Raw genomic sequence first — 72,089 nt, 5'->3', positions numbered from 1 at the left:
GGAATCGCGTTGTCGTGATGTGGCATGTTTAGTGCAAGAAAAAGTGAAAAATTGAGGATACATGCACATTACACAAATACTTGTAAAAATGAAAATAATAATAAATAAACCTAAGACATGATGGCACTGAGTGCATATTGAGGGTTGACAGTAGGATTTGAACCTTGCACATCTAAGATAAGAAGCAATTATCATACCACTAAAGCTACTACTACATACTTTACATTTTATATATTTTCTTTTCATAATCATTATTTTATTCGTAGCAAACAGTCAAAACAATGTACACAAAACCATGGTTTTAAGCCCATGTGTGCACAAAACCATGGTTTTAGCCCATGCTTTTGTGCATGTCACAAGCATGGAGAGACCTATAAAAGCCTCTAGTAAGGCTTGTGTAAGGGGGGGTTCAATAGGTGATAATCACCATTGTCATCATCATCATCAATATAAAATTCTTCTTATAATTATACTTCTATTGTTCATCTTCTTTCATCTTTGATACTTCTTATTGTACTTCTTATTGTACTTCTAATAGACGTTGTTCTCAGTGTCTTGCCTGTGTCTGCGTTTACGCACGACTCTCTTACCCTCTCTTGTTTACTAACCTTACCTGTTATCCCGTGGTCTCGAGACCTACGCGATCCTCAAACTCCTCCCTCCTCATTTTCTCGATTCCTTGGTTCGAGACCCCCGTGGTCCTACCCGACTTCTACGCATTTGCGAGGATTTCCTCGACAACGCACTTCCTTTGTTCGGGGGTGATGACACTTATTGTTGGGAAATCGGTCTCCCCGGATGGGATCCGATGATGAATGAAGAGGACCCGGTGAGAACCAGAAGAGATCAGGAAACCGGATCGGTGGACCCAGTGAGAACTGGAAGAGATCCGGAAACTGGATCAGTGGACCCGGTGAGAACCGGAAGAGAAGACAAATTTGTAAATATGTCTTGAATAAACCCATTGAGGCTATTTTTGTAAATAGCCCTAAGTTCATATAACTATAAATATGACTTAGGGCAATCACTTTATAGGGTTGTTGTGTTGTTGTCATATTGTTGTAATTGTTGTACAGAGTGAGAGGGGGGGAGAGAGAGAGATACAGAGTGATTCTCTATTGTAACCGCCACTATGCGAAGAAACAGAGCTTGTGGTCATTGCCTCCGAGTCTCTCATTGTATTCCTTCTCTTCATAGTGATAGTTCAGAGTTTGTGGGCTCCCGTGTTTTTTCCCTATTAGGGTTTTCCACGTTAAACATCCTGTGTCATTTTCTTGTGCACTCTTCTTCTTTCCGATTTCAGTGATTCAAGGTTCGGTTGTGGCCAAGCGACATTCCGCGTATTTCTCAACAAACTAGTATCAGAGCGAACAACACAGAAAATGGAAGAATCTTTCGGGGGCATGTTCAAGCTCACCGGCTCCAACTACTTAGTGTGGAAGTGAAAGATGAGGGACATGCTTGTGGTTAAAGATCTTTGGTTGCCAGTTCAGTTTGGGGACAAGAGACCGGATAAGTTCGACGCCACGGTGTGGGAGGTGATGCACATGAAGATGACGGCATACCTCTGGTGTTTCATCGAGATGAGCTTGTACAACAATTTCAATGAAGAGAGCAAGGCTCATGAACTATGGGAGAAGATTGATATCTTGTTCCAGAACAAGAATGTCGTTAATCAGGTTTCGGTATTTCGGAAGCTAGTGAGGCTCAGGTACCAAGATGGCTCCAGTATGGCGGAGCACATGAATGCCTTCCAGGGGCTGATACACCAAGAAAACTCATTAGAAGTACCTCTCACCAATGAGGTACTTGCTCTACTTCTGCTCGGTTCCCTCCCGGATAGCTGGGAGACGTTAGTTGTCACGTTGGGCAACGCCGGGCCAAAAGGAAAACAATTATCCCTAGCAAGGGTCAAGTCGAGCTTGCTAGATGAGGAGGCATGTCGGAAAGACAAGGGAACGACGACGATCGCGGCAAGTGAAGAAGAACTAATGCTTATCACCAAGGAGAGTGAGTTGAACCTCGCCGTCGACGAGATAACGTGGGTTGTCGATTCCGGAGCGTCATTCCACCTTACCCCGGACCGGAAATGCTTCTCATCCTACATAGTCGGTGAGCACGGTTGTGTCCGGATGGGGAACGAAGGGACATGCCGAATTATCGGCATAGGAGATGTGTTGTTGACGACATCAACTAGATGCAAGATGTTGTTAAAGGATGTTCGACACGTTCTGGAGGTTCGACTGAACCTGATATCAGTCGGTCGGCTAGATGATGAAGGTTACACAGTCATGAAGCTCTGCAAATGGAGCTTAATAGTGGCTCGAGCCAGGAAGGTCAACACACTGTACTTGATGAATGCCCGGATATGCCGGGGAGAAGTGAACGTAGCATTCGACACTACCGATGAGTTGTGGCACAAAAGACTGTGCCACATAAGTGAGAAGGGGATGAAAAGGCTTGTTGTAGAAAACCTCATCCCGGTGAAGGACGTGCATCTTAAGAAGTGTACCGATTGCTTAGCCGACAAGCAAAACCGCACCTCCTTCTGGTCAAGACCACCGATGAGATGGAATGTACCACTGGAGGTGGTGCATACCGATGTATGTCAAATCGACACAAAGTCAGATGCTGGATCGTAGCACTTCGTGACGTTCATAGATGACCACAGCCGGAAGCTGTGGGTCTCACCGTTGAAGACGAAGGATCAAGTGTTATCCGTCTTCAAGGAGCTCCATGTGAGAGTCGAAAGAGACACCGGCCAGAAGCTGAAAGTGGTTCGAGCAGATAATGGAGGTGAATATCGGGGGTAGTTGGAGGAGTACTGTCGGTCGAAGGGATTCCGGCTCGAATTCACCGTGTCGAAGACGCCGGAAATAAACGGGCTGGCCGAAAGGATGAACTGGAGCATAATGGAGAGAGTCTGGAGCATGCTCGCACATGCCAAGTTACCCAAGAAATTTTGGGTTGAGGCTCTGACGACAACGACCTATATGATAAATAGATCACCCTCAGTACCTTTGGACGGAGACTCACTGCAGAAAGTATGGACCGGTAAGGATGTGTCTTACCGGCATCTAAAGGTGTTCGGGTGTCTCGCATACGTGCATGTGGCGAAGGACCAGAGAGCAAAGCTGGATCCGAAGTCCCGACCATGCATATTCCTTGGATACAATGATGATGAGTTTGGTTACCGGGTGTGGGATCTGGTTGAGAGAAAGTTGTTTCGGAGTTGGAACATAGTCTTAATGGAAGATAGGACCATTGCTGACTGGGAGTCAGAGAAGAAGGAAACGAACTCCGGATCATCCATTGAAAACCGGCTTGAGGACAAAAGGATATACCCGGTTGAAAATCAGATGTTAGCCGGTAAACGGATGACACTCGACGAACCGGCCGGATATGGACAAGAAATTGAACTGACCAAAGAAGAAGAAGAAGAAGAAGAAGAAGACAACGGTACCGGACAAGATCCCAAATCGGATACGGATTCGGAACAAACGGAGGAACTGGCAGTTAGAAACCAAGGAAGGAGATATCCTCTCTGGGAGAGAAGAGCCCCCCGAAGATTTCCGGATGCAGAGCATGTGTTGCTAACCGATGAGGGGGAGCCGGAAATCTTTGAAGAAGCAAGGGGAGACACCCACTGCCGGAAGTGGTTGAGTGCCATGCAGGATGAGATGGATTCCCTGCATGAGAACCACACATACAAATTGGTGGAGTTGCCGAAAGGAAAGAGGGCACTCCGGAATAAGTGGTTGTACAAGCTGAAACCGGGAGACGCCGGAAATCCACCAAGGTATAAGGCCCGAATCGTGGTGAAGGGGTTCAAGTAGAAGAAAGGAGTGGACTTCGATGAGATATACATGCATCAACCGGAAGGATTTGAGAAGAAAGGGAAGGAGCACCTGGTGTGCCGGCTGAAGAAGAGCTTATACGGACTGAAGGAGGCTCCCCTACAATCGTACCGGAAGTTTGACTCCTTCATGACCGATCAAGGGTACCACAAGACGCAAGTTGATCATTGTGTTTCTGAGGAAATTTTATGGAAGAGATTTTTTGATATTGCACATGTATGTGGACGACATGTTGATCGTCGGACGAGACCAAGTCAAGATACGGATGCAGAAGAAGGCCCCTAACTGGACCTTCTCAATGAAAGACTTGGGTCCGGCAAGACAGATACTAACGATGCACATCATCCGGGACCGGTCGAAGAAGCAATTGTGGTTGTCACAAGAAAAGTACGTGACAAAGGTGCTTCATCGGTTTAACATGTCAGAAGCCAAACCGGTCGAATCGACACTCCCGGAAAACTGCAGATTATCCGGAAAGCAAAGCCCAAGGACAAAGGCAGAGAAGGCAGATATGATGAAGATACCATATGCCTCGGCCATCGGGAGCTTGATGTACGCAATGGTGTGTACCTGACCGGATATTGGATATGCAGTTGGAGTGGTGAGCCGGTTCATGAGCAATCCCGGTAGAGAGCATTGGAACGCAGTTAAGTGGATACTCCTGTATCTAAAAGGCACTTCGAGTATGTGCCTCCGGTTCGGCTCCGGTAATCCCCAACTTGACGGATTGACGGATTCGGATATGTCGGTTGATCTGGATATCAGCCGGTCTACATCCAGATATGTAATGACTTATGCAGGGGGATTTGTATCATGGCAGTCGAGGCTATAGAAGACGGTTGCGTTGTCAACCACGGAGGCAGAGTACATGGCAGTTGTAGAAGCTGGCAAGGAGATAATCTAGATGGACATCATCAGAGAGCTAGGGATCCAACATGAGGAATACCAGCACTACTACGATAGTCAAAGCGCCATCCACCTTGCAAAGAACGCGACCTACTATTCCAGAATGAAGCACATCTAGCGCAGGTACCACTGGATCCAGGAGCAAGTTGAAGATCGAGAGTTAGTGCTGACGAAGATCCACACGGAGAAGAACGGGTCGGATATGCTGACCAAGGTGCTGAAACATGACAAGCTGGACGCATACCAGAAGCGGATTGCACTTACAAGACATTCCATACCGGAGTGAAGGGGGAGATTGTTGGGAAATCGGTCTCTCCGGATGGGATCCGGTGATGAATGAAGAGGACCCAGTGAGAACCGGAAGAGAAGACAAATTTGTAAATATGTCTTGAATAAACCCATTGAGGCTATGTTTGTAAATAGCCCTAAGTTCATATAACTATAAATATGACTTAGGGAAATCACTTTATAGGGTTGTTGTGTTGTTGTCATATTGTTGTAATTGTTGTACAGAGTGAGAGGGGGAGAGAGAGAGAAATACAAAGTGATTCTCTGTTGTAACCGCCACTATGCGAAGAAACAGAGCTTGTGGTCATTGCCTCCGAGTCTCTGATTGTATTTCTTCTCTTCACAGTGATAATTCAGAGACTGTGGGCACCCGTGGTTTTTCCCTATTAGGGTTTTCCACGTTAAACATCCTGTGTCATTTTCTTGTGCACTCTTCTTCTTTCCGATTTCAGTGATTCAAGGTTCGGTTGTGGGCAAGCGACATTCCGTGTATTTCTCATCACTTATACCCCTTCTGCTCGTCTAGATAGGCGACTAAGATGCACTTTTCGGCTTTCGCGTCCAGATTCCTCCTCTTTTCCTTCGGCACATGCACATATGCAATGCTACCGAAAGTCCTCAAGTGTGGCAAGTTTGGCTTCTTCCCAAAATACAATTCATGTGGTGGCACTCCTCCATTAGCAGAAGTCCGATTCTGTAGGTACATAGCCATCTTCACGGCTTTAACCCAATAGAATTTCGGCATATGCTTCTCTACAAGCATTGCCCTGGCCAATTCTTCGATTGTCCGATTCTTCCGCTCAGCCATGCCGTTCTGTTGCGGCGTGTATCTACACATGAATTCGATTGAATTCCCTCCTTCTGTAGATAACTTGTGAACTGGTCGGAGAAGTACTCCTTCCTACCATCGGACCGTAGGCATTTGATCTTACGTCTTGTTTCCCTTACGTGTGCCTAGTGAAGTCGTTGATGAAGGTTACAAAGTAACAACTTCCACCGAGACTCACGTTCATTGTCGAACCCCACACATCCGAATGGATCAAATTCAACGGATTTCAACTATGATTATGCTCATTGGGGAATGGAAGTCAGTGTTGTTTTCCCATCTGGCAGGCTTCGCAGACTTGGCCATTCCAGCCTCTAAATTTTGGTAAGCTGAACACAATGTTCTTCATTTGCATGTCACGAAGCCACGGGAAGTTAATATGGCTGAACCGCTTATGCCACAGGTTGATGTCTAACTCGACCTTCTGTCCTTTCGCAAATATAGCGGTGCCCACATTGTTGGTTTTGAGGATAAACATCCTCTCTTCATGGCGCCCTTGCGCGATTACTTTGCCCTCCTCTTCTATGAAGCGGCCAAGATGCGTGAATCGAACTTGCATAACTTGTCGACAATCTGTCCGATTGACACAAGGTTCTTGGTTATTGTCAGGACTTGTAGCACGTTCAAGACTTTCCCTTTCATTGAGGGGAACTTCACCGACATGTTCGATGGTATGTGGAGTGTTGTCTCCGGTTTCGACCACTCTTTGCTTTCCGGCTTCTCCAAGTACGACAACCATTCCTCATGACTCATCATATGATTTGACGCTCCGGAATCAACATACCACACCTCACTCAATTTCGAGGTGTTCAAGGCCATTGAATTTTCCTTGTGCTTCATTACAAGGGCAAGGCCTGATCCATTTCAGGCTTGTTCGGATTCGTCAGCGTAGTGCGACTTTTGATGCCTTCCTACATCTCTTCCGCTCGATCCGGCTTTGTTCCAATCGGCTTTCTTTTTCCAGCACTTGCTCTTCTTGTGGCCTTTCTTGCCACAATACTAGCATTCTGTCGCGGCCTTCTCTTGCCAACTTCCGGTGCCATGACTCCCCCTGCTTCCAGAGGGTTCAGAATTGTTCCCGACATTTTGATTATGTCGTCCATTCTGCTCTTTTTGGCCGCCTCCATTACACACCGATCCGCCTTGTCTGCCACGACCACGGGGCCTATCTCCCTCCGTGTACAACATATTACTGTCGGCATGCGTACTTGTCGATGCACCCACATAATTTTCCTCCACGAGCAACATTGACTGAAGCTCAAACAACGTGGGCGTATTCTCTCTCGTACATGCCGCCGTTTGGAACGCTCTGAACTTTGACGCTAACCCACCAAGATAAACTTGCACCATCTCATCTTCCTCGACATATCTCGTTGTCGAAAATTGCTCAACTCCTGCCTGAGTTGAAGCTTCGTGGCTATGGTGCAAGTGGCGAAAATCTTCTTGAGATTCGCCCATGCATCCTTTTGCGTCTTGGCATCCCGAATATGGGTCAATAACTGGTCACTCACATAGGACGCAAAGCAGTAGAGAACTCTACTGGCCGCCTATTCCTAAGACGAAAAATCCTTGTGTGTCGATTCGGGTGCTATATCATTATCTCCTTCTACATAACTCCAATAGCCATGACCAAGCAGGTACTGGTGTATGTGACCAAGATGCGTAGTTGCTCCTGTTGAGCTTCTCTGTTGGTAGCGAGCTTCCCATTCCTCTATCCATGTTGTCGTCTTATCTTTTCCGAAAGCTAAGAATACCAACTCAACTATGTCTCTGTGGCAGGCTTTTATGTCAGTTGTAGAGGACTTCAACCCTCGCACTCTGACACCATGTAAAAGAATACGTGTGCGGAAGCATATGCAAAACACAGAGTACACAGTTCGGAAAATGACAGTTTGATAAAAAACACAGAAAACGCAGAGATGGAGAGGGAGAGGGAGAGACAGAGAGACAGAGCAGACAACTCAGTTCTATTTCAAAATAATGACCCTTTGTACATATTTCGTGCTAAGTGAGCACCTTTTATGCAAGCCCTGATTATCGGGCTAACACAAGTACTGACAGTACTTGACTGCTAATAAATGAGCCTACTACACTAATTCCCAAAATTATTCCTTACGAGGAATAACATACTAACGGCCTTTCGGTTTACGCACCGATATGGCCACATTATGTGTACTATTTTACACTCCCAGTCTATGCATTGGGTTACGCACCGTGTTCCGCACCCAATGTTGAGCTTGTCACACAACACTTATGATATAGGACTCCTTCAACTAGACAGAAATTGTGGCTCCGTACTACGAGTCGTTTCTTTTTGTTTGTTCATAGATGTGGTGGTGGTAATCCCATTGTCAAGAAGTAGGTCATTTTCATCAGCCACTGGTCCGGAAAACTCTTCTCATCTTGTGTCGCTATAGCTGCAACCCGCAAAATATCGGCGACGGGGAAATCGTCATCTCGCATTATTGCATTGTTGCCATTACCTAGTTTGCTTAGATAATCAGCTATGGCGCGTTGTGTACCTGGCCGATGCTGGATTGTGAATTCAAATTTCTGGAGTAGCATCATCCATCTAGCTAATTTCCGTGTTAACGCCTACTTGTCGACTAAGTAGAGTAGCGTCGTGTGGTCAAGATGAAACGTGAACTTCCGCCCTAGTAAGTAATGTCGGAATTTGTTTACGTTGTAAATCATCCCCAAGGCTTCACGCTCTAATGTTGAATAATTCCGCTCTGCATCTGATAATTTAAGGCTGGAGTAGTATATCGGTCGGTACCAACTCAGCTCAGTGAGTTGCATTAGCGCGTTGTCGATTGCAATGTCGAAGGCATCCACAAATACGTGGAATGATTTAGACCAAAGTTTGGGGGCTGTACAACGGGCGCTTGGGTCAACATTACTTTGAGTGCCTCATACACCTTACCTTCTATTGTCGTCCAATGGAATGGAGTAAGGTGTATTGTGGCGTGCAGGGGGGTTGCGAAATCCGCCAAGTATTGTAACATACGGTTGTGCCAACGTATTTGCCTGAGGAAGCGACTAAGACCTTTTGCGTTACTAGGAGTTTTGGCTTCCATGATCGCCTTAATTTTGTTGGGATCTACCGCAATCCCCTTCTTACTCACGATGTGTCTAAGCAGACCTCCACTAGTGACCCCAAATGCGCATTTCACCAAATTAAGGCTGAGGCGCGAGGTACGGCAACGTTCCAAACATAACCGCAAATGGCTAAAATGTTCTCTTCGCGTCCCATATACTACGAAGTCATCAAGATAGACTTGCATAAATGCAGGTATAAAGTCACCGAAGATTTCCGTGATAGTTCGTTGAAACGTGTCGGGGGCCTCTTCACGTCGAACATCATGACCACCGCTACAAATACTCCCCAGTCTGTTGTTACCGATTAGGAACACAGTCTACGATCAGTCTTTCAACCTAGACCTCAAAGTGACTATGTTGCAATGAATGGTATTGTCGTAGCGTAATACTTAGCGGGATACATCCCATATCCTAGTAGCGTATAAGGGAGACGTCTACAACCGAACTCCTTAGATAGTGGACTAGCAACCACACTATTACTCACACCTACACTCTTACGACTACGCTACGCCACCAAGAATCACAGACACACAATAGATTAACCACAGATACGCTAGACCAAATGCTAGCCTGAACGGTGTTGATTGTATGCTAGTCTTATAGCTAGTACAGAATGCCCATAACGCACTACGCAACTTGGTGTCCCAATCCGTCCTGTTCTCATTGACTATCTTTTTGAGGATAGTTTGGAGGGTTTTGTTTGTGGAGTCCACCCAAGCCATTTGCTTGCGGGTAAGACAACGTACTTTTTTTGTGCACCACAGTGTAATGTTGGGTCAGTTCACTGATGACTGTATTCAGAAAAGTGACTCCCTTGGTCACTAATGAGCTTGATAGGGCAGCCGAAACGACACCAGATATGTTCGTAAAGAAATTTCGTCGTGACTGCCGTGGTATTCTCGCGTAGTGGTTTCGCTTCTACCCACTTGGTACAGTAATCCGTAGCCACCAGGATGTACTTATTGCTTGTTCGAGTGGCCGTTGGGGTAAAGGGTCCCACGAAATCTAACCACCACTTTTGAAAAGGATCTAGTGGCAACACTGGTTGGTGTGGCATTCTTGCGACTTCTGTGGGTTGGCCCAGTCGTTGGCATAAATCGCACTGTCTACAATATTCATACGTGTCCTTTTGCGTCGTCGGCCAACAAAGTCCTGCTTGCCAAATTTTCCGGGCCGTAACATCGCCCGCGTAATGTCCTCCCGCCGTACCACAATGGGCTTCACGTAGAACCCCGACCTTCTCATCCTGCCGTATTCCGCGCCTCTAGATGTCGTCACTACTCTTGTGGTATAGTATGTCTTCCACTAAACAGAAATTTCGACTTTGTACGGCCAACCGTTTTTCTCGTCCGTCCGTAATTGGGGTGGCGGTAACCCCGTGGTCAGGAAATAGGTCATTTCCATGAGCCACCGATCCGAGAAAGTCTTTTCCATTTGTTCTGCTAGCGTCGCTACCTGCAAAATGTCGTCATCCGGAAAGTTGTCGTCATCCTTCTGCGTCGTTTGTCCATTATCGAGTCTGCTCAAAAAATCTACCACTATGTGTTGTATACCCGGACGGTGCTGAATTACAAAGTCGAATTCTTGAAGCAGCAGCATCCATCTTGCCAATTTCCCCATCAACGCTTGTTTCCCTACCAAATATAGCAGTGCCGAATGATCTACGTGAAATGTGAATTTCCGCCGTAGCAGATAATGTTGGAACTTATCGATGTTGTAGATCATACCCAACACCTCACGTTCCGTTGTGGAATAGTTACGCTCAGCCTTTGATAATTTCCGACTAGCGTAGTACATCGGTCGGTACCAATTCGGCTCCGTGAGCTACATTAGCGCACTACCTATTGCTATGTTTGAGGCATCTACGAACACGTGGAATGGCTTCGCCCAAACTGGTGGCTATATGACGGGTGCTTGCGTTAGCATTACCTTTAGCGCATCATATGCCTTGTCTTCCGTAGCTATCCATTGGAAGGGAGTCTGATGAACGGCGGCAAGTAATGGCGTGGCGAAGTCCACCAAATAGCATATCATCCGACTGTGCCATTGTATTTGCCCTAAAAACCAGTTGAGTGATTTCGCGTTTGTCGGCGTTTTTGTGTGAGTAATCACGGAGACTTTATTCGGATCGACCGCTATCCCTTCCTTGCTGACTATATGGGTGAGGAGAGCCCCACTTGTAACGTGGAAGGCGCATTTGGCGGGATTCAGGCTTAAGCGTGCAGTTCGGCAACGCTCCAGGCAAAGCTGCAGATGCGTAAAATGGTCGGTTGTTGTCCCATATACCGCAAAATCGTCTAAAAAACGTGCATGAAGGCCGGAATATATTCCCCAAAAATCTCTATGATTGTCCGTTGAAATGTCGTCGGCGCCATCTTTAGCCCGAACATCATGACGACTGCGACATAGACTCCCCAGTCCGTGACAAACGTCGTCTTCTCTTGGTCTTCGAGGTGCATGCGTACTTGGTTGTACCCACTGAAGCCATCTAAAAAGCTGTATATGTCATGCCCCGCAACGTCATCCAGTACGCTATTGGTGAACGGTAAAGCGAATGCGTTCGTAATGGTTACGACGTTCAATTTCCGGTAGTCCACGCACGCATACACGTATTTTGCCATTTTTCTTTGGTATGATTACTATCGGGCTTAACCATGTAGCTTGTTTAACTGGTCGTATGAATCCGGCCTTGAGGAGTTTGTCAATTTCTTCTTTTACGCGGGCCGCGTAGTTTGGGTTCATACGGTATCGACGCTGCTGGACAGGTTTTGCGTCGGTTGCTAAATTGATCTTATGTTGATAGAGCTTTGGATCTAACCCCTTCATGTCCTTGTGGGCGCAGGCGAAGACATCTTTATACTTCCTGAGTAGTGCTATCATCGTGTGTCTCTGATCCGGCAGTAATTCTTTTGCGATGGAGAGGAATTGGGGTTCTGACATCGTACCCACATTTACTTCTTCCAGGGCGGAGGCGGTGACTCGTCGTGAAATTTCCATTTCCCTCTCAAACGCTGCCCGTGCTCTGCTTAGTTCTAATATTGACTCCGGGTTTGGTTGATAAGCCTCATCGTGGAGTGTAGCGGGCATGGCATATTCCGCCGCGGTTTCGATGACGTCGATTTCGAACAGTGGAATAATCCGAGGGTGCTCGTCTAGGTATACCTCTAATTCTGTATCATCCACCCCAACCAACATATTTACATCCTCCGTGTACAATGGTGTTATGCCCTTGGGATGTGCCGCCATTTCCTCTGTTGGTACGCGAACCTTGGTGTGTCTGCATCGAAAGATGATACACTTGTGTTGCCAGCTCTGCTTGATATTCGTTGAACAAAGCCACGGTCTGCCCAACAGCATAGGATACGCTCTTGGGGCGTCAAGGGCGAGGACTACCGCCGAGATGTCGAAGCGATGTCCTCCCACGATAATGCCTACCTTGCGTATCAAACCTAATGGTCATACTGAGCGGGTATCCGCCATGCGAAGCCAAAACGGGCAAGCTTCCCATTCTGAAATTCCCAATTGTTTGCATGTCTTCACGCTAATTACATTAACGCCCGAACCGCCATCGATTGCGCATCCTTGCATTTCCTAACCATGTAGTATCAACTTAGTAGCTGGATTGTGGTGATGCACCACTATTGGTCCGACGCTAATGTCTGTAAAATTCGCGGTGATGCTTACCCTAGGTTTGCCCGTCATCCGCTCTTCCACAACCTGGTGGAATCATGGGACTAGTTGCAGTAGCTTCTCCATAGTTAACCTTATCTCGTAGCCTGTCAATGCTTGCCATAGGGGATCCGGCGATGGTCCCTCTTCCTCCAATAGCTCCACCATGTTTGCGGACTCCTTCTACATGTGTTCTGTATTTGCCGCGTTTGCTTTTCAACTCAGGCTTGAGTTGTCTGCCGTATCTCATCTTGCGAGGCCCAATCAACATTTTTTGTTTGCTGACGTGTCGTGACTTGTTGTACTTCTGCCGTAATCGAATTGACGGCGGGCCCCTTGCCCTTGCGTACTGGGCATTGTGTGGCATAATGTCCGGACTGTTGACAAACAAAACAATGGATGCTAGATTTGCCCTTCTCAGCCCCTAATGGTGTGTGCCGATCCCCAGGTGTGACTTGCTCCTCCCGGTCTTGATTCGTTCGTCGGAGCGTACGTGGTGGTTGATGTTGGTCCCAACGCAATTCCTGGTGCCGGTCATCGTCTGAACTTTCGTCGTACTGCCGTTGGTCCTGATACTGACTATGCTTTCTGCGAGGCCCATTGAAGTCGCACGTTTGTTCGTCAGATGGTAATTCTCATAGCGTCAACCCCTTTTAGTATTTCTGTGGTTGACACGGTCCTCAGAATTGTTTTCATTCCGGCGATTCCGGTAGTGCCGGTCATCACGTGGGTTCTGATCCATTTACCGTGGTCGTTCTTCTTGCCACCTTTGTTCATTACGGCATGGGGGACGTTGTGTTTCCACACTGCGTACTGTGGGCATGGATCTGTTAAACATATTATACTCACACTGCTCAACTGTGTGAGCTTTCGAGTGACAAATTAGACAGTGGATTCGCATGTTGCATTCAACTGCGGAATGCCCCCAATTCAAGCAAATTGTGCATTGGATCGCTTGGCGAAAATGCCGTTCCTCGTCCTAAGGTAATGCTTGTCATAATGAGGACATGGAAAACATTTCCTCTTCTTCGTCCAGCTCGAGCTGTAGCGCTCTTTCTATGACCATATCAGTTGTTTCCCCTTTCACGCTATTGTTGTTGAGCATTGTCTGTATGCGTCGTCGTAATGTTGCCATAAATGTCTCCCTAGCCTCGTCCTCCGTCATGCCCCACTCTAATTTCTGCCATAGATTTTGTATAAAGAATAGCGTGCGGAAGCAATAGGAAACCGAACACCGAAAATACGCAAGTTTAATGGAGAGCTTGTATATGCACAGTACGCGGGAGAGACAGAGAGAGAGAACACACAGAAAAAACTCGATTCAAAATAATACTCAATTTGTACATAGGATGTGCTTAGTGAGCACTTTTATACAAGTCCATACGGACTGACAAAAGTACTGACACGTACTTCAATGCTCATAAGTGAGCTCTAGACTAACTCCCAAAATTATTCCTTACGAGGAATATCATACTAACGGCCTTCCGGTTTATGCACCGATACGACCATGTTATGCGTACTGATTTATGCACCCAGTCTACGCACTGGTTTACACATCGTATTACGCACGAATGTTGAGCTTGTCTCTCAACACTCCCCCTCAAGCTCAACTTGAGGTTCCACCTGCTCCGTCAGATCTACGTTCCGGTTCGTTCTGGCTTCATGCCTCGCTCGCACTCCTCGACCCGTTCGAATCCGCGCACCTCGACCCTTCCAGTCGGCTTGTTTGCTTACACGGCCCTTCTCAGCTTCCTTGCTATTGCGGTGTTGGCGCCTCTTCTGCTACCTTCTCTTTTGCTTGGCCCTTGGTTGATTCAGCGTATCCAAATCAAACATCTGAACCGACTCGGCTTGTCTCCAACTCATCTTCAATCTTCTCACCCTTGGTTGGCTTCGGCTCTTTCTTTCGACTGCTCCCCTTATGTCCGCTTTCAGAATCTTCCGCGGGTCCACCCTTGGCTTCTTCAGCCGATCCGAAATCGAGTTCGTCATCCAACTCGGCATCGCGGTCTTCGTCTTCCGGAACTTCTCTCCCTCTTCCATGGTCATTTGGGACGTCTCTCCCCCTCAAGTTTTGCACGTCGAGGTGACGCAACCCAAGCGCACATGAGAATTGCCGCAACTTGTCCAGACCAAGAGGCTTGGTGAAGATGTCGGCGTTTTGCCGATGCGTTGGAACATACTAAAGTTCGACTTCACCAGAGAGGACACGCTCATAGACGAAATGGTATTGCACCTCAATGTGCTTAGTCCGGGCATGGAAGACGAGGTTCTTAGCTAGCTGGATGCTATTGAGGTTGTCGTAGTAGATTGTCGTTGGATCGGATACCTCTACTTGCAGATCCTTAAGTAGTTGCTTCAACCATATGGCTTCGCATGTCACGACAACTGCTCCTCTATACTCGGCTTCGATGCTCGACAACGTTGTCGTGCCTTTCGGCTCCGGATCGTTGCGTGAGTCGGGTGGGAACCACAGAGGTCTTGGACTAGGAGAAAGGAGTTCGTGAGATAGAGATTAATTATGAGTAAATAGCAAAGAGAAGGATAAGAAACTCGTGAATCACACGAGTATACTATATTAATTGGTACTTAGGGTGTTAAGAGAGAAGTAGATGTATAAATCGTCAATCCCACGAATAATTTTTGTATTGATTAATTCTTAATCCAAATAATCAACAACAACTACAATGTGCTCCCCATCCTTATATAGTGATGGGAGAGACTAAGCATAGCTACATGCTTTTTCTCATATGTTCATGCACACTAAATATGCATGTGATGCTTTTCTAATCCTTGCTTTTATTTGCTAAATATAGTGCTCATGCACGCTAGATGTGCATGAGTTATTTTTAGTGTCTCGTGTTTTTTCTTTTTCATATATTAAAGAAATACACGATTTACCTTTTAATAAAGGTATGCATAAATAAAGGTCTTATACATATTAAATCTATATTTAAAACACTTAAGATAATTTAATGTAATGGTAAGGTTGGGGTTTGTCAACGTGGAGGTGCAGAGTTCGAATCACGCCCTGCGCAGTAGTGAGTATTTCCTTTCTTTTTACATTTATGTCTCTTTATCCGGCTCTTCCTTGCCGGTATGCCGTTTTTCCTCCTTGCCGGTACGCCGTTTTCCTCCTTGCCGGTATGCCGTTTTTCCTCCTTGCCGGTATGCCGTTTTCCTCCTTGCCGGTATGCCGTTTTCTTCCGGTTCCCACCGAGCACTCCATTCTCTATCCGGAGGGACAAAAATATAATTTCCACATAGTGTGCAACCTACACTACGACACTCGCCCCCTCCAAACCCGCACATCCTCCGGTATGTGCCGAAGTTCTTGATTCTTCGTATCCGTCTTCATCCGAAGCTTCCTCCGATTCTCCCCTTATGTCGACTATGAGTTGTAATCCACTTTCTTCGCTTCCCGCATCATTGTGGTCTTCGTCCGATTGCTCCTCGTTGTCGGCCTCGACTTGGATCACATAAGGTTTGTCGTCGGTCCGCTTCTTGAAAATCTTCACCCGCTTCCCGGCTATAGGCACTCGTAGTATTGTTCCATCCAACTCGGACAGTCGGTACGTCCCGTTGTCGAAGACCTTCCGAACCTCGTACGGCCCGAACCACCTTTTCGCGAATTTCCGCATCGTTGTATGTTGATGGTCCAAGCTACTATCATAGACGATCACCCAATCTCCTTCTTCAATCCTCCTCGGTCGTAGTCGGTGCTTTGTGTCGAACCGGCTTTTGTTCCGGAACCGTGCTTCTTGTTGTCGGCGTGACGCTTCCGCTACATCTTTCGGTCTTCCCTCCAGTTGTCGTATCCGGACCGCTAGTAGTTCTTCCCGGCTCATCTCTTCCTTCCACGGTAGTATTGTCCATGTCGTGATTGCGGTTTCCGTTGGCATTACCGGTGCTTGTCCGGTCATGAGTTCTGCCGGCATGTAACCGGTCACGGAGCTATGCGTCGTCCGATCCGCCCATAGTGCATACGGAAGCATTTGTGGCCAATCCTTCACCCTTCCGTCGCATGCCTTCGCAAGTGCTTTCACGATCGGACTATGTCCTCGTTCGATCTTCCCGTTGGCCTCCGGATTGTAGGCCGTTGTCAACGTTAACCGAACTCCATGTTTGGCGAAGAATCCCCTAGCTTTGTCCGAGTCGAGTTCTCCCCGGTCCGCAATCACTTGTCCTACGCAGCCGTACCTACAAAACACTTCTTCCAAAAGAAATTGGCACACCGCGGCACACGTTTTCCTCCGAAGCGCTCGACCTTCAACTTGGTTTGTGAGATCTTCTCGAGCTAACACCAAGTATTTCTTTTGTCCAATCCCGGTCGGCATAGCTACAATGTCGACCATCCACTTGAAGTTGATTGTCGGTGAGAATGTCGGATGCAGCTCATCTCGGTGTCGGACCCCGGAGTAGACTTGACATTTCTCGCAGCTTTCTGTGAACTCCGCGACATCTTTATACATGTTCTTCCACCAATATCTTTGCTTGATTTTCACAAAAGTTGCCCATGTTCCTCGATGTCCAGCCCAATCGGATTCGTGGAACTCGGACATTATCCGGTTTCGTTGCTCTTTCGTCCCGACTACTCGAAGTGGTATCCCATCCGGTCTTTTCGGCGTCCTCCATATTAAACCGTTTTCCAAGAAGAACTTTTGGACTTGCCTCTTCTTCCTTCGGATCTCGGCTCTCCTTTCTTTATCATTGGTTGAATCCTCGACCTCTTGTAGCATCTTCCCGATCATCAAGGTTTCCCCCTCGTATTCTTCTTCCCGGAATTCTCGGATCACGTTCACTCGGCATATGTGTTCTGACGTGAAGTAGTCTTCGGAAACTTCTTCATTATCTGATTCGGTTATGTCGTCTTCAAACCGCGCCCTCGATAACATGTCCGCTACCGCGTTGTCCTTCCCCGAGATGTGTCGAACCTCCGGATTAAGTGACTTGACATATGCAATCCACCTTAGCATAGCCACATCCGGTATCGTACAACACCGCATCATCCCGAGTATCGGAAGACAATCCGTCTCGATCACCACTTCAGCTCCGATCAAATAATCCCGATCCGATTTTATCGCCGACACGACTCCCCACAATTCTCTTTTGACTTGTGCATATCCGCGTTGCCTTTCGTTGAGGACCTTTGCTCCAAATCGGATCGGATACCGCGAACCATCCGAGTCGGCTTGATTGATGACCCACCCGATACCGGTTGGACTTGTATCAACCGTTACTATGATTGGCCGCTCGTAGCTTGGCTTCTTAAGTGATTCCGCCCTCCATAGTGTCTTCTTGAGCTTCCTCATGGCTTTAGTGTGTTCCGGTTTCCACTCGAATTTCTTACCTTTCCGCAACAAGTGATAGAGCGGGTCCGCTATATGTGCATAGTGCGGAATCCATATGTGATAGAATGCACACGCACCCAGAAACCTTCGGACTTCCGACGTTGACTCACATACTTCCTTCATAGCTTGAATCGCATCGATCTTTGTTGGTGACGGTCTTCGGCCGTAGGGTCCACATAGATGTCCGACCACCAATATTTCTTCTTGCCCGAATGCCGATTTCTCCCCGGAAAGTGTTAGGTGCACATCTTCTAGCTTTCGCAACACTTTCTCGCAATCATGAATATGGTCGACCACGAACTTTCGGCATCCCCGATCATCCATAGTCTCATCTTTTTCTTCCACCGCGCATCCTTTCATCGGAATGTCATCTAGAAACGGCATCGTTATCTCCGGAATGCAATCTCGAAGCACCTTGTTCATCGCGTTCATCATATGTGCAACCGAGTTTGTCGCTCCTTGTGGTAGTGTGCACATTCGAACTAGTCCTATCGGTGTCCGCATGGTAGTGATGTCTCGGCTCTCCACGGCTAGTTGGAATTGGTCATACCCCGAGTATAGGTCCCCGATGGAGTATATCGCACGTCCGGCAAAAGCTTCCGCGAATTCGTCCACTATCGGACCGACTCCCGAGTTCCGGATCGTGACCTTGTTCACCGGTTGCAAGTCTTGGATAAATCGGAGTGACCCATTCTTCTTCGGAACCGTAAACCATCGATTTGAGTACGGAGCACTTGATGGCTCTAGAATCCCCATCGCCACCTTCTCCTTGAGCAAGTCGATGACTTTCGGAATATGCGCCCGTGGCACCGGAATCGGCTTCAGGTTCCACGGTACATGATCAATCGTGAAAATCACCATCGGCTCCACTATCTTTGGATCAATGCATCCGATCTCCCTCGATGTGAACGCGAATGCTTTGCCATGTTGCTCCAACATCTCTCGAAACCGTTTTTCTTCTTCTTGTAAGAGGAACCCACCTTCACCGATCCGAAGTTTCTTCCGGGTCTCATCTGTGAAGGCATGTCCGATATCCACGGTCTTCCGAAGTGTCGGATCTCCCGAGACTTCTTTCCTCTTTTGTTCGCTATCAGCGGGTAATGGTCCCGCGGCCGGTTTCACCTTCTTCTCCACGGTCTTGTATTTCGTACTTACCATTGCTTCTTCTTTGCGGAGCGTATCCGGCTCCATTTTCGCAATGATCTCGTACATCTCGACCGATTCCACCGGGACTACCCGGTTCCCTTGGCTTTTATCTTCCGCAAGCTCTTCAAGCCGTTGTAGTGTATTCCCATAGAACACTTCCTCGATCACTCCCACGATTTCTTCGTCTTCTTTTATTATTGATGCCGACCGTAACTTATCCTCCACTTGTCGGTATTGTTTCTTCATTCCTCCGGTTACGGCCGTGTACGTAGATGCCCCATCCGGGCCGATTCGTACTTGTTTTGCTCCGAGAGTTTTCTTCCTGTGTGGGGTATCAGGGCTTCTCGGACTATCACTTCCCCACTCCGCAACAGTCCGCTTTAAAAATCCATTCTCACTTGGGACAAGAGTTCCCTCTTGTTCCTTTCGTGATTTGCCGGCACCGTTAGGAATTGGACGGATTTCCCTCCGTTTTGGCTCCGAATTCGCGCAAAAGCCGCACCACTATCGAGCACCTTCGTCTCCATCCGTGAAGCCGTGATAAAGGGTTGGCCGAGGATGACAGAATGTGAAACCTCATCCTGCACAAAGAAATTTTGGTCAATTTCGACATCCCCGATCTTTACCGTCACATCCGGACAAGCCGCAAATAGGTCTTCTGTCGTTTTCGTGGCTGCCCGAATCTTCCATCCATGGTTGGTGTTTATAGGCCACTTCCCCTTTCGGTAGAACTCCTTGGACATCAAGTTGATCTCCGATCCGTGATCAATCAATGCTAGCACGGGTTCTTTGATGTTGCCGATTCGGACCGGAGTCTCCGTAGTCGGACGTGCCCAGTGTGGCCTTGTATAGTGGGAGTTCGGAATTTCGCCTTCCACTTCGGTGTCGTTCATTGAAACGGTATTTGCATTCACCCTTGGAGCATTTTCCTCCGTACTTTGTCTCTTCCTTTTCACGAGATCCATGAGAAGATCGTGAAACTCCTTCTTCGCTATTCCGAGTAGTTCCCGCAGCGAAAAATCTACCCGGCTATCCAAGATTCTTTCCTCGAACACTCTTTTCAAGTCGGTTTGTTGTTCTATGTCCGAGGCGAGCTTGAATGCCGGAGTCACCTTTTCTTTTCCCTTACCTCCGGAGTTCCAGCTTTCCGGTATCTTCGATGGTCCGACCGCATCCTCCGTGCGCCGTCGTTTCTCGTCCACATACACCTCATGTAATTGACACAGGGCGTATATGCTATTCTTGTCGACAGGGCACTCCCATCCCGTAGCTTCCCGGACGCCTTCCGCGGTGTTTCGGATATCGTTGGAGTCGGTTTTCTAGGTGTTTCCTAGCACCTCCGGCCAGAAAGACGCCTTCGCTCCCGATGACTCCCCGACACATATTCCCGCGGTTGTCGCATAGTTGCTTCTTGCCGCTAACTCCTCCTCGAGCACCTTCTTCATGCCGCCTTTCCGGAAGTTCGGTCGGAGTGGCTTCCGAGAGTCCATCGAATGAATCCGGTTTCCCTCGTAGTAGATGAGATCCCGTTGTAGCGCCTCCTTATGGTCGTCGCAATCCCTCCGATCGTGGTCGGCGCTATCGCACCATATGCACCGTCGATCCGTATATTTGGAGCTTGTGGGGCGGTCATCCGACTTCTTCACCATCGCGATCTTTAGATTCTCCATCTCCTTCAGCAGCTGCTCCACCGTAGACGCGTCGACTCCCTTCTCGGCCGTAATCTCCCGAGCCCTCGGTTGATGGTCTTCCAATCCCGTTCTCGGTTTCGGAATCGGTTCCGAAACCCTCTTTTCTTCGTTGGCAAGCCATTGCCCCCTCTTCGTGTACCGCGCGACGATATCCCGCACGCTTCCCCATGTTTCGGTGAGGCCGCTTTCGGTGGTCGTGTCCTCAAGAAGCACTCCGAGATCTTTCCGGTCCCGGACGTCCACAGCTCGCAAAAACATGATGACTTTGTCCGGTGCAAGAATAGTTTGATCTCTCGCGGACAACCTCCCGAACCGACTTTCGAATGCTGAAAACACTTCGAGGACCTTCAGCCCCTTACCTGACGTTTCCACCCAATCCTCGAATCCCCTCCGCGTTGCCTTGGAGGAGTCCTCGATGGCAAACGTGGTCTTTAACGCCTCTTCGAATGCTTCCCACGTCGGATTTTGTTGTTGCAACCCGTGGATACTCCCTTGAAGCCCGTCGGTCGCCACCCGGTTAAAGGATGTCACTTGCAGTCCTTCCGAAGCCCGGCACCGGAGCATCTCCGCCTTGTAGTCCTGCAAATATCGCGACACATCCTTACCATTAAATTGCCCGTTGCGTTGCACGAGCCGCTCTACTGATGCCGAAATCTCCGACATCGTGCGTTGTTCTTGAAGCATCCGTTCGAACATCGCCATCATATTGTTAGCTTGTTGAGCCTCCATCTCCTTGCCACCCGTCTTCACGTCGGGTTCACCAACTTGTGTCGTGCCTTTCGGCTCCGGATCGTTGCGTGAGTCGGGTGGGAACCACAGAGGTCTTGGACTAGGAGAAAGGAGTTCGTGAGATAGAGATTAATTATGAGTAAATAGCAAAGAGAAGGATAAGAAACTCGTGAATCACACGAGTATACTATATTAATTGGTACTTAGGGTGTTAAGAGAGAAGTAGATGTATAAATCGTCAATCCCACGAATAATTTTTGTATTGATTAATTCTTAATCCAAATAATCAACAACAACTACAATGTGCTCCCCATCCTTATATAGTGATGGGAGAGACTAAGCATAGCTACATGCTTTTTCTCATATGTTCATGCACACTAAATATGCATGTGATGCTTTTCTAATCCTTGCTTTTATTTGCTAAATATAGTGCTCATGCACGCTAGATGTGCATGAGTTATTTTTAGTGTCTCGTGTTTTTTCTTTTTCATATATTAAAGAAATACACGATTTACCTTTTAATAAAGGTATGCATAAATAAAGGTCTTATACATATTAAATCTATATTTAAAACACTTAAGATAATTTAATGTAATGGTAAGGTTGGGGTTTGTCAACGTGGAGGTGCAGAGTTCGAATCACGCCCTGCGCAGTAGTGAGTATTTCCTTTCTTTTTACATTTATGTCTCTTTATCCGGCTCTTCCTTGCCGGTATGCCGTTTTTCCTCCTTGCCGGTACGCCGTTTTCCTCCTTGCCGGTATGCCGTTTTTCCTCCTTGCCGGTATGCCGTTTTCCTCCTTGCCGGTATGCCGTTTTTCCTCCTTGCCGGTATGCCGTTTTCCTCCTTGCCGGTATGCCGTTTTCTTCCGGTTCCCACCGAGCACTCCATTCTCTATCCGGAGGGACAAAAATATAATTTCCACATAGTGTGCAACCTACACTACGACAACGCAACTGTCGGCTGCTTCTTGCTACTCCAAGTGATCGCGGCACTCCCAAGGGAGAACGCGAAACCGGACGTGGATCGGTGATCGCCGGGAGGTATCGTCGTAGCGTAATACTTAGTGGGATACCTCCCGTATCCTATTAGCATTTAAGGGAGACGACTATAACCGAACTCCTTAGACAGTGGACTAGCAACCACACTGTTACTCACGCCTACACTCTTATGACTACACTACGCCACCAAGAATCACAGACACACAATAGATTAAGCATAGATACGTACAGGAATCAGAGACGATATAACTCTATTAAAATACACCTTTTACATTCAAAATAACACGCTACCTCTATCAAAGGTTTTCTGCCCTTTATATACGTAGGGTCTTTTAGCCGTTCACGCTTCCCGTGTGAACCGTTTACATGCATTACAATATTACTCTATTCTATATTATTGCGCTCTTGTTTGCCGGTTACTATTCCGGCGGACAACATCCGTGACGAACGTAGTCTTCGACTAGGTGCATTCGTACTTGATTATATCCGCTAAACCCATCCAAAAAACTATACATGTCATGGCATGCGACCGCGTCTAATACACTATCCATAAATGGTAAGGGAAACACATCTGTAATTGTAACAACGTTTAATTTACGGTACAATCGACGCGCAAACGTATTTTCCCATTTTTCTTTTGCACCACCACAATCGAACTCAACCATGTGGCATGTTTTACTAGTCGGATGAACCCCTCTTTCAAGAGCTTATCAATTTCTTCCTTTACACGGACTGCATAATTTGGGTTCATACGATAGCATCTCTACTGCACCAGTTTCGCATCCGTGGCCAAGTTAATCTTGTGTTGATAAAAATTCGGGTCCAGCTCTTTCATGTCTTCATGAGAACATGCGAAGTCATCCTTAAATTCCTAGAGCAGCTTTGCCATGGCCGTTTTCTCATTTGGCATCAAGTCCTTAGCGATTGAGAGCAGTCGTGAAACCTCCATGGTTCCGACATTAATCTCCTCCAATGCGGACGCGGTAACCCTTCGCAAGATTTCCATTTCCTTCTTGAACACTTCTCGTGCTTTGCTTATCTCCTTCATAGACTCGTGATCAGGTTCATATTCCTCTTCTTGGGGTGTACTTGTTGGGGCGTACTCACTAGTAGCCTCGAGGACATCAATTTCAAATAATGGTAATATCCACGGGTTTTCGTTGAGGTACGCTTCCAACTCTGTATCCTCCAGACCTGCTAACATATTAATTTCTTCTGCATATAGTGGCATTTAAATAGGTTTGGTTGGTGCGGATGTTTCCTATGTCAGTACGCGAACATTGCTTCGCCTGCATCGGAAGCTGATGCGGTTATGCTGTCAGTTATGCTTGATATTAGCAGACCGTAACCATGGTCTGCCTAACAAAATTGGGTATCTCCTAGGGCGTCCAGCACGAGCACAACCGTAGAAATCTCAAAATGATGGCCACCGACTATAATCCCTAGCTTTCGAATTAAACCTAAAGATCTGATGGAGTGGGTGTCTGTCATTCGGAGACAGAATGGGCATGCTTCCCAATCTATAATACCCAGCCTAGCACAAGTGGTTTTACTAATGACATTTACGCCGGAACCACCATCGACAATGCATCCCATTATTTCTTGGCCTTGAAGTACCACTTTGATGGTGTTCTACCACTGTTGGGCCGGTATTGGGTTTTGTGAAATTGGCCGAGATTTCTAGTCCGTCAGTACCCTGTATATGATTCTCTACTACTTGTCAGAACCATGGAACCAGTCGTAAAATATTATCCATAGTCAATGTGATCTCGCAGTCTGACAGTGCTTGCCATGTCGGGTCTGGTGATAACGTCATATCGTTGATTTGTTTTCGATGTTGCTTTGCTTCGTGAGCGTGGATTCAACCGTACCCTCTAGGGAAGACGGGGCGCGATCCCTAAGGCGAGGTTTTCACGTAGCGCATTCTTCTGTCTGTCGAATGACATATCTTATCTATGGTCGATATTGTCAAGTGGGTTCTCTCGTACGTCGGTGGCTAGACATCCATTCCTTGTTGCTCAACTACGAGGATTCACAGATCACCAGGGGTGACAAAAGTGTTGCTGGTTAGGAACACGGCCTACCCTCAATCCTTCGGGGTAGGTATCAAGGTGATCGTGGTGCAAGGGGGTAGGGATACACGTATCCCGCTGGGCGTAGTGACTTATACTGTTAGAGCGTATTTACTAAGGGAGTGAACGGGAGACGGCTTCAACCGAGCTCCTAATGTGCGTAACTACGCACCACGTACTTACCTTATATGCTTACGCTTATGAAGTCACACCAAGATAATAGGGAATAGACAAGAGATACAATATCAGAGAAGACACAACTCTATTAAAGACTATGCTCAATAAGGTGCTAGCTATTACACTATTCTTCTGTCCTTTATATACACAGGGCTTAGTCGGCTATGCTTCCTACGTGAACCATTGCACGCGTTACTTAACGCTCCTAATATAATAATACATTTCTTTCCCATGCATTATTTACATTTGTCCACTTCCGGCGGACATCACTTCCGGCCACTAAATTTCAGCTATCATAGTTGACATGGCCGATCAACATATACCACATGTCAATATCCGACTCGACCTTATGACCTTTTGCAAACAAAGAGGTTCTGACGTCATTGGTGTTGAGGATAAACATCCTCCCGTCCCGACGCCCTTGCGCGATGATCCAGTCCTCTTCCTCGATGAAGCACCCGAGGTGCGTAAACCGCATTTACATCCCCTTGTCGATGATTTTTCGAACCGACACCAAGTTCGTTGTGATTGTTAGGAAGTGAAGCATGTTCATAAGCTTCCCTTTTTTTTCGACATGACTCAAAGGAACTTCTCCGACGTGCACAATTGGGTTAGGAGTGTCATGTCCGGTTTCGACAACTCTTGGTTGCTCTGGCTTTTCCAGATATGAGAACCACTCGTCATGTGGTTAGACTCTCCAAAGTCAACGTACCACACTTACTCTGATCTGGAAGTGGCCTTCTTCACAAAGGCTAGCCCTTTTCCAGTCTTACCGATTCTGGATCCTTCTTATCCTTCGACGTAGTGCAAGCTTTGTCAGTTCCCTTGACCAACCTTACCGGATCCTGATTTATCCAAATTAGTGCACTTCTTCCAGCACTTGATTTCTCGGTGGCCTATCTTGCCATAATACCAACATTTCATTTCGTCCTTTCCTTGCCGATTTTCGGTGCCGCTTTGACTCCTCCTGCTCGTGAATGGTCCGGAACTGTTATCGACACTATCTTCGTGCCTCCGATTCTACTCTTGCCGGCCTCCGCTATGCGTCCGACCCACCTCGTCTTCCATGCCCACGGGGCCGATCCGCTTTCGTGTACAACATCCGGTTGTCCGCTTGAGTGGTCCTCGATCCATACGTGTGGTTTTCTTCGACCATTAGCATGGATTGCAAGTTGAAGGAGTGGCTTCTCCTAGGTGCAAATCATCCTCCAGATTGTCCCGTACCGATGTGCTAGACCACTGAGGTAGATCTGGACCATCTCGTCTACGTCCACCAGCACGTTGATGGAACTGAGTGCGTCGTAGATCTCCTTTATCTTGGTGGTGTAGTCGGTAACCGACATATCTCTTTGTTGGATGTTGTTGAGCTCTTGTCAAAGTTGCAACTTTTGGGCCATCGTGCTTTCCGCGAAAATCTTTTTCAGTTTCTCCCAAGCTTCTTTCGGCATTTTTGCATCCCTGATGTAGCAATACAACACTCTAGTCGCTCTTTGCTCCCATGCCCTGAAGTCCTTGTGTGCCGAATCCGGCGCCGCTACATTTGCTCCTTCAATGTTGCTCCAATATCCGTGCCCCAACAGGTACTGGTGCATTTTATACAACCAAGACGTGAGCTCTCCATGATTTTGTCCATATATTTCTTCTCTCTTCTGTTTTTTACCGGTGATTAGGGTTTGTCCGTTTCGAGCAATTGTCGACAGCAGAGGTTCTCAACCCTCGCGCTCTGATACCATGTAAAGAATAAAATGCGGAAGCTTGTAGACAAACCAGCTCAGCCAGATAACAATAATAAACAGAAATGAAGGTTTAATGGAAGATTGAGAATATACAATACATAGGACAGACAGAGAGAGCAGAATAGTAAAAAAAACTCAATATTAAAAATTATCACTTTGTACATACAATCTGCGCAGTGAGCACTTTTATACAAATCCTTAAAAGGACTTACAGAAGTATTGACATGTACTTTAATGCTCATACGAGCTATTGACACTAACTCCTAGAAATATGCCTACGTATTAGGCTAGGATCATAGACCTCTAATGGCCTACCAGTTATAATCCGATCCAGCTCTCCAATCCGGATACCGATCCGGGCTCTAGCTTATTCATCTGATCCGGATCTGGTTGAACTTGCCCGGTCAACACCAACACCATTACACCACATGCACTTAAAGTCCGATGTCCGACTCGACCTTCTGACCTTTTTCAAACAAAGAAGTCTTGACATCATTGGTGTCGAGGATAAACATCCCCCCCGTCCTAACACCCTTGTGCGATGATCCAGTTGCCTTCCTCGATGAAGCACCCGACGTGCGTAAACCGCACCTACATCCCCTTGTCGACGATTTGCCGAACCGACACCAGGTTCATTGTGATTGTCAGGACGTGAAGCATGTCTTTCCTGCCAATTGAATTCCAAATTCTAAGCTTGTGAGTACAGGTCCACAAACACCTAAGGGAAACAGAGTCAGAACATCACCCACTCGAACGACTACTAGAACTAGAGGAATGTCAGTTGCGGAGTATGTGGCTCATGGATTTAAAGCCTTTGTCAACCGTCACAAGAGAGGCAATGGAAAAGCGTTCGGCATTGGCAAAATATTTCTGATTTTTCAGACTCGAATGGAGCACATGCTAGGGAAGTTGTGTTTTTGTTGAACAGGACCCTACTGGATTATGGACATTCTGAACGGAACCTACCAGCTGGGCACATTGGCCAGCGAAATCTTGTCAAACTGGGTCAATGGCTTTCGGCTCAAGCCCTATGTCGGCCACATGCCCCCTTACCCATTCCGGAAAGAGCCAAACAACGTGGATAAATCAAGGGAGCCACCATCAACAGAATCATCATCGGGGGGCGGATTGTAGAAAATAAGATGCGGAAGCTCACATTTGTGTCATTTTCTATTTGTATTTCTCTCTAGCTCTCTCACTGAATTAACTCCCTTGGGAGGTGGGTGAAGCCATTCTAGGCTTCACCCCCCCTACCCCAACAATAGAGAGATCGAGAAAGAGAGCAAATAAGAAAAGTATATTTCAAAATAACAATACTCTACAAATCAAAACGTGCTCAACGAGCACTCTTTATACAAGTCCTCAAAAGGACTAACAACAAAACAGATGGGTACTTCAATGCTCATAACTGAGCTACTAACATTGACTCCTAAAATAATCCCATTACTATGAATAGGAATATAGGCCGTAATGGCCCATCAACATGTTCCTCGGCCGACCAGTTGTCGGCTTCATCAGCCGACTCTCATTACTCGACTTGACTATCGCCTTTCTTAGCTGACCGACCTACCAACCTTTAGCTATTTCACTCATGTTGAGGTTGTCTCTCAACACTCCCCCTCAAGCTCAACTTGACATTCTCCATCAGCTCCAGCTTGTTCACCGCTCCAGCATCTCCTAGCTGCTTGCCTTCTTGTTCGCACTCCATGACCCGTCCGGTCCCACGCTCCTCGACCTGCTCAGTCAGCTTTTGTGCTCATAAGGCCCTCATCGGTCTTCTTCTTGCCTTTGCAACTTCGGCACCCCAGGATCCGTCAACTCTCTTGCATTGGCATCGTCTTCGGTTGCTTTCTCGTTTGCTTGACGTTTACATGATTCGGCTCGTCTAAATAACTCCTCTAATCCGAATCGGATGTCTCTGATTCATCTTTTGTCCGGCCTATCACTCTCTCAGCCCAAGTCTTCTCAACTTTATTATTGTTTCTTACTCCCCTTCGTTTTGCTAGCACTGGATCTAGCTCGCTCATTCCGCTCCCCCTATTGTCAGATGTTCTTTCTTTAGCCGATTTTCTTCTAGTTGTTCTCTGGTTGGATTCGGCTTCCTCACCCGATTCCAGTTTGGCTTGTCCAACCGATCCTACTCTCCCCCTCAAGTTCAGGTGGCTATCTCTGAATTCTTCTAGCGGTTGCGTTATCTCCTTGGAGCGGCGATCGGCCAGGCCATGATAATCTTGCATAAGGTCCTCGGGACCATCACAATGCTTTCTTTATTAAGTTTGTAGAAGCCCTTACCGTCTTTCTGCCGATTCTCCTAGTTGGCCCGGTACGTGTGGAGCTCTGCAGCCTGCTTTGCCCATTCAGCCTATCTTCTATTCAACGCCGCTTGAAGTAGTTGCCCAAATATTTCGCGCATTGTTGCTAGGAGGATTTTTATGCACTCCGTGTTCATCTCTGTGCGTTCGCATCTCCTCGAGAGCTATCTTGAGGTTCGAAATTTTGCTTGTGTTGGAGGCTGCGTTTTCTTCGTATCGTGCCTTCACCTCCTCCTACAATTTTGATTCTTTATAATGCAGTGCTTCGAGTCGACCCATTTCACTGTTTAAGCATACTTCGACCGAGTCTCTTGTAGTTTGTTGTTCGATCTTGATTTGCTCATCGTACCATTGGTGTTTTCTCAGCGCGGCCTCCTGTCGTGCCACGATGATTCCTTTAGCTCAACTGACGTCTTCCTTTTGGTTATTGAGCTCTTCGGTCGTATTTGCGTGAGCAATGATTTCGGCTTCTAATTTCTCTTGGATCGTCCTCACAACCTTACCTCCCTTGGCTTGGATATCCGTCTCACGATCTGACAATTGTCGAAGTTCGGAGCGGAGTCTCTCGATCTCAGTATTGGCGATTTTCGTCACTTTTTTCACCTTGGCCGCTATTGTCGTCTGAGCTTCGACCTCCTTGTGGATTTTTTGTAGTTCGGTTGTGCGGGAGCCTGCGATGGTGGTTGAGGCTGTATTTTTCAGCCTTCTTCGCAGTCTTGTTCTTACCAAGCATATCCTTTGCTCTGTTCCGCACTGTCGTGAGCTCCATGTGTACTTCAACTGAGGCGATGTTTAATGGGGTCAACTCAATTCCCATACGGCCCTCGTCCGTGTTCTGCATTCAACCGATCTTGCTTAGAGCACGTTCTTCCTCTCGTACTACTGTTCCGACCAGAGCTTGCTTGATTATTTGCCTTTCTGCGTGCTCCTCCACCATGCGTTGCGAGACTTTGATTTGCTGCGTGGCCATGAATTCCATGATTTCGAAGCAGGTGCCGAATTGGAGTAGAGCTGTGAATTCGTGGGTCACGGCCAGCCTCTCCGGGTAGGCCACTACGACATTATCGGGCGCATGGTTGTTAGGTACGTTAGATATGGTACGGATACCATACATATATAACATATATTAATATCCGTATAGTACCTGCCAATTGAAAAATACATTAAATACGTATTTTCATATGTTAAATACTTATAAAATACGTATAGAACGTTAAATACTTCTAGAATTTGAAAATTATTTACCTTTCTAAAAAAAATTTGTAATATTGTAAAAAGCATCTATGTTTACACAATTTTGTGATGTACATTATAGTTCTACATCCTAAAATGCATATAAGACATTTGAACATTTCACATCCTAAAATACTTGTAGTAATGTAACATCCTAAAACCTTTAAAGTAATGAACAATTCAATTCATAGTCCTCAAACACCATACCCGCATGATTGCATGCATTTAAGAGATGCACAAAAGTGATTAGGTTTGGCTTTATACCACTTTCATGCATTCTCATTTTCCCCAAGTTGAGCATATCCAACAATTAGTGTTGTCCACAAGATAACATCCCGAGCAACAAGCTTATCAAAGACTTGTTCTGCTTCTCAAAGAGAGCATGATTTCACATACATCTCAATTATTGTATTGCCAATAATGAGCTTAGGTTCAATACCTGCTTTTATCGCTTGAGGCATGTACCTCTTTTCCCTTTGCTATTGTACCAATGATCCCACAACAAACCTTCAAAGCACACACTATAATCGTTGGATTTGTACACCCCCCATTTTGGAACCATCTCCTCAAAACAAAAAATATGCTCCTTGCTACGCCCTCGTTTGGTATATCCTACCATCAATGAGTTTAGGGAAACCACGTCTCGCACCACTAGAGTGTTAAACAACTAGTGGACAATCAACAATAACCCACAATTCACATACATGTTGACTATCGTGTTACCAACAAGGACATCTTTTTCAAAGCCTATTTTGATTCCATTGCATGTGATTCCATTCATTTAGATACCCTCACATTGCACTTGGACAGAAATAGAATGCATTCTAACAAAAAAATTAGAACAAAAACCTTAAGAACACATAACATCAAATATTTCAAGGTCCATGAAAGTAAATTAAGGTAAAAAAAAAAGCACATGATGAAAACTTTACTTTAATAAAATACGATATTGATATAATTGGAACTATGTATAATGTATCAAAATGGATCTTAGATCAAAGAAAAGTAGCATAAGGTTATTGAGCCTAATAATAACTTATAGAAATTAGAAGTATTAGTCTTTAGATCTCGTCCTCATCACCATCTTCATCATCAAATTCGGTGTTAGTTGATGACATCAACACAAGTTCTTCGTCAGAAAGATCATCATAATTAGTATTAACTGCTTCTTCTATTGCATTGACATTATCTTGATCATCTAGAGGTAAAGAAGCAAATGTACTTGATCATGTTATTCTCCTATTACAAGAAGACCGCTCATCATCTCTTCTTGGCCTTTGCCTTCGTACTCGATTAGTAGGGACTCCATCAGTTGATGTAGTCGTATGTGATCTTGTCGTGCTCCTTGTCCTTCTTCTCAAGCTCATTGTTTCTTGAAAATAAGTTTCATAGAATTCTCTATCCATATCTTGAAAATAGATGGAATATCATGAGTCTTAGAGACATCTATCTCATTTGGATTCACCTGCAAACAAGTTTATAAAAGCTTTAACTTCTAAGTATCACAAACTAGTTACTAGTACTTAAGAAATTTGAGGAATATAAATTATAAAAAGAATAAATAAAACAATGCATGCATTGGAGATGCATTCACATTCTCAAAATTACAAACTAGCCTTAAGTTCTCTCGGACATATACCAATTGTTCAAGTTGTGCTAGCTTTAGTCTGTTTCTATTTTTTGTATGTGCAAGAGCATGTGCATTCCAATTCCTTTCCATTGCCCCAGAAGAGAAATCCTAATAAAAAGTAAAATATGAATTAAAATGTAGTACACAAAAGTGAGCTATTTTAGAACTTGAAGTATAAAATTGATCATTTTTTCAACACTTGACACTTACTTGGGATAATATGCAGACAACTACTGCTTGGAGCTTTGGAGTTCTTCCACCAAACTTTTCCCACCATGTGACTGGTGTCATCATAGATATCTCCTCACGTGCTAATGCATAACTGAATGTCCCCGTACCATTCTGATAATCATGCAATTCACGAAATAAGATATCACAGCCAAGTGCGGGTACAATTTATCCCTATAGCTCCCATGCATCCATTAACTCAGGGTTAATAAATGTGCCCCCCTCGAATGCAACAAATGAGCTACAAGGTGGATTGACCTCTTGAACCATTTCCATCATATATCAAATAACTTCAAAACATCTTCATACCTAAAAGGGTATTACAAAATGAACTAATCTTAAAACGTGAACAAACGTTTGAAGGTTTAATTTTAGGAAACCATAACAAATTAAAATAAATATGAAACTTACTTGGATTTGTGGGGGATGTTTTCTTCCACTCCTTTTGCTAAAACATCTTTGCTTCTTCGCATAAACTCATATAACAAACCAATAGTGGATCCCTCCCTATCAATAAGTCGTAAAACACTATACAATGGTGCCATTAGGGTAAAAACAACTTCAAATGAGGACTCAGTAGTAGGATCAAGGATGTAGTTCTTTACATTCGTTGCATCTGGCTTATCGCAATGTGACCAAAACCTCCACATGTCACTCACCACTGTTTGCTCAAGAGGATGCCAAACTTTGAGCAAACGTTCTATAACAATCTACATCACACCAAACCTTGTCTTGGAAGGTCTCAAGATGGCGAAGTTACTATGAGCAGGAAAAAAAATCTAGTGTTCCTCTTCTTGCAAAAAAATATGTGCAATATTATTTGATTTCATCATAATACTTTTCAATGAAGGCAACTGACCAATGTTCTCCAAAGGCAAATCCAAAGAATGTGTTGCACATGGAGTCCAAACAATATTAGGGAACTCTGATTCTAGCAAAAACCCCATGCAAACACAACTAGACGTATTGTCTGAAATGACTTGGACCACATTTTCCTTACCAACCTCTCTAATTGCCTCTGAAATTCTTTCAGCTCACCAATAGTTGGTTGTATTAGCATGACTGCAATCAATGGACTTGAGGAACATTGTCCCATAACAAGATGATACGAGGACATTTACAAGTTGCCTATGAGAAACATCAACTCATCCATATGTTAGTATAGAACAACCATACTTGGGCCATAATCACCTTACCCTTTCTAACTTTGGTTGCAAGGATATAACCTTAGTTTTCAAGCCTTTCTTCCTCACGTAATTAGATGTGATTCCATTATGTTTCTCTCAAATTCTAGAGAAAGCTTCTAACATGTTCCGCCAACATGGTGTTTTTAGTAGATTAAACAACAAATTGCTTCAATGATACATCTCACCTTCATAACGTTTGCATGTTGTTTCCTTTGCATTTGTACACATGTCCTTTACGCAATGATTGTTGTTTCGTTATCATTGTTGGTGGATATGGTTGGCGACTACCACCACCTATACATGACATAGTTTGACTTTGACCAACAAAGGTAGATGAGCTTGAGGATGAAACACCTAAAAGAGAAAAAATTTCAAGATAAATCATTTACAATTATTTAAACATTAGTAATCAAGACACCTATTGTAGGCTCCTGTCTACCTTGTTCAAGCACGTTGAATGAGTCAATCTTTGCTACTATATCTTCTTCTTCGCCAATTGCTCGGCTTCCACAATTACCATACAAAGTTGTAAGTTCAATCAACATTTCTTTGGGGACATTGATACATTTCGTTACTCCATGGCTAGGTTTTCCGATTATATGAGCAATCATTCATGGTGTTGACCTGTGCATATGTTTGTTGATTGAACTTTTTGTGACATTCAGACAATGGATATCCCAATATTTGTTCTTAATGGGGGGCATTTTCGTAAGTCTTTATGTTCTACAAATCAATAAAATTTAGATAATTAGAAATTTCTAAATTAGTGGGTCTATTAATATGTGATACCTATTGTACATGATATACAGTTTTCATAATCTCATGCACCCAGCCAGATGAAAGGACTTTGCTTTATTAGTTTTTTGTACCTATGTTCCAAGCTTATTTGGGCAACCTATGTTCCAAGCTTATTTGATTCTCAAACATATAATAACTAAGCATTCAATCTAGACTCATTGCATACATTCTACCTACCATAGTAGAGTTTATAGATCTCATCCTAAAAATTCAAACCCTTGGGTACAACCTACCATAGTAGAGTTTATCGCTCTTCTTGAATCCCCCCCTTTCCTCGATTTCCTTTTTGTTGCTCCCCCTTACAATTGGCTCGAGAGTCTATATATACATCTCAAAAGACCCGTTGCATGTGATTCACATGTTGCCACATTTACTGCCACATGGCTCCATACGAAGTACCACGGTTAACTCACTCAATTGATTTTATTGATGTTTCAATAGATTTTACAACGGTTCAATGTAGATGCATCATTCATATTCAAGGCTTGTACCATATATTAGAGATTCGAACCTTTGACACTACAGATCTAAACCATCTTCTAATATAGCATTTGATTTTTTTTATTAGTATTATATTCCTATTTGTGAAGTAAAGCCTTCCCAACAATGGCCTGCTTGTGCTATTGAAAAAATGAGCACTTCAAAGACGAAGTGCTAAATGAGTTGACTGGGTTAATTTGCACTCCTCGCAGGATGAACAATAAAGAGTCTGACTTTGACGCACCCCATCCGACACAGTCACTGCGTGATCTTCGCGTTCTAGGCACGCGAGGCTTGCTTTAGTCCATAAAGGGACTTCTTTAGTTGGCAAATAGCTGACGTGTTCATTCCAGACGGAAATCCGGGGGGTTGGACCGTATACACTTGTTCCGCAAGGTCGCCTTGCAAGAACATGTTTTTCACATCCATCTGATGTGGATGTCACCCCTTCGCTGCTACCACCACAAACAAGACACAGACAGTCATCATCGTCGTGACCGGCGCGAAGGTCTCGTCATAGTCAATTTTGTGTTGTTGTGCGTAGCCTTTTGCCACCAGTCGGGCCTTGTATCGGTTGATGGAGCCGTCGGCATTGTAAATTGACTTTATACACCCACTGTTAACTGATCAGCTTCACTTCTTTCGGTACGTCCACCAAGTCCCATGTCTCATTGTCAATGGGTGCGTGCATCTCTTCCTCCATGGTCTTCTGCCAGTTATGATCCTTAGTTGCTTCTATGTAGCTCTCCGACTCACGCATGGCTGCCACCTTCACCATGTACGCATAATGATGCGCCATATACTCATTATATCTATAACAAATTACGGGGTGCTTTGGGCGGGTGGAATGGTGTAACTTCTAGTTCGCCGATTTCGTGGCCCTCTTGGCCGACTCAAACTTCTCTTACGAAGTTCTATCTTTGTTCTTTCCAGAGTCAAACTCGCTCCGATCCAACTCTTTCTTGTTGATGACATACTCTGGCAGCTTCTCCTTCACTTTCTCTTTATGTGTGAACCATCTCCTCGGTTCCTTGCGCGGAGACAGCGCAACTGAGTCTTCACTACTCGTTGGCTCGTCATCCGGTTGACCGTTTCGGATCAATGAGTCTGGATTCGGTCCATTGATCCAGAAGGATGTCGGACTATCCAGTTCGGATTCCGCTATGTTTCCTTCTGTTCCGGAGTCAATTGCGTTGTCCACAGGAATCAGCTCGGGTTCGGGTGGTGAGAAGTATCAAGATGTGGATTCGTCGAAAACGACATCATGGCTAACTCGAACTTGCTTCGAACGGCGGTTATAGCACTTGTACCCCATTTGCTCATCGGAGTAGCCAACCAGGATACACTTCTAAGATTTTGCATCTAGTTTCTTCTGCATCTCATCCACCACATGCACATAGGCAATGTTGCGGAATACTCGAAGATGCACCAAATTTGGCTTCCGCTTGAAATACAGTTCGTGCGCTGACACCTTTGTGCCTGAGACAGATGTCCAATTTTATCTGTAGACGGCACTCCAAATTGTTTCGGCCCAATAAATCCGGGCCATGCATTTCTCTTCTAGCATCACCCTTGCCGCTTCTACCATCGTCCGATTCCATCTTTCAGCTACGTCGTTCTGCTCCGGTTCCGTCGTCTAACAAGAGAACTCTCGTCGAATTCCGTTCGTCTGTAGATAACTCGTGAACTAGCCCGAAAAGTACTCTTTTCCACCATCCGATCTCAGACACTTGATCTTCCTTCTAGTTTCTCGTTCTACATGATTCTTTAAGTCCCAGAAGCATGAGAAAACTTCGCTCTTCTTCTCGATTAAGTAGATCCAGGTGTGCCGGCTGAAATCGTCGATGAAGGAGACGAAATGCCGAGTCTCATTGATGCTCACATTTTGAGCCAGTACCACACATCCGAATGGATGAGATCGAGGCGATTCCGGCTCCGATTCTTCTCATTTGGGAACATAAGCCTATGTTTCATCCCGAGTTGGCAAGATTCACATACTTGACCTTTTCGGCCACTGAAGTTCGGCAGTCCAGAAACCACGTGTTCCGACTACTTTTCCCAAAGCTTTCGAAAGTGTGGCAAATCCGCTTATGTCAAAGGTCGATGAGATAAGGTGGACCAACGTTGATAGACAATGGAGAGTAGAACCTGAACCCGACTATATCGTTAGGTATTCGACCCCTGAACCTTTGGCCAGTTACTCATCTCATGCATTCCGAAAAATACAGTAGGAATTGGACCTACCCCGAAACTTGACTCAATGTGGAATAGAATTGATCGTCGTTTGGTGGATCTCACCCTTCCACTAGCTATGCAGGGATTGGACCAATGTGATCTCACCTTGACGTTGACGGCTCCCACTCGACCTTCTGCCCTTCCGCAAACATAGCGGTGCCTAGATCATTGGTTTTGAGGATGAACATTCTTCCATCCCGATGCCCTTGCGTGATGATCCGGCCTTCCTCCTCGATAAAGCAACCACGGTGAATAAATCAGACCTTCATTCCTTGATCTACGATCTGGCTGACTGACACCAAGTTCTTGGTGATCTTCGAGACATGCAAGCCATTCTTCATGACCCCTTTTTGGACAACATGGTTCAAAGGGACATCTCCGATGTGCTCGATGGGATGTGGGTCGTCTCCGGTTTCGACTACCCCTAGCTGCTCGAGAAAAGAGAATCACTCTTTGTGGTTCATCATGTGGTATGAAGCTCCAGAGTCCACATACCAAACTTCTTCCGACTTCGAGTTGGATACTCCCATCTGGTTGGCCTAATGCTTCATTACGAGGGCCAGTCCTGACTCGGCTCCCTCCAAGCTTCCAGCGAAGTGCAATCGATGACGCCTAACCGTGTCTTTCCAGCTCGATCCGGCTTTGTCTGAATCAGCCCTCTTCTTCGAGCACTCACTTTCATTGTAGCCTTTCCATCCACAATACGAGCATTCCGTGTCGGCCTTTCCTTGTCAATTTCATGTGCCACTTTGACTCCCCCTATTTCTAAAGGGTACGGAATTGCTATCGGCACCATCTTTGTGCCTCCGATTGTACTCTTGTCGGCCGCCTGCATTGCATGCCGATCTGCCTCGACCACGTGGCCTTTCTACCTCTGTGTAGAACATCTTGTTATTGGTGTGTGTGCTCCTCAACGCACAAGCATGGTTCTCCTTTACAAGGAGCATCGATTGTAAGTAAAAAAACGAGGGTGTATTCTCCCTTGTACATACCGCAGTTCAGAATGCTCTGAACATCAACGCCAAGCCCTTGAGAGAGACCTGCACCAACTCATCTTCCTCGATGATTACATTGATGGAGGCAAGTGAGTCGCAAATTTCTTTGATTCGGGGCATGTAGTCAGCCACCGACATGTCCTTCTGTTGGACATTACTCAACTCCTATCGGAGTTTAAGCTTCTGGGCCATGGTGCTTGCGGCGAAGACCTTTTTCAGGTTTCCCCAAGCTTCCTTTGGTGTCTTGGCATCCCGGATATGGTTGAGCAGGTGATCACCGACACTGAACACGAAGCAATACATTACCCTGCTTGCCGCTTGTTCCGAAGCTAGGAAGTCCCTGTGTGCCACACTTGGTGCCATATCGTTAGTTCCGTCGACATAACTACAGTAGCCACACCTGAGCAGGTACAGGTGCATCTTGTACGACTAAGATGCATAGTTGTATTTGTCGAACTCCTCCGTCGGAAGCGAGCTCACCATTCCTTGGTCCATTCTCTCCTTGTTCTTTACCAGGTGTTTGGGTTGTTTGTGAGCGTCAGTCATCGGAAGCAGAGGATTCTCAACCCTCACACTCTGATACCATGTAAAAGATGTTGTGCGGAAGCTAAGACAAAACCGTCTAGTCCGGATAACAACAGAACATAGAATAGAGGTTTAATGGAAAGCTTGAATACACAAGAGAGACGGAGAGAGAGAGAGAGAGAGAGAGAGACGCACAAAAACTCACTTCAAAAATAATAATATTCTTTGTATACAATGTCCTACAGAACACTTTTTATACAAATCCTTAAAAGGACTGACAGAAGTACTAACATGTATTTCAAGGCTCATACGAGTGACTGACACTAGCTCCAAGGAATATGCCTACCTGTTAGGAAACAGGTCCCTCCGGATGGGAAGTGAGAAGAACAGTGTTGATGAGAAACCGGATGACGAGTACCCGGCTACGGAAGACCTGGTGAGAACCGGATGACGAGTACCCGGCTATGGAAGACCCGGTGAGAACCGGATGACGAGTACCCGACAAGAGCCGGATGGTGAAGGCCCGGTGAGAAGTACTCACCGGATGAAGGGACATATTCGTAAATATATTTGTAAATAGCCGAAAAGTCATAAGTATGACTTAGGGCAAACTTAGTGCATAGTTGTTGTCATTCTTGTTGGTGCAAGATTGTAGAGCGTGTAACAGTGTACAGATAGAGAGAGAGAGAGGAAGAGGTCGTTGCCTAGGTGCTTTACTATTGTACATTCTGAGATAGTGATAGTTTGCAGTCTGTGGGCTGCTGTGGTTTTTCCCCTAGTTTGGGTTTTTTCCACGTTAACATCCTGTGTATTCTTCTCTTCACTATGTCGTGCGTTCATTACCCGTTTTCTGTGTTTGATTTTAGACTCATTTGTGGCCGAGTGTTGTGCAAAGGGAGCGTGCATTCCTATCACTACCTACTAGGCTCGGACCGTAGGCCTCCAACGGCCTACCGGTTCTCACGGAGTACGATCCGGTTCTCCGGTCTGGCTCTAGGTTTCAGATACCAATTTATCCGAACACTAATCCGGTTCTCTACTCCGGATATTGATCCAGCTTTGGCTTATTCAACCGATCCGGATCCAGTTGAGCTTGCCTGCTCAACAATAATGCAATAATAGCTTGTTTCTTGCTACTTCATGAAATAACTACACTTCCCAATATAAACATATATCCACTCGTGGATCTTCTATCAATTTGGCTTCTAGCCCAATCAATATCTGTATATCCTTCTAACTTTATGTCCATATCAGCCCTATAACCCAGTTCATAGTTTTGAGTAGCTTTTACATACCACAAAATTCGTCTAATGCAATTCAAATGTGGCTTTGTTGGTTGTTGCATAAACTAGCTGATTAATCCAACTGCATAACTCAAATCAGGTTTTGTTATAGTCAAGTATATGAGACTACCCACCATAGACCAATACATGTTCACATCTGCAATATTTGCTCCCAAATCAGCCCTCAATTTGCAGTTCTTATCTAGTGGTACATCAATAGGTTTGCATCCAAGCATTCCATATTTTCTTAGAACAGTTGTAACATACTATTTTTGTGGCACATATATTCCACTTTCAAATCTGATTATCTCAATACCAAGAAAATATTTCAGCTTTCCCAAATCCGTCATATGAAATTGCATTTCCAGATTTTTTTTCAACTTGCTTATTTCATCCATAGAATCACCTCCAATGATTAAATCATCAACATAAATCAAAATCACAACAATGCAATCATTCATCTTCTTTATATACAATGATGGATCAGTCTTTGACATTTTGAAAGCAATTTTTTTCAAAGATTCTGAAAGTTCTGTGTCCTGCGCTCGGTGCTTGTTTCAGTCCATAGAGAGCCTTTTCAGCTTATAAACATATTCTAGATGCTTCTTATTTTCAAAACCTATTGGTTGACACATGTATATTATTGAGATACAAGCTCAACATTGGGTGTGGTGCGTAAACCAAAGCGTAGACTACGTGCATAACTAAAGGTCGTATCGGTGCGTAAACCAGGAGGCCGTTGGATAGATATTCCGCGGAGAATATATTTTGGGAGTTAGTGTAGGGGCTCATTGATGAACATTGAAGTACGAGTCAATACTTATGTCAGTATGTATGGACTTGTATAAAAGTGCTCTCTAAGCACATCCTATGTACAGAGCGCATTGTATTGTTTGAATCAAGTTTCTGTGTTTTTTGCTCTCTCTGTCTCTCCCGAGTACTCTGTGTTTTCTTTCGTTCTAAGCCATCTATTAAACCTTCTGTTCATTATTCTATTGTATGCATAACTTCTGCACATAACTTTTACATGGTATCAGAGCATGAGGGTTGAGACTCCTCTACAGCTGAAAGGAAAGCAACCAAACAAGACAGAAACAAGTTCTCATTTTCGGAAAAGAAAAGAAGAAAAGAAATGGACAGAAACATCACAAGCTCGCTTCCTACGGAAAATCTTGACCAGAGCTACTATGCGTCTTGGTCGTACAAGATGCGCGAGTATTTGTTGGGGCACGACTACTAGAGCTATGTAGAAGGAGCAAATGTAGCAGCACCGAAGTCAACACACAAGGACTTTTCGGTGGGGGAACAAGGAGCGACCAGAGTGTTATATTGTTTCTCATCTTGCATGCATGACCAGATGCTTGGCTACATTAGAGACGTGAAGATGCCAAAGGAGGCCTGGGAAAATCTGAAAAGATTTTCGCAACAAGTACCACGGCTCGGAAGTTGTAGCTCAGGCAAGAGCTCAATTGTATCCGACAAATGGACATGTTGGTGACCGACTACACCACGAAGGTAAAGGAGATCTGCGACACATTAGGGTCCATCAATCTCATGGTGCATGAAGACGAAATAGTTTTGATGTGCCTTGGTGGTCTAGCGCAAAGGTACGGGCTTATCTGGATGACTATTTGCACTCGGGAGAAACCATTTTCCTTCTTCGACCTGCAATGGATGCTAATGGTCAAAGAAAACCACATGAGTGGGTCGAGGACCAATCAATCGGACTACCGGATGTTGTACACAGAGACGGTTCAGCCCCGTGGGTGTGGAGGACGAGGTGGGTCAGCACGCGGTCGAAGTGGCTGACAAGAGCAGAACTAGAGGTACAATGATGGTGTCGACGACAATTCCAAACCCTCCACAAGCAGGGGGAGTCAAGGCAGTGCCGGGATCCAACAAGAGAAGACCGCAATGGAATGTTGGTAATGTGGCTGGAAGGGCCACGGAGAGAGCGAGTGCTGGAAGAAGCGCGCCAATTCGGACAAATTCGGATCAGGCAAGGCCGGTCGGGGTGTTGAGCGGCAAGCTCAATTGGAGCCGGATCGGCTGAATAAGCCTGAGCCGGTAAGCGAGACGGATCGGTGAGCCGGTGAGCACCCGGTGAGCTGGGGAGCCGGTTAGCCGGATCCATCAGTAATCGGAAGCCTAGTAGTAGCTAGACTACTAGGGAGTTAATACTCTCGTAGTTAGGGTCAGACGCTCGAGTGAGCATTGAAGTACACCGTACTTCTGTCAGTCCATATGGACTTGTATAAAAGTGTTCGTTGAACACATACTATGTACAGAGTGTTGATATAATTTTTGAATAGTGATTCTTGTTCTGCTCTCTCTGTCTCTCCCGCATACTGTTAAGCTCTCCATTAAACTTGTTCTCTGTTTTATGTTTTCTATTGCTTCCGCACGCTATTTATTTTTACATGGTATCAGAGTGTGAGGGTTGAGAACCTTTGCAGCCGACATACGCTTTGGCAAGAAGAAAACCTAACCTTTGTAAAGAACAAAAAGAAAAAAACAATGGATAGAGGAATGGCTAGCTCGCTTCCTGTGGAGAAGCTCGATAGATCTAACTACGCATCTTGGTCATACAAGGTGCACCAGTACCTACTTGGCATGGTTACTGGAGCTATGTCGACGGAGCTAACAACACAGCACTTGATGAGGCACACAAGGACTTCCCGGTGTGGGAACAATCGGCAAGCAGAGTGATGTACTGCTTTGTGTCCAGTGTCGGAGACCAGCTATTGAGCCACGTCCGAGATGCCAAGATGCCGAAAGAGGCTTGGGGAAACCTGAAGAAGGTGTTCGCCACAAGCACTACAACCCGGAAGCTGCAACTCCGACAGGAGTTGAGCAATGTCCGACAGAAGGACATCTCGGTGGCTGATTACACTGCCCGAATCAAAGAGATTTGTGACTCGCTTGCCTCTATCAACGTCACGGTAGAGGAAAACGAGATGGTACAGGTATGTCTTGGGGGTTTGGCGTCTAAGTTCTGAGCTTTCCGGACAGCTATATGCACGAGGGAGAATGCGCCGTCATTTTCGACTTATTGTCGATGCTCCTTGTAGAGGAGAACCACGCCGATGCGTCAACAAGTGCACCCACTGACAACCGGATGTTGTACACGGAGGCGGATCGACCCTATGGGCGTGGTGGACGAGGCGGGTCGGTGTGCAATGGAGGTGGCCGACAAGGGCAAGACCGACGGCACAGAGACCGTGCCGACAGTAGTTCCGGGACTTTCACAAGCAGGGGGAGTCAAGGTGGAGCCGGAGCCCGACAAGACAAATCCGCCACAAAATGTTGGTATTGTGGCAAAAAGGGCCACAGAGAAATTGACTGTTGGAAGAAGCACGCCGATTCAGACAGATCTGGATCTGGCAAAACTGGTCGAGAGAACCAACAAAAGTCGCACTACGTGCAAGGATCGAAAGGATCCGGAACCGGGAAGACCGGTAAGGGGCCAACCTTGGGGATGAAACACGAGGCTAACTCGATGAAGAAGACCACTTCCAAATCGGAGGAAGCGTGGTACGTTGATTCCGGTGCGTCAAATCACATGACGAACCACAAAGAGTGGTTCTCCTTCTTGGAGAAACCGGAACAACCGGGAGTTGTCGAAACTGGAGACGACACTCCTCACCCTATCGTACATGTTGCAGAAGTTCCCTGAGCCACGTCGGACAAAGGGGGAAGCTGATGAACGTATTACACGTTCCGACTATCACGAAGAACCTGGTGTCAGTCAGACAGGTCGTCGACTAGGGAATGCAGGTGCGGTTTACGCACCTCGGGTGCTTCATCGTGGAGGAGGGTCAGATTATCGTGCATGTTAGGAAACAGGTCCCTCCGGATGGTGAAGACCCGGTGAGAACTGGATGAAGAGTACCCGGTTGCGGAGAGCCGGATGGTGCAGACCCGGTGAGAACCGGATGACGAGTCTCCGGATGGTGAAGACCCGGTGAGAACCGGATGAAGAGACATATTCGTAAATATGTTCTTGAGAGTACATCGTGGCTATATTTGTAAATAGCTGAAAAGTCATATTAGTATAAATATGACTTAGGGCAAACTTTAGTGTTGGTTGTCATTCTTGTTGGTGCAAGACTTGAGAGCGTGTAACACTGAGAGAGAGAGAGAGAGAGGAAGAGGTCGCTGCCTCTGTTGTAACCGCCGCCGGTGGCGAAGATCGTGAGCACGAGGTCGTTGCCTCCGTGAGCTCACTATTGTACACTGTAACCTAGTGATAGTTTGCAGCCTGTGGGCTGCCGTGGTTTTTTTCCGAGTTTGGGTTTTCCACGTAAACATCCTGTGTACTCTTCTCTCTATCGTGTTGTGTTTCATTCCTTGTTTTCTGTGAATTATTCTAGGCTCGGTTGTCGCCGAGCGTTGTGCAACGGGAGCATGTAGTTCCTATCAAAGTGGTATCAGAGCGAAACGACACAGAAAATGGACATTTCGTTGGGAGGCATGTTCAAGCTCACCGGCTCCAACTATTCGGTGTGGAAGTCGAAGATGAGGGACATGCTCGTGGTTAAAGATCTTTGGTTTCCGGTTCAGTTCAGGGACAAGAGACCGGACAAAATCGACGCCACAATATGGGAGGTGATGCACATGAAGACAACGGCGTACATACGATGCTTCATCGACATGAGCCTATACAACAACTTCAATGAAGAGAGCAAGGCTCATGAGCTCTGGGGAGCACATGAATGCCTTCCAAGGGATGATCCACCAGGCAACATCATTGGAAGTACCTCTCGCCGATGAGGTACTAGCGCTACTCCTGCTCGGTTCCCTCCCAGATAGCTAGGAGACGTTGGTTGTCACTTTGGGCAACGCCGGGCCGGAAGGGAAACGGTTATCCCTAGCAAGAGTGAAGTCGAGCTTGTTAGATGAGGAGGCGCATCGGAAAGATAAGGATATGAGCTCCGACTCCAAAGCGCTCCTTACCAAATCAGAACACGGAAGACATAGAAACCGTAGTCCCGAGAACCGGGAAAAGTCGGGGACGCGGTCAAAGTCAAGGGGGAGGCCTACTTGCTTCTATTGCGGCAAGTCGGGACACTTCTAGAAGAACTCTCGGCATTTCCGAAAAGATAAGGAAACCGATGGTACCGATTCGAAGCGGACACCGGACCGGAACGGTAAAGACCAGAGGGGGCCAGACCGGAAGGGAACTACGACTATCGCGACAAGTGAAGAAGAGTTGATGCTCATCACCGAGGAGAGTGAGATAAACCTTGCCGGCAACGAGATGACTTGGGTGGTCGACTCCGGAGCGTCGTTCCACCTTACCCCGGACCGGAAATGCTTCTCATCCTACTCAGCGGGTGATCATGGCTGTGTCCGGATGGGGAATGAAGGTACATGCCGAATTGTCGGCACAGGAGACATGTGGTTGACAACACCAACCCGATGCAAGATGATGTTGAAGGATGTCTGACACGTTTCGGAGGTTCGTCTGAACCTGATATCAGTCAGTGGGCTAGATGATGAAGGCTACACGGGTAGCATCCGGAACGGTGTTATGAAGTTCAGCAAAGGGAGCCTGATTGTGGCTCGGGCCCGGAAGGTAAACACGTTGTACCTGATGAATGCCCGGTTATGTCCGGAGGAAGTGAACGTGGCATCCGACACTGCCGGTGAGTTGTGGCACAAAAGGTTGTGTCACATGAGTGAGAAGGGGATGAAGAGGCTTGCAAACGACAACCTCATTCCATTGAAGAACGTGCACTTGGAGAAGTGCATTGATTGTCTGGCCGGAAAGCAAAACCGGACCTCCTTCCGATCGAGGCCATCGATGAGACGTAATGCACCACTGGAGTTGGTGCATACTGATGTGTGTCAAGTGGACACAAAGTCACATGCAGGATCGCAATACTTCGTGACGTTCATTGATGACCACAACCGGAAGTTGTGGGCCACACTGTTGAAGACGAAGGATCAGGTGCTATCCATCTTCAAAGAGCTCCACGCGAGAGTGGAAAGAGAAACCGGCCGGAAGCTGAAGGCGGTTCGAGCAGATAACGGAGGTGAATACCGGGGGCAGTTCGAGGAGTACTACCGCTCAAAGGGAATCCGACTCGAATTTACCATGCCCAAGACGCCGGAACTAAACGGGCTGGCCGAGAGGATAAACCGGACCATAATGGAGAGGGTCCGGAGTATGCTGGCGAATGCAAAACTACCCAAGAAATTTTGGGCTGAGGCACTGTCGACGGCGACATATGTGATAAACAGATCACCCTCAGTACCCTTGGACGGAGACACGCCACAGAGAGTCTGAACCGGTAAGGAAGTGTCCTACTGGCATCTGAAGGTGTTCGGGTGTCTCGTGTATGTGCATGTAGCTAAGGACCAGAGAGGAAAGTTAGATCCAAAGACCTGGCCATGCATATTCCTCGGTTACGGCAACGATGAGTTTAGCTACCGAGTGTGGGACCTGGTCGACAAGAAGGTATTCCGGAGTCGAGATATTATCTTTATGGAGGACAAGACGCTCGCCGACTGGGAGTCGGAGAAGAAGATAATGAACTCTAAGTCGACCGGTAAGGATCGATTCTACGATGAGCAGTCCCAACCGGCAAGAGACCGGTTAGCACTCGAGGAACCGGCTGGTTACGGTAAGGATTCAGATAAAGAGAAAATGGAGGAGCCGGTTACCGAAGCCCAAAGACGGAGATATCCTCTCAGAGAGAGAAGGGCCCCCCGGAGATTTCCGGATGCAAAGCATGTGCTGCTAACCGATGAGGGGGAGCCAGAAAGCTTCGTAGAGGCAAAGGATGATGCCCACAACCGCAAATGGTTAAGTGCCATGCAGGATGAGATGGATTCCCTGCATGAGAACCATACGTATGAATTGGTGGAGTTGCCAAAAGGAAAGCGGGCACTCCGAAATAAGTGGGTGTACAAGTTGAAACCGGGAGACACCGGCACCCCCCCGAGATACAAAGCCAGGATCGTGGTGAAGGGGTTCTAGCAGAAGAAGGGCGTGGATTTCGCCGAGATATTTTCCCCGGTAGTAAAGATGACCTCCATCCGGACGGTGCTGAGTATAGTGGCAAGCATGGACCTCAAGGTAGAGCAGCTGGACGTGAAGACGACATTCCTTCACGGCGACCTCGAAGAGGAGATCTACATGCAGCAACCGGAAGGATTCGTGGAGAAAGGGAAGGAGCACCTGGTATGTCGGTTGAAGAAGAGCCTGTACGGACTGAAGCAGGCTCCCCAATGATGGTACAGGAAGTTCGACTCCTTCATGAACGATCAAGGGTACCACAAGACGCAGGCCGATCACTGCGTGTTTGTGAAGAAGGTCGAAGGAGGTGACTTCCTGATACTCCTTCTGTACGTGGACGACATGTTGATCGTCGGACGGGACCAAGCCAAAATACAGATGCCGAAGAAGGCTCTCAACCAGACCTTCTCAATGGAAGAGTTGGGTCCGGCATGACAGATGTTGGGGATGCATATTATCAGGAACCGGTCAGTGAAGCAATTGTGGCTGTCACAGGAGAAGTACGTGACAAAGGTGCTTCACCGGTTCAACATGTCAGATGCGAAACCGGTCGGATCGACACTCCCGGCAAACTGCAGATTATCCAGTAAGCAAAGCCCGAAGAAGAAAGCAGAGAAGCCTGATATGATGAAGGTTCCATATGCTTCTACCGTCGGGAGCTTGATGTACGCAATGGTGTGTACTCGACCGGATATAGGCTACGCAGTCAGAGTGGTGAACCGGTTTATGAGCAAACCCGGCAAGGAGCACGGGAACGCGGTCAAATGGATACTCCGGTACTTAAAGGGCAATTCGAATATGTGTCTCCGATTCAGCTCCGGAAAACCTCAACTTGACGGTTTTACCGATTCGGACATGTCGGCTGATTTGGATACCAGCCGGTCTACATCCGGGTATGTAATGACATATGCAGGGGGAGTTGTTTCGTGGCCATCGAGGCTGCAGAAGACGGTTGCGTTGTCAACCACGGAGGCGGAGTACATGGCGGCTATGGAAGCCGGCAAGGAAATATTATGGATGAAGGACTTCATCGGAGAGCTCAGTATCCAGCAAGATGAATACCGGCTCTATTGCGATAGTCAAAGTGCCATCCACCTTGCTAAGAATGCGGCCTACCATTCCCGAACGAAGCATATCTAGCGTAGGTATCACTGGATCCGGGAAAGAGTAGATGACCAGGAGTTTGCGCTGACGAAGGTCCACACGGCCGAGAACGGGTCAGATATGCTGACCAAAGTACTGATACCCGACAAGCTGGATGCATGCCGGAAGCGGATCGGACTAGTAGGACATCCCATGCCGGAGTGAAGGGGGAGTTTGTTAGGAACCACGTCCCTCCGGATGGTGAAGACCCGGTGAGAACCGGATGAAGAGACATATTCGTAAATATGTTCCTGAGAGTCAATCGTGGCTATATTTGTAAATAGCCGAAAAGTCATATTAGTATAAATATGACTTAGGGCAAACTTTAGTGTTGGTTGTCATTCCTGTTGGTGCAAGACTTGAGAGCGTGTAACACTGAGAGAGAGAGAGAGAGAGGAAGAGGTCGTTGGCTCTGTTGTAACCGCCACCTGTGGCGAAGATCGTGAGCACGAGGTCGTTGCCTCCGTGAGCTCACTATTGTACACTGTAACATAGTGATAGTTTGCAACCTGTGGGCTGCCGTGGTTTTTCCCCGAGTTTGGGTTTTCCGCGTAAACATCCTGTGTACTCTTTTGTCTATCGTGTTGTGTTTCATTCCTTGTTTTCTGTGTATTATTCTAGGCTCGGTTGTGGCCGAGCGTTGTGCAAAGGGAGCGTGTAGTTCCTGTCAGTGCAAGGGTGCAGAGATGGGTGGATGTTCATCCTCGACACCAATGACATCGGCACCGCCTTGTTCACCAAAGGACAGAAGGTCGAATCGGACATCGACCTGTGGCACAAGCGGATCGGCCACGTCAATTACCAAAGGCTTCAAGACCTGCAGACGAAACAAGTTGTTTTTGGTTTGCCGAAGTTTAGTGGCCGGAAGGCCGAAGTATGTGAAGCCTGCCAACTCAGGAAGCAACACCGGCTTCCATTCCCCGCCGAACAAAACCGTAGCCGTAAAAAGCTCAACCTTATTCATTCGGATGTATGGGAACCGGCATAGAACGTGAGTCTTGGTGGGAGTCAATACTTCGTCTCCTTCATCGACGACTATAGCCAGCACACATGGATCTACCTCATTGAGCGGAAGAGCGAAGTCTTCGACTATTTCCGGAACCTCCAGAGCATGGTGGAACGGGAATCGGAGAGGAAGATCAAGTGCTGCAGTCAGATGGTGGAAAAGAATATTTTTCCGGCCAATTCAAGAGTTATCTGCATCAAACAAGAATTCGGAGAGAGTTCAGCTGCAGATACACACCGGAGCAAAACAGTGTGGCCGAAAGGAAGAACCGGTCGCTTGTCGACGCAGCAAGGGCAATGCTGGAAGAGAAGAGCATGCCCCATTTCTACTAGGTGGAGGTGGTCCGGACGGCCGTCTACATCCAAAACCAGATCTGTGACAAGGTGTCTGCGCATGAGCTGTATTTCGGGCATAAGCGGAATTTGAGACACCTTCGGATTTTCGGCAGCATAACATATGTGCATGTGCCGGATGAGAAGTGGAGGAAGCTAGATGCAAAATCGGTGAAGTGCATCCTCGTCGGCTACTCACATGAGCAAAAGGGGTATAAGTGTTAAAACCCCGGATGAAGCAGGTCCGAGTTAGCCGCGATGTTGAGTTTGATGAGACGGCATCATGGTATGCCTTACCAGCTTCGACTTTTGACCCCGACCTGATACCGGAGGATGAGGCTAGTGAGCTTGAACTAGTCCAGATAGAAGATGATGAATCCGGGACTCAAGAAGAGAGTTCAGAATTGTTTCGGTTGAGTGGGCCGAGCGAGAGACTGGGTCAATCCGACTAGTCGGATGAGGAACTGGCGAGTAATGAAGACTCTACTGTGCTCTCCCCGCCCAAGGAACCGAGGAGACGGTTCATGCGCAAAGAGAAGGGGAAGAAGAAGATGCCGGATTATGAAACCGGTAATGATGAGTCGTATCAAAGCAGATCCGACTCCAGAAAGGAAAATGACGGTTCTTCGGCACCGAAGACCGAACCGGCCAAGAAGGGCCTCAAACCGGGTAACGGTGGGTTACGCCGGCCCGACGGCATATTGCTGTCCCAGAGGCACTATGTGTTGAATATGTTGTACAAGTTCGGCATGACAGAATGTCGACCTGTCTCTACACCCTTGGACCGGAACCAGAAGCTCTATCCCAACTCCGGACCGGCCTGCGATGAGAAACGGTTCCGACAAATTGTCGGAAGCCTTATATATTTGACCATCACCCGACTCGACATCAACTATCAGGTCGGTGTGATTAGCCAATTCATGCAGAAGCCCACCGTAGAGCATCTTTAGTGCGCTTCGAATACTGCGGTATGTGAGCAGCACGAATGACCGGGGACTGTTGTACCGGCGAGGTATAACCGAAGAGCTGGTCGGTTACACAGATGTCGACTAGGCCAGCGATGCATCAGATCGCCGATCAACCTCCGGTTATATGTTTTCCCTAGGTAGCGCGGTTGTTGCGTGGACCAGCAAAATGCAGCCAACAGTTGCTCTGTTGAGCACTGAGGCTGAGTATCGGGGCGCTACTGTTGCCACCTGTGAAGCCATTTGGCTTCGGCGACTGTTGCAAGAACTACGGATCAAGGTACCGACCCCGATTCTGATCTACTGGGACAACATAAGTAGCATGCAGCTTGCCAAGAACCCTGTATTCCATGCTTGCACAAAGCACATAGAAGTGCACTATCACTTCGTGCGTGAGTGTGTCCTGAGCGGTGAGGTCGAACTTCGGTATGTTCACACGGATCGGCAAGTTGCCCACATCTTCACCAAACCACTCGGATCGGACAAGTTGTAGCACTTCACCGAAATGCTTGGTGTTCAGCATCTCGACGTGCCACACTTGAGGGGGAGAACGGGTAAAAACACCCGAACGGGCAAAGGGAAAGAGACTGTCGATTACGCCGGTGAGGGATGAACCGCTAAAGGGAGAGACAAGAAGAAGAAAGGAGCCGAGTCGACAAAGGAAGTCCACACATCCGAACAAGTCGGAACAAGCGGCAGCGGCGGCAGAGTCAAGATGGACAGAGCCAACCGAAGGAAGAAGGCCAAGACCCGGACATGGTCCGATGTGGTGAAGGGCCTCGAATCGGAAGACGAATCGGGAGCGACCGATTTGGACAAGAGCTGGAATGAATCGGAGACAGTCGATTCGGTTGAACAAACAAATTTGCAAGGATCGGATCAATTCCAGGCCAAAAGGACGAGAAGGTTGCGAAAGTCAACGCCAACACGAAGGAATTGGCGAACCAGCACGCGCCGAAGTCACAACAGCGAGGGAGGTGAATTGGGCCTCTTGAGCAGACAAGCCGACCGAAGAGGTCGAGGTGTGCAGAACAAGAGGGGTCACAACAAACAGAACCGGAGCGCACGAGGAGCGTGAGTAAGGCGGAGTAACGCCAGAAGGAGCCGGGCAAAAGGACAGGTTGCCACAAACGTTGACACTACGACCGGACCTCAAGTTGAGCTTGAGGAGGAGTGTTGAGCGGCAAGCTCAATTGGAGCCGGATCGGCTGAATAAGCCTGAGCCGGTGAGTGAGACGGATTGGTGAGCCGGTGAGCACCTAGTGAGCAAAAGAGCCGGTGAGCTAGGGAGCCGGTTAGCCGGATCCATCGGTAATCGGAAGCCTAGTAGCAGCTCGACTACTAGGGAGTTAATACTCTCGTAGTTAGTGTCAAACGCTCGAGTGAGCATTGAAGTACACCATACTTCTGTCAACACGTTCGCGTTCACAAGTGGAAGGATTGCGCATTCCACTTGTAGAATCTTCTTAAAACGAAGCAAATACACCCTCTCTACAAAAATTGGATGCACTAGTATCACATGTTCCTCAACTTGATGAGAATTTCCAAATATAAAAATACATGATAGATCTACGAGTGGAGATCATTAGAAATCATGCAAGTTTAGACATGTTGATAAGTTAATGTAGGCATAATAAAGTTCAACTATGGCTCAATATGGCACTACTGTGCGACAAGGGAAACACTAACTTAAAGACTTATATTAATTAGGTAAGTTTTACAAAAATATGAGGTGTACTTGTATCCATACTAATAAAATGAGATATAATTTATACTTTGACCCATACGTGCATGTATGTAATTGTGGAAAATGTAGGATACTGCACATTAGGATAAGTGATTGGAATAACTAACTTATTAAAGTATTCAATACTTGTATTTAAAGTTGATCTAATCTATTCCTCAGTTTGTTCATATGAGATCAAACCATATGTGTATATAATTGTGCACAATGTAAGGCAGTGAACTTTAGGATAATGTCGTGGAAATAACAAACCTATTAGGCTTTCATACATGTATTTATAATTGGTCTACTCTATTGCTTAGGTGATTCACACAAGATCAAACTCCGAACGATAACGCAACTGGAACCATTATCAACACACTACACAATCTAAGCAGCAATGGAATAGAAACATAATAGTTTTAACAATAGAAGACAAAGATCCATAATAACAACATGGACAGTCATGGCAACAATTATAGGGCCATGTTCTGTTAAGGTTAGCTTGGACCAAAATCAGCCTCCATTTAAACTAGTTCATGTTTCTCCATAAGTTTGGTAGTCAGCTATGCACGCGGTGAAACCAATGTCATAAATCTACTAATCAAGTATATAAAAATAAAATTGAAACATATAGAAGATTATAAAGAATAGAATCCACTAGGTAAAACCCAATATTTGTATTAATAATGTGAAATCTTAACAAATCGTTAGTGTCATATTCTTCATAGAGTCTATTACATAGCAATCAATTCATCAACGTCATTTTCTTCATCATCTTGTGTAGAACTGTCTTCGGCTATACGTGCATTGGTTTCCCCTGTTAGCCGAGCCAACGAAATATCTTCTATAAGCTCATCATCAAGCTCTATTAGCTCCCCCGGTTCGCCGGCTAACGGAGGAATAGGCTCTCGCGAAGCAGGTTGAAACTTTTCTGTATTGGCGAGGTTCTTTGCACCGACCTCCTCATCCTGGTCTGGGCACTCCCACAAAGCCTTAATCCGCATATTAATAAATATAACTTGGTCCTCGTCCTTCTCCAATGCAACTGTATTTCTAAACAGCTTCAATGCACATGCTGACGTAGTTCTTGTGATGTAAGTAACAAGAAGATTTAGTTGTCAAACGAAAAAAAAGTGATTGGTTATCTCAAGATCGTTACCCTAGTTCGAGGAATACCTGTGCCAGAAAAGAGATCTAATATCCAGTCTCCTTCGACAGAAAACATCTCGATCAAGCGCATCATAAGTCGTTGAGGTTTTTGGTATGGGTTGACAAGTCCCCGTTCTGTCGTGGTGACATGTCGCAATTTCCGAGTCACTGCTAGATATACCAACAAATTTGAACTTCCCACTTCATTAGAATGCTCTTTGATTCTCTGTTTCTTAATTTCATCGAAGTAGCCAACCGTTATGTATTCAATGGCATTAACAAACCGAAAAGTTGGCCCTCTATTTACATTGGTCTTGATCCTATAAAAAATAATACATTGAGTTAAGAATAGATTCAACAACCTTAAGAAATGCAATATAGTGAAAGACACCTATAAATAATCCTTACCATGCAAGGTTCTCGATGCCATGGCAACGAGATCTCAAAGCTTGAGCTACCGAGTACCCTTGGTCCATACTATGAAAGACAACTATTCGCCACAAGGATGCGGTCGTTAGCTCAGCGAAATCCTTGACCATCTTCTCCAATTGTTTAAACCTAAACGGTTCATCGTCGTACGATGACCCAGCCATTCGAAATCCGTAAGGAATATCCGCAATCATTAGCGTATATTCCTTCTTTGGCACCTTCTGGATCAAGTCGATGACATCACCGCAAACCACATTGTAGTAAAGATCTCTTGTAATATCTTTTTTGTGGCTAAATTTTTTAAAGGAGCCATCTTCCTCCATTTCGTACGCCTTGACTAAGCGACGATCCTTTTCTTTTCTGGCTCGTTCGAGATGTGCAAGGAAGGATGTAGGGAAATCGTGTATATCCTTAACTTCTCCTTGTTTCTTGCTCGACACGGTTTCTAATAGAAGCAATAGGACATCAGGTATTATTATACAAGCTCTACATATGATGAAAGGGTAATGAAAAAACATGAATACTAACCCAATCCTTGAATGCAATAAAATACTCTGATAACGCCTTATACGAAGACGTTAGAGGATAATCCTCGGTCACTTGTTCCCAAGTTATACATCCAAGTTGTTTCATCATAACTTCTTGGATCTTCATGTACACCTTATGACTGTAAAATTAGAAATCAAGATTAGAACTTTGAATTACACTAGATAGACTACAATTTCAGTATTTGAGGGACTTACTTATTGAACTCAGTGACCATTTCTTCAAGGCTTAAATCTTTCGCCACAACCCTTGACAAAACCGACACAAGAAGCTGCTCGTCCTTAATACCTTGCATCGCTCTCCATAGAGACAGCTTCATGTCATCTGCCGCTTCTTCAATTGTCAAGTCAATTTTCTTGGCGGCTTGTGACTTTAACTCTAGTTGAGGGTCAACCCTACATTTCTTTTGTCGTTGACCCTTTACCTCCTTATTCTCCCACATTGAGAAGATTTGATCTTGTAGGTCCCATACTTCTCCATCTCTAAACGCCAATTGAAACCAAGACTCATACTTTCGAAGACCATCGGACCTAACATTATCATCTACCACAATGCCGACTTCATGCAGACATTGACGTCGAAGGCCTGGATGTAACTTCACACCAAACTTTTGTTTCACATCTAAATACTCGTGGTGGAAGAACCGTATACGCTCAATGGACAACATTTTCTGCCTATAGTCATTATCATTATTATGGTCCCATGCCAACAGCTTAGCCTCTTCGGTTGTGAGCCCAACATAAATTTTGCACTCGGCATACTTGAAGAAGAAAGTCGTTGGATGTTCTCTCACAAGTTGCCGACGTGCCTCTGCTGAATGCGATCCACCAATGACAAAATAATTATATTGATCATGTTTTCTAATATCAAAATCTTCAATGGTTTCACATTCTTCAGGATCTACCATAACAATAAAAGGCACCACAGTGGCATGAGGATTAATTTTCATTTTTTTCTTGAGATTTTGAACATGCATGCGGTGAGGCTCTCTAATCTCAAGTGGTCTTCGACCTGTATTTTCATCAATAGGGGGCCGATGGATGTGTGTTATAGGTAAATTAAATACTTGCCCTTTCCTAACCAACTTCCGTTGCATTAACTCTCTCCTTATTTTATTCTGCTCGGATGACAAAACACCCGAGGCCAGCTCAGCTCCTGGCGTCCCCTTATTATCCTCCTCTTCATTTTCACTTGTTGAATCCGTATCCGACATTTTCGTTGTCTTCTTCTTTGCTGGTCTTGACTGGACTTTGGAAACCTTTTTTGTTGGCTTCAATGGGGAGGGCACTTCATCTCTTAGAGTTACATGGCCTTGTATATAAGGCCTCAAGGTAACAATAAGGTTTTGTGAGCTATCAAGTGCTTTTTTGAACACTTCTAGCCCACAAGATTCTTTTACTAAAAGGTCTTCTGAAAGGAACACTTTACGTACCCCCTTGGAGCACTCTATCATGTTGGGAATCACCGCTTGTATTCACCTTCTTCCCTCGGCCACAACCGAGTAATCGCGGATCAATGGAGCAGAAAATAGGAACCAAAAGAAGAAATACACGAGACGCGTTTACACAGGGATTAACGTGGAAAACCCTAGATGGGAAAAACCACGGGAGTACGAGACTCCAAACCAACACTATACAGAGAAGTATACAATGGCGAGCTGCAAGGCGACGACCTTGAGCTCGCTGTCCTCGCCACAGGCGGCGGAAATACACAGAGGCGTCTACCTCTTCCTCTCTCGCGCTCTATCTCTCTCTCTCACGGCTGCTTTCTCTCTTCACTCCTCTAAAGTGGAAAAACAGAAAAATGAGAAGCAACATCAAAACTGTTTGCCCTAAGTCATATTTATACTTATATGACTTTGGGCTATTTACAACTGTAGCCTCAGGGGCCCATAGCGAACATATTCACGGGTATGTCCCTGCATCCGGATCGCTCTCCGGGTACATTCGTCATCCGGTACCGAAACCAGGGTCTTCGTCATCCGGATCCGAAACCGAAACCGGGCTCGTCGGCATTCATCTCCGATATCCGTCCATCCCATACGAAGGGACCGTAATCCCAACAAACTCCCCCTTCACTTCGGCATGGGATGTCTCTCCAATCCGATCCTCTTCCGGCATGCTTCCAGCTTGTCGGGTGTGAGCACCTTGGTCAGCATATCCGACCCGTTCTCGTCCGTGTGGATCTTCGTCAGCACGAACTCCTTGTCTTCTATCCTTTCCCGGATCCAGTGATATCTTCGCTGGATGTGCTTCGTCCGGGAGTGATAGGCCGCGTTCTTTGCAAGGTGGATTGCACTCTGACTGTCGCAGTAGAGTCGGTACTCCTTCTGCCGGATACCGAGCTCTCCAATGAAGTCCTTCATCCATATTATTTCCTTGCCGGCTTCAACAGCCGCCATGTACTCCGCCTCCGTGGTTGACAGCGCAACCGTCTTCTGCAGCCTCGACTGCCATGAAACAGCTCCCCCTGCATACGTCATCACATACCCTGATGTGGACCGGCTGGTATCTGCATCAGCCGACATATCCGAATCGGTAAAGCCGTCGAGTTCGGGCTTTCCGGAGCCGAATCGGAGGCACACGTTTGCTGTGCCCTTCAGGTATCGGAGTATCCACTTGGCCGCGTTCCAATGCTCTTTACCGGGATTGCTCATGTACCGGCTCGCCACTCCGACTGCATATCCGATGTCCGGTCTCGTACACACCATGGCGTACATCAAGCTCCCGACGGCTGAGGCATACGGCACTTTCATCATATCCTCCTTTTCAGCCTTTGTCTTGGGACTTTGCTTGCTGGACAGCTTGCAGTTTGCCGGGAGGGTCGATCCGACCGGTCTCGCTTCCGACATGTTGAACCGGTGAAGCACCTTCGTCACGTACTTCTCCTGTGACAGCCACAACTGCTTCTTCTTCCGGTCCCGGATGATGTGCATCCCTAGTATTTGTCTCGCCGGACCCAGGTCCTTCATTGAGAAGGTTCGGTGAAGAGCCTTCTTCAGCATCCGGATCTTGACCTGGTCCCGTCCGACGATCAACATGTCGTCCACGTACAGGAGGAGTATTAGAAAGTCTCCTCCTTCGAACTTCTTCACAAACACGCAGTGATCGGACTGCGTTTTGAGGTACCCTTCGTCGGTCATGAAGGAGTCGAACTTCCGGTACCATTGCCGGGGAGCCTGCTTCAGTCCGTAAAGGCTCTTCTTCAACCGGCATACCAGGTGCTCCTTCACTTTCTTCTCGAATCCTTCCGGTTGCTGCATGTAGATCTCTTCATCGAGGTCACCGTGAAGGAATGCCGTCTTCACGTCCATCTGTTCTACCTCGAGGTCCATGCTTGCCGCTATGCTCAGCACCGTCCGGATGGAGGTCATCTTCACTACCGGGGCAAATATCTCGTCGAAGTCGACGCCCTTCTTCTGCTGAAACCCCTTCACCACGATCCTGGCTTTGTATCTCGGGGGGTTTCCGGCATCTCCCGGTTTCAGCTTGAACACCCACTTGTTACGGAGTGCCCGTTTTCCTTTCGGCAACTCCACAAGTTCATATGTGTGGTTCTCATGCAGGGAATCCATCTCGTCCTGCATGGCACTCAACCACCTGCGGCTCTGGGTGTCATGCTTTGCTTCTTCAAAGCTCTCCGGCTCCCCTTCGTCGGTTAGCAGCACGTGCTCTGGTTCCGGAAATCTCCGGGGGGCCCTTCTCTCTCTTAGAGGATATCTCCGTTCCGGAGCTTCGGTAACCGGTTCTTCTGATTCTTCTTCTTCATCCGAATCCATTTCGGGATCGGGAACGGTTCCGGTATCATTTTCATCTTCCTCGGCCGGTTCTCTTTCTTCACCGTCTTCGGCCGGATCCTCGAGTGCTAACCGGTCCCTTGCCGGTCGGGACTGCTCCTCGTAGAGTTTATCCTCACCGGTCGACTTGGAGCTCTTCATCTTCTTCTCCGACTCCAAGTCGGCGAGTGTCTTGTCCTCCATGAAGATGATGTCTCGACTCCTGAATATCTTCTTGTCGACCGGGTCCCATACTCGGTAACCGAACTCGTCGTCGCCGTAACCGAGGAATATGCATGGCCGGGTCTTCGGATCTAGCTTTCCTCTCCGGTCCTTTGCCACATGCACGTATGCGAGACACCCGAACACCTTCAGATGCCGGTAGGATACTTCCCTACCGGTCCACACTCTCTGCGGCGTGTCTCCGTCCAAAGGTACTGAGGGTGATCTGTTTATCACATATGTCGCCGTCGACATTGCCTCAGCCCAAAATCCCTTGGGTAATTTCGCATGTGCCAGCATACTCCGGACCCTCTCCATTATGGTCCGGTTCATCCTCTCGGCCAGCCCGTTCAGTTCCGGCGTCTTCGGCACAGTAAACTCGAGTCGGATTCCCTTCGAGCGACAGTACTCCTGGAACTGCCCCCGGTATTCCCCTCCGTTATCCGCTCGTATCGCTTTCAGCTTCTTGCCGGATTCCCTTTCCACTCTCGCGTGGAGTTCTTTGAAGACGGACAACACTTGGTCCTTTGTCTTCATCGGTGCCGTCCACAGTCTTCGGCTATGATCATCTATGAAAGTTACGAAGTACTGGGCTCCGCCATGTGACTTCGTTTCTACCTGACACACATCGGTGTGCACCAACTCCAATGGTGCGCTACGTCTCGTCGGTGGCCTTGAGTGGAAGGAGGTTCGGTTCTGCTTACCGGCCAGGCAATCGGTGCACTTCTCCAGGTGCACATGCTTCACTGGAATAAGGTTGTCTTCTGCAAGCCTCTTCATCCCCTTCTCACTCATGTGGCACAGTCTTTTGTGCCACAGCTCACCGGCAGTGTCGGCTGCCACATTCAGCTCTTCCGGACATAACCGGGCATTCATCAGGTACAGTGTGTTGTCTTTCCGGGCCCGAGCCACTATCAGGCTCCCCTTGCTGAACTTCATTACGCCGTTCTGGATGCTACCCGTGTAGCCTTCATCATCTAGCCTCCCGGCCGAAATCAGGTTCAGTCGGACCTCCGGAACGTGTCGGACATTCTTCAGCAGCATTTTACATCCGGTCGGGGTTGTCAACCACACATCTCCTATGCCGGCAATTCGGCACGTACCTTCGTTTCCCATCCGAACACAGCCATGCTCGCCGGCTGTGTAGGATGAGAAGTATCTTCTCTCCGGGGTCAGGTGGAACGATGCTCCGGAATCGACCACCCAGGTCGTCTCATCGCCGGCAATGTTTAGTTCACCTTCTTCGGTGATGAGCATGATTTCTTCCTCACTTGCCGCGAGTGCCGTTGTTCCTTTCCGGTCCTGCCCTCGCCGATCCGAACCTCTCCGGTCCGTGGCTCCCCGGTATGCACCGTTTCTCTCCGGTGACTTCTTCGAATCGGTGTTGTCGGTTCCATTGTCTTTTCGGTAATGCCGACAATTCTTTCGGAAGTGCCCCGGCTTCCCACAGTGGAAGCATGTGGGCCTTCCTCTTGACTGCGACCGGGTCCCCGACTTCTCCCGTCTTTGCGGACTCCGGTTCCATTGTCTTCCCCGATCCGATTCGGTAATCAACATCTTCGGGTCGGAGGCCGGTTCCTTATCTCTCCGACGCGCTTCTTCGTTCAAAATACTTGTCTTTACCGTTTGTAGGGACAAGTTATCTTAGGTGCAGGAGGTGCTGAGAGTCACCACCAAGTTCTCCCAGCTTTCCGGCAATGTGCACATCAGGATGATGGCTTGCATTGCATCCTCCAACGGGAACTTGATCGCCGCAAGCTGATTCACGAATCCCATGAACGTGCTTACGTGTTCCACCATACTCTCGCCGTCCCGGTACTTGAGATTCACTATCTTCCTCATCAGGGAAGTCCGGTTCAACGCATTCTTCCTCTCGTAGAGGCCCGACAGCTTCTTCCACATCTCATATGCGTTGGTGTCGTTCGCCACATGTTGTAGGACACTTACATCGACATATTGTCGGATCGTCGCTACGGCTTTCCGGTTCAGGAGCTTCCACTCCGACTCAAGTACCCCCTTCGGTATTTCCGACCTGTCAATCGGTTCGTACAGGTCCCGAACAATCAGAAGATCCTCCATCTTGATCTTCCAGTCGGCGTAATTCTGTGCATTCAGCACCATCATCCCCGGCTGCCCGCTGCCGCCGCCTTCCATTTTCTGCAACAGTCGCTCTGATACCAGTTTGTTGGGAATCACCGCTTGTATTCACCTTCTTCCCTCGGCCACAACCGAGTAATCGCGGATCAATGGAGCAGAAAATAGGAACCAAAAGAAGAAATACACGAGACGCGTTTACACAGGGATTAACGTGGAAAACCCTAGATGGGAAAAACCACGGGAGTACGAGACTCCAAACCAACACTATACAGAGAAGTATACAATGGCGAGCTGCAAGGCGACGACCTTGAGCTCGCTGTCCTCGCCACAGGCGGCGGAAATACACAGAGGCGTCTACCTCTTCCTCTCTCGCGCTCTATCTCTCTCTCTCACGGCTGCTTTCTCTCTTCACTCCTCTAAAGTGGAAAAACAGAAAAATGAGAAGCAACATCAAAACTGTTTGCCCTAAGTCATATTTATACTTATATGACTTTGGGCTATTTACAACTGTAGCCTCAGGGGCCCATAGCGAACATATTCACGGGTATGTCCCTGCATCCGGATCGCTCTCCGGGTACATTCGTCATCCGGTACCGAAACCAGGGTCTTCGTCATCCGGATCCGAAACCGAAACCGGGCTCGTCGGCATTCATCTCCGATATCCGTCCATCCCATACGAAGGGACCGTAATCCCAACATATCATTACCAGTATGTTGGCCGAATCTGCATCTTCGTAGTCAAATCGTAGAATACGGCCATACATAAATGGGGTTTCCTTTCCAAGTTGCCCCTCACCCTTCTTCTTTGCTGTATACAATACGACTTTTTTCTTTGAGTCGACATATTGCATACACCATTCCTTGTCCGTTAGATCTCGGTCAGGAAGGTCTTCACCTCCAGTAGCGGCGACAAGTTTCTTTTGGCTAACATCACTATGTGGCTGAGATTTTGTCTCTTCGTTAAAGAGAAGCTTTTTTCCTCTCTTCATGGTCTCAGGAGCTACCTTGGCCTGGGCTTCGATTGGAGAACCTTGTATGCGAAGCTTTATTTTCTTCACCGGTCGGTCCGACAGGTTTTCAAACGACCTATTTAAGAAAGTATATGCAAAAACATAAGTTAGGTAGTCATGTAGATTAAGGTTGTATATTAACATGAAGAACAGTTCCCAAGAGCAGTGCTATATTCAAAAATCTATTATAGGCAGGGCTATTCAACCTAGAAAATATATATCGTAATAAGTAAAAAGGGTTATATATTCTTTTAAATAGTAGGTATGACTTATATAGATTCCAAACCTATATTGACGAGAATTTGCTATCGTAAAGGCAATTTGTGGATCATTTTCTACTATTTTAAGCTAAAGTAGGTCATAAAACACCTATAATTAGAGCATGTTTTTTTTTAAAAGTAAGGAAAGCCAACATAAAAAGACTGATTTTGCCAAACAATTTGATAACTTTTCCATCCCAAAATTATTTGTTACCCCAAAAATACAATTTTTCTCTCTCAAAGCCTTCTTATATACAGGAACTCGATACGGCGTATCGAGTTCATGTTTAAAACCTACACTTTAAACACGAACTCGATACGGCGTATCGAGTTCCTGTTTAAAACCTACACATTAAACAGGAACTCGATACGGCGTATCGAGTTCCTGTCTAAAACCTACACTTTAAACATGAACTCGATACGGCGTATCGAGTTCCTGTATAAAAAGCAAAATTAAATTATGAACTCGATACGCCGTATCGAGTTCATGTATAAATATTTGTATTGTATACATGAACTTGATACGGCGTATCGAGTTCTTGAGAAACGAAACATATTTACAAAAATGTCCATAGTGTCAGAGGCCTACCTGGAGTCCTCGCGCTCGATTCTCTTTGAAGACATGTTTGATCGTGTGGAAGTGGAGGCGGAGATCGCGCTTTCGTGCTTTGTGCTCTATGTGCTTTGTGTGCTCTGTGTGCTCTCTACGTTCTGTGTGCTCTGTACGCTCTGTACGCTCTGGTGAGTGAAATATGACGAGGTCTTCCTATTTATAGGGATTGAACACATTGGTTAAAGTAACCATAGTCACCTTAACCAAGGTTGGTAACTTTGAGGATAGTTAGTTGGTAACCATAGTCACATTAACTAGAGAAACTTATGATTGTATTAATGATTACAAAGTCAAACTACCATATTGATCAATCTTTTATAGTCATAACAACCTACAATGACTTCAAAGGTTATGAATGAGACAATGATAGAGGTTCATGAATGTACCAATGATTGATTACTAAAACCAACAATTTTTATGACTCTCAAATGTTGTGTATTAAAGATGTGGGCATAAATTAACCAATGATTGATAAGTCTAATATTTAAAATGGTGAGCATTAAAGAACCAATGAGTGAGACGTTCTATATCAAAATGGGTGCCATTAATTAGCCAATGATTTTAACATTAATCCAACATATTCATGGCTTGTTAATGATTAGTTTTATATTTTACTTGATTTAACTTTATATAGATCTAGTTTATATAATAATTGATATTTTAAGTACAATTACTTTATTAAAAATAATTTTTTGATGTATTGTATTAATAGAATATTACATAATATAGACATTCTATTGATTTGGCTTTTGTTTAGAGAGAAGTTTATGTTTAGAGAGGAGTATATGTTTAGAGAGGAGCTTATTAGTTTTTTTCTTTCCCCTAAGCCCATAACTTAGAGAGCCCTATCTAGACCTTAAGCCATGAGTGAAGATTCACCGTTCTCGATTGAAGAATATTGTTTGTCATCAGACCCATCGTTTTCTACTGAAGAGTATTGTTTGTCATCAGAGTCACCATATTCGATTGAAGAATATTGTCTGTCGACCGACTCACCATATTCTATTGAAGAATATTGTCTGAGCTCATCTACAGGGAATGTACATAATGACACATGTGAAGAGTTCTCTATTGAAGAATACGATATTAATAAAGATACCGAGAATGAAGGAAGTGCCCAGGAAACATTGAATAACATTGGCGATGGTCACAGCAAAGAATTAGACTGTAACAATGTTACACCAACCTCTATGCAGGAAGAGAAATCTGGGAGCCCTATGCATATTAGATGAATCCCACGAAGAATTCGTCTAGCTAGATTTAGCTTGGTGACATCAGATAAACAGATTGGATTTGATGTCAACAAAATATGTTGTGCCCGTGGTTGTATGTCTATGATTGGAAAATCAAAGTTGCGAGAATTAAGGCGATACTATTTTTCGATGACCGGTGATGAGCAAGACACTTACCTCGGGTCACATATGCAACTAGTATCTGACAAATGTACGGGGATCAAAGTATCATTCGAGTATTATATCTTCCATGCGCAACAGATATGTAGAGTTGCATTCAAAATTGCGTTATGTGTTAGTAACATGCGGCTACATAGAGTACAACAACGTCTACTTAGCGGGGATCAGATGCTCAATTGTAAAGAGGTTCCAAGTATGAAAGGTGCAATTGGAAGACTAGCTATTGGCTGGATGAAAACTTACTTTCAGTTAAATTGTGAAGTAATGCCCACTACAGGTAGGATGCATCTTTCTGATAATTATACACGTCGGGAAGTTTATGATGTCTATCGATCTGATATGCTGGGCTCACGTAATAAGTCGATCACATATAGCCAATTCACAAGATTATGGAGAGCTCGGTTTTCAAATGTTATTATTCCTCGTAAAGTACGTATGGGGTATTGCTCCATTTGTGCAAATCTTAAAAGTTTGGCTAAAGGTGCAAAGATATCAATGGAAAAGGATACGAGTAAGAAGTTACTACAAGAGCATCGTGAGGCACAATCCTTAGAACGAAGGAAGGCGATGCATCATAGAGAGAAGTGTTTGAAGAGGCCCGAACAATACATGTGCTTAATGATAGATGACATGGACCAGAAGAAGACATGCTTGCCGCATATGCGGAGGCTCCCCAAAGATGTCAATGATGAGTGCCTTGTTCAAATGCACTTGGTGGGATGCTTGGCTTATAATAGGTCTGTTCGACCTCACGTCTTCATTACTTACCCCAATGTTCACAATGACCCTAACCTAACAGTTACAATGATTCACCGAGTTTTGATGTCTTGGGGACAACCTTTCCCCCCTGTTCTATACATTCAATTGGACAATACTGCTAGAGAGAACAAAAATTCAACTGTATTTGGCTATCTAAGTATGTTGGTCAACCTAGAATTGTTTAGGAAAGTGAAAGTAAATTTCCTTTTGGTTGGCCACACACATGACCATATAGATCAGATGTTTAGCACATTCTCCAGACAGTTGTCTCGGCATGATGCTTTCACTTTACCTAAACTATTTGATGTCATTTGTGATGCTTATACACCACGCCCAAAAGTGTTACACTTGAAGGAGGTATATGACTTTAAGAGATATATATTAGATGGGGGTGGTGGGAATGTTAAAGTGCTTGCTCAGTTAAACAATATAAGTTTCAATCACATTTTTTTGATAAAGAAAAATGGAATAAGTGGTTCTACGCTTTTGTATGCCAAACAATATTCATCTTCTACAACATGGGAACCTGAAGGTGGTTGCCAGTTATTACTTTGTATGCCGAGTACAATTGTCCATGGAGCTAAGCAAATGCCAATTGAGAAGAAAGGACAGTTGCAGAGCGACTTGGTATCAGAACAAAAACGGGCATGGCTCCAAGCCTTAGAAGAAAAAAGAAAGCATATTGAGGCCGCCAAGAAATATGCCACACAACAAGACACGTCATGGTGGGATGTATTTTATAGTGATCAGAAAGAAATTATAGACAATTGTGTATCTGTTGATAATTGGAATTTGGAAATGCCATTCACATGGTCGTTGCAACATGATTGTGTAAATAGAAGTCCGGAGCAACTAGTAAATGCGATTAATGACAGCTTGGTCCATCCACAACAAAGAGACATTTATGTGGGACCAAGGATGACCAAAGCAGCCGAAGCTAGATGGCAAGGAAATTTGCAAGAGCTCACCGCGGGGATGTTGATTGCAACGCCGGCTGATGAGAACTCACATGGCCACCAATTTTGGGTTGGTAAAATTCTAGAAGTGCTAATGCATGAAATAGAAAACACGATCAAGTCTATAAATGTTCATTGGTACAACACTAGAAGTGCAAATGCTTTTACAGGTAAGTATACATTGGAGATGATTGAATGCCAAACAAGAAGGGGAGGTAGGAAGAGGAAGCGAAACATTCGTAACACCTCGACCCTTGATATCTCTGATGTGGATATCATCGTGTACGACTTCACACTTACAAAAGCCGGACGATTAAGGAAGTCAACAATAGATATAATAAAAGAAAAATTACCAGGTCTACAAGGTGGCTCGAGTCAAAGGCAAACGAGATCTGCTACATATAATCTAGAGTCAAACCATTTGGTTTATGACGAAGATAATGCACTGATTGGTACATCCGAGGATGATGAGGAGGAATCGTCATTGTATATTAGTTATAGTAGTGATTCTCCGTAAAGGAGTGATCATGAATGTATATTTGGCTATTAAGTGTAACTACATTCTGCTTGTAACAAATCGAGTAATATAAAATCATGTGTTTTGAATTCTTATGATTTCTAAAAAATTGTTTCTTATAAAATAACATTGGTTGTGAAGTTTGTGATATAAATTGAGAATGTATCTTTTTGAAATTCGTCTTTTTTTAGTTACTTCTAAATCACGAAAGTAGTGGATTTTTAACCTTTTTCATAGTATGTTTGAACATGTATGATACTGGTATCAATGTGTTTTGTAAAATCATTGAAAAACCCCTAAAATTTCCCTTATCCTTCCATTTATGCGCGATCCTTCCACTTGTGAACGCGAACGTGTTTGTCAGTCCGTATGGACTTGTATAAAAGTGTTCGATGAACACATACTATGTACGATGATTTTTTTTAAGTGATTCCTGTTCTTCTCTCTCTGTCTCTCCCACGTACTATTAAGCTCTCCATTAAACATGTTCTCTGTTTTCTGTTTTCTTTTGTTTCCACACGCTATTGGTTTTTACACGGGGAAATCGGCAAAGCTTGCACTATGCGGAGGGACCGGAAGGATCCAGTTCCAGAGATGGATTGGACCAGGCCTTTGTGATGAAACACAAGGGCAATTCGATGAAGACACGCACCTCGAATGAGGTATGGTATGTTGATTCCGGAGTGTCAAACCATATTACAAGCCACGCGGAGTGGTTTGCTTATCTAGAAAAATCGGAACAACCAGGGGTGGTCAAAACTGAAGACGGCACCCCACATTGAGGGACACATATGCGTGGAAACGTATGTGACGACTTGTCAGTTGTGCTCAACAAACAACATAGAGGGAAGGCACGAAGATATAGACAGATAAATAGACACACACCGATGAAAATTTAAGGGAAGCTCTCTTTATTTCGGTTTTCTCTATCTCTCTCAAAGACTCGATGTACAGAATGATCAAGCCATTCAAATCAACGTTAGGTTATTGCTTATATACTAAGCCCTAACTATATGGACGAGTTCACACTAGGATACAAAGTGGAAGGAGTCGGACTTTTATGCCAACAAACTCCCCCGTAAAAGGGCTACTCTTTCCTACATGTACATGTGTTTGGGGTTGTCTCCCCCGTAAACCTAGATTACAACACTAATCTAAATTTATGTTACAATTCAATCGGCATATAGTCGAGTCGGCATAGGTGAGGTCCGTGCCGAGCCTAGCATGGCTCATTATCATGATTTATTCGGTCGACTCTTACCTTCTTCTCCTCGTTTGGCTTTCTTCTGCTTGGTCGTTTGTCATAGTTCTATCTTTGTCCTTAGTGCTCCAAAGCATTAATATGGGAGGGGCTTCATGAGGCAATGGGCGATGTTCACCTCAGTGTCGATCCTCCAAACTTTGAGCCTCTTCTCAGTTATGAGCTCCCGAATGTGATGATACCGTACACAGTATAGGACTTCTCCAATCATTGAATCCTCTAAGGAGAGAATTTCTCCTGATCGCGAGTCGGCAATGTTGATTTGGTTGCCAACTGGAGAGTGGTCCGAACTGGGTCGGCCTTGATTTCACTCGGAACACCGACCACTCTCTTTCCTCTTGATTGACCAACAATCAGAAACATTGTAGCTAACTTTTCTCCAGCGTGTGCAACATTTGCTTGATCTATCCGTTCTCAACTTCGACCATTGTCGGTCTCCTCTTGTTTTTGATCGGTTGGTATTCCGACCAGTTCTGTCGGCTTGTTCTCTCATTCGACTATGTCGGTCGAGGGACTCGGTCGAGTCATGGGCTTCCACTGATTCATCGATGGTTGTTGTAGGTTTTTAGGGTTAGGGTTAATGATAATGATGATTATCAATGATGAAGATAGACATGGTGTAATATGAATATGATGGTGAGTATGATGGTGAGAGAGATCCTGTTACTGATTAGGAACACGGTCTCCGGTCAGTCCTTCGACCTAGACCTCCAAGTGATTGTGAAACAACGAATGGTGGCGTCTATGCGTAATGCGTAGGGGAATGTTCCCCATAACCTATCAGCGTACAAGGGAGACGGCTACAACCAACTCCTTATCAGTGGTTATACTCACGTTCTTACACGCTCAGGTATTCCAGACACACAGTAGATTAGTTGTAGCTATACACAGACTTTCAGAGAAGATAGAATTCTATTACGATACGCTTCTTTACATTCCAAAATACACGCTCCCTCTATCAGAGGTTTTCTGCCTTTTATATACGCAGGCAGGGTCTATTTAGCCATTCACGCTTCCTGCGTGAACCATTACATGCGTTATGATCCTATATTATTTCTTATTCCGGCAGACAACACCTGGCACGCTTGTGGGACAGTGCCCTGGCACGTCGGACCCATCCCGTTAATCTTCTTCCCAAATGGCCCGGATGTTTGGCTCTGCTACGGTGTCCGCGTCCGGAGGCGACGTAGGGCCCATAGGTGCATCGTGGTGTGGTTCCCCTGTTTGGTCGGAATGGCTTCTCCCGGTGTCGCAGTCGTCGTGTCTGGGCGGTCCGGGTACGGTGGGCTCTTCTTGAGCTAGTGGGTTGGGCTCCGCTGTCGTCGTGCTTGCGGTTGGCCGCGGCTCTATCTCAATTGTTACTTCCTCCGTGGTGTCGGCCATCTTTGTACGCTCCAGAGAGTGGGGTTGCAATCCCGCCTGGCCCGCAACATTCTCCGTGTGGTCCGCCGATAGCGTGGGCTCCTGCGGATGGCTCGCTCCTCTTGGGCATCGGTTTCGCTGTTTGGTACTATGGGGGACTCTGCTCATCGGTCCGCACTGTTCACTATCGTTGTAATTTCTGGTGATTTGGCCTGAGGTTCCTATTCTTCGACCGTGCCCGGAATTGGCGTCGCAATGGATTCCTCATTTGTTCGCGTGTTGCCGGCTTGTGTGATCTAGTGAAATAGCTCCTCCTGGCTTTCACCAAAATCATCTAAGAGCTGTGCGAGTTCTTCCGAATGTTGGTTTGCTAGCGCACGATAGTCTTGCGCTAGGTCCTCGCATATGGCCGCAATGCTCTCCTCATTTAGTTTATAGAAACCTCAGCCGTCTTTTCGCCGGTTCTCCCAGTCCGCACGATACACGTGCAATTCTGCTGCTTGGGTTGCCCACGCCATCCATCCTTTGTCCAACGCCATTTTCAATTGCGCTGTGAACCTCTCCCGATTTTTGTGGAGAAGGATACGCACGTTGTCTGTGATGGCCTGGCAACGGTTGTGTGCGTCCTCCATCGACTTCGTGATGTTTGCAATTTCTTGCTGCCTAACCACCGCCGCTTCTTCGTACATGTTCTTCAGGCCCGCCCACAGCTAGGATTCCTTTGCATGTTGTTCTTCTAATTTCCCCATTTCATTGTTTAGGCGGATTTCAAGCTGATGCATTCTTTCCTGTTCAACCACCAGCTACTCTTCGAACCATACCTTCTTTTTCTCCAATAAGGCCCGGAGTCCCGCGATTGCTGCCTCCGATTTCTTTCCTTCATTCCGTAATTGGGCGTTTTTGTCTTTTGTCCGCATGTGCTGAGCTACTTCCGTAGCGAGTTTCTCTTCAAGGTTTTTTACTGCCTTCCGGCCGTTAGCCCAGATCTCCTTTTCTCTGTCTAAGGATTGGCGCAGTTCAGCTCAAAGGCGGTCAATTTCTGATTCCGCTAGTTGCACGGCCCTTTTCACTTTTGAGGCGATGGTGGTCTGAGCCTCAATTTCTTCCTTCAAAGCGTCGATGGCATGGTTTGTTGGCGGAGTTGCGTGTTGCGCCGTAATCGCATTGGCTTCCAACTCCGCGATGCATTCGTTGGCTTTTTGCAGCTCGGCTTGGGTCATTTTCACCTTCTTCCAGACATTCTTATTTTTAATAGCCATCTCCTTGGCGCCCGTGCTGACCTTTGCCAATTCCTTATGGACTTTGACTAGGGCCATGTTTAATGGGGGTAGCTCCATCCCCACTTGGCGTACCCCGGCGTTCCTCTATCTGCCGACCTTGGCTAGCCGGTCCTCATCGTTGATCTCCGCCGTTTGTGTTAGGGCGCGCTCGATCATCTGGCGTTCCGCGTGCTCCTCGGCCATTCGTTGGGAGGCCTTTATCTGTTGCGTTGCCAGGAATTCCATGAGCTCAAAAGAGGTTCCGAACTATAAGAGGGTCGTATCCGGGATATCTGGATATGCCAAAACCTCACTTTCCGCCATCAATACGGCTTTTCCTCGTTGGGATTGGGTCGTAATGATCATCCATGGCTCCTGGATGATTTCGAAGGTGGTATTGGGCTCCATAGCTGCGGAGCCATCGATGGCCGCCTGCCGTGCCGCAGTGCGCCTCACGTAAAACTGTCGTACCCCACGTCGCCAAATGTCATCACTTCCTTTGTGATATAAAAATCCTTCTACGAGGCAGAAGTTACGGCTTCGGACGGCTAGTCGTTTCTTCTCGTCCGTGCGTAATTGTGGTGGAGGCAATCCTGTAGTCAAAAAGTATGTCATTTCCATAAGCCGCCGGTCCGGAAAGGTCGATTCCGTTCTTTCTGCTAGTGCTGCTACCCGCAAGATGTCGACGTCCGGAAAATCGTCGTCATCTCCCTGTACTGTTTCTCCATTCTCGAGTCTGCTCAAAAAATCCGCCACTGCGTGTTGCATCCCTAATCGGTGTTGGATTACGGAATCGAATTCTTGAAGCAGCAGCATCCATCGCGCCAATTTCCCCGTTGGGGCTTGTTTCTCCACCAAATATAGCAACGCTGAATGATCCACGTGGAACGTGAATTTCCTCCCTAGTAAATAATGCCGGAATTTATTGATGTTATAGATCATCCCTAGCACCTCCTGCTCCGTTGTGGAATAGTTACGCTCGGATGTTGATAATTTGCGACTAGCGTAGTACACTGGCCGATACCAGTTTGGTTCGGTGAGCTGCATTAGTGCACTTCCTATTGCAATGTCCAAGGCGTCGACGAACATGTGGAATGGCTTCGCCCAAACTGGTGGTTGTACGACGGTGGCCTGTGTGAGCATTATCTTAAGTGCCTCATAGGTCTTGTCCTCCGTTGCGGTCCATTGGAAGGGAGTCTGATGCACGGCAGCATGTAACGGCATGGTGAAGTCTGCCAAATATCGTATCATCCGACTATGCCACCGTATTTGTCCTAAAAACCGGCCGAGTGATTTTGCGTTTGTCGGAGTTTTGGCTTGCGTAATCGCAGAGATCTTGTTCGGATTGACTGCTATTCCATCCTTGTTGACTATATGGCCCAGGAGAGTCCTGCTGGTCACGCCGAAAGCACATTTCGCGGGATTCAGGCTTAAGCGTGCGGTGCGGCAACATTCCAGGCACAGTTGTAGGTGCGTAAAATGGTCTATTATTCTCCCATATACTGCAAATTCGTCTAAAAAAACTTGCATGAATGCCGGAATATATTCCCCAAAGATCTCCGTAATTGTTCGTTGAAATGTTGCCGGCGCCGTCTTTAGCCGGAACATCATGACAACTGCCACATAGACTCCCCAGTCCGTGACAAATGCCGTCTTTTCTTGGTCCTCGGGATGCATGCGTACCTGGTTATACCCACTGAAGCCATCTATAAAACTGTACATCTCATGTCCTGTGACGGCGTCTAGTACGCTATCGGTGAATGGAACGATCACTATCGAGCTTAACCATGTGGCTTGTTTAACTGGCCGTATGAAAAAAATCTTCAGGAGTTTGTCAATTTCCTCTTTTATGCGGGTCACGTAGTTTGGGTTCATGCGGTAGCGGCACTACTGGATGGGTTTTGCTTCGGTTGCTAAATTGATCTTATGTTAATAGAATTTGGGATCTAACCCCTTCATGTCCTCGTGAGCCCAAGCGAAGACATCTTTATATTTCTTGAGTAGTGCGATCATCGTCTTTCTGTGGTCTGGCCTTAATTCCTTTGCGATGGAGAGGAGACGAGGTTCCGACTTCATACCCACATTTACTTCTTCCAGGGCGGAGGCGGTGACTCGTCGTGAAATTTCCATTTCCCTTTCGAATGTCGCCCGTGCTCTGCTGAGTTCCAATATGGACTCTGGGTTTGGTTCGTAAGCCTCGTCGTGGAGAATAGTGGTCGTGGCATATTCTTCCGTGGTTGCGATGACGTCGATTTCGAACAGCGGAATGATCCGAGGGTGCTCATCTAGGTATGCCTCTAATTCTGCATTCTCCACCCCAGCCAACATATTTATATCTTCTGTGTATAATGGTGTTATACCCTTGGGTTGTGGCGTTCTTCCTTCCGTAGGTACGCGAACCTTAGTGCGTCCGTGTCGGAAACTGTACACTTGTGTTGCCAGCTCTGCTTGATATTTGCTGCCCGAAGTCATGGTCTGCACAGAAGCACTGGGTACGCCCCTGGGCGTCCAAGCCAGGGACGACCGCCGAGATGTCGAAGCAATGTTTGCCCACCATAATGCCTATCTTGCGAATTAACCCCAATGGTCGTATTGAGCGGGTATCTGCCATTCGGAGCCAGAATGGGCAAGCCTCCCATTCTGAAATGTCTAACTGCTCGCAAGTTTTTGCGCTAATTACATTGACGCCTGAGCCACCATCGATAACGCATCCAGGAATTTCCTGCCCATGTAATATTAATGTAATAGTCGGGTTGTGGTGATCCACTATAGGTGGTCCGTCGCTAACGTCTGTAAGGTTTGTAGAGACGCTC

Source organism: Azolla caroliniana, unplaced genomic scaffold (assembly GCF_043228905.1).
Source record: "Azolla caroliniana isolate FFs.n. ecotype wild unplaced genomic scaffold, voAzoCaro1.0.p SCAF_1, whole genome shotgun sequence".
Classification (NCBI taxonomy): Eukaryota; Viridiplantae; Streptophyta; class Polypodiopsida; order Salviniales; family Salviniaceae; genus Azolla; species Azolla caroliniana.
This window is presented reverse-complemented; position numbering follows the sequence as displayed.